Raw genomic sequence first — 59,048 nt, 5'->3', positions numbered from 1 at the left:
TTTGTACATTTTCTTTTGGACAGTCCCTGTATGTTTTTGGGCCCCTAAGGAACATACATTGCAGATTTGAGAGCTAATATTTGGCAAAAAGCATCCATTTATAGTTTACCACCAACTGTATCTTGTTTCTTTCCTTTTGAATAGCAAATCCTGGACACATGTTCACATTTTTTTTTTAATTAAATTTTTATCCAAACTCAAGTGGAACTTTTGTCCCCATTTCTCTAGGATTTACTGTTATATATATATATATATATATATATATATATATATATATATATATAATGTAATAATATAATATTCACGTTTCAATAAAGTGTGTATAAAATAATCAGATTTATTCATTTACGATATCAACGTTTTGTTTCTGCAATTACAAATCCAGCCGCTAGATGGCAGCGGTCATTGCCTCCTCTGCCAGGATCTCGCAGGATTTAATTGTTCCTATAGCTGCTAAGACTGAGGACAATAGGATACAGTCGACTGCAGCGATGTTTGGACAAATTTTGGTTTAAAGCAGTTTCTGACCGAGTCAAGTACTCTGAAAATACTACGACCTTAAGTTGCGTGCATGTATATAGATACACAGACTGACATAACATTACTATAGTCCTTTTCCATCCAGAAAAAACAGCAACAACAATTATTTTAACAACACATTTAATTCAAAATTTAACACAATCAATATTTTCTTTAAACAATAAACACTTCAGTGCAAGGAAAACGTGACTTTACGTAGCTCAACTTTGTGCTTTTGAACTGTGACCTTAAGACGTATTGCAGTGTTGTGCAGTTTTGGTAAAAACTGCAATACACACCAGAAAACAACCATTTAAATAACACACACCTTCAAAAACATATCGCTTCAGTAACTTTTTGAGCAGCAATTAAACACAAATTTCATAATTTGGACACGGCCGTCAACAGAGACCCACACAGAACCACACATGAAGCCACAGAGAAGATAATGCAGTTGACCAAACCCTGAGGATGAGAACAAAACTTATATTAAAAAACTGACCGCTAAATTTAGCCCCTGCGTCTTGAGTTTGAAACTTTTCCTTAAGCTTCCGTCTTGTTAAAAAGATACATTACCTTAATTTCTCGGAACACCAGGGACCCCCACAGAGCAGCCACCAGACCATAGCCCTGAAGGGAATCCTTCATTACTTAAATAGTTGTAATGTAATGAGTAATAGTCGATTACTTAAAGATTTGAAACATGTCACATGTTTTTGGCGTCACTAGAGTACTCACGGCAGTGATGATGGGGAAGGTGACGACAGGACTCAGGTAGGTGTTGGCCAGGAACCAGCAGTAAGTTGCTAAAGCCCACATAAGTCCGGACAACATTCCTAGGAAGCGACAAAGTACATTTTATATTCAAGTAGGAAGTAGTTGTGTAAGAAAATATTCCAATTTAATTTTTCACAATACTATACAGATAATGAACTGTACCAATTAAATTATTTTTTTTAATCTTAGTTTAAGGTTTACATTTTAATACAGTGTGTATAAAATAATTCGATTTGTTTATTTATTCATGCGTTTTTTTAGTTTTAGGTTTTTCTCTGCAATTAAACATCCGTCCGCTAGATGGCAGCAGTCTTCGCCTCCTGTGCAGCTACAGTAAATAAGTAAGTAATTAGTATTTATAGAGCGCTTTACAAGATCGGGGTCACAAAGCGCTTAAACAATCAAAAAATACCCAATAAAATAAATACTTAAAAGGTCAAGAGTCTTAGAAAATCAAGGAAAAGGAACAATGAAATCCCGCAAGATCAAGGCAATGACTGAGGACAAGAGGATACAGTCGACTCCAGCGACTTTTAAAGCTGATGTTTGGACAATTTGTGTCAAGCAGTTACGACTTTCCCAAGAGTCATGCAAGAGTCTGTAAATTCAACAGGGTCAAGTACTCGGAAAAACACTACAAATATATCCTTGTTCCTACAGTATCGCAATACATCTTATTGTTGCCACTGTATCGCGATACGTTCATCACCAGATTCTTGCCAATAACCAACCCCTAGTAATAAGGGTTTAAATTGACAGCCGATAATAGAAAGATACTTTTTAAATATATAAAGATCGGCTCTCACCAGGCAGGACGGCTCTGGAGTAAACTCTTGGCCGGTTGTTCATGGCAGCGCAGTAGATGGCAAAGTAAACGGTGCTGGCCAGGAAGATACCGGAACACTGCGCATACACGTAGTCCAGGTCTGAGAGGAGAGCGAGCACGGAGGGCATTAGAGGAACCGGTCGCGGCGGCAGCGGCATCACAACGAACCGTAGATGCTGGCGCCGTGGTACATGCTGTCGTGGCACGAGGAGTGGCTCTTGATGTAGAGGACGGGCGCGAAGGCCGAGCCGTACAGCAGACCCGACAGCACGGCGAGGAAGCAGCCCCTGAAGTCACAAGACTTGGGAGCTAGTTAACGAAATGACACCCGTCGACACAAAATGTTATGACCCCCAGATCAGGTCAGGATAGCTGATCAAGTAGTTTACTTTACAAAAGATGAATAAAATAACTAAAATTTAAGATAAAAGGAATTACATTGATATGCTAGACATACCAAACATTAACCGTTAACTACCCTTTTTGTCAATGTGAAATTTTCATGGATGATCAAGTTCATCAAAATCAAGTCAATGTAAGAAATAAATAAAATAGGTAAAACCTGGCCTTAAAGGAAAGTCGCATTTTTCCAAAGTATAAGTGAAAAGTAAGTAGGAGCAATAGAGACTTCTTTATTTGTTACCGATACTACTGAACATTTTGCATTTGATTCCATTTTTGGTTTTGGCAAAGTATGTACACACCCCGCATTGAAGCATGCTAAACAACTTGCCCGCCTTTGTTTACTCTATATTGTTTATGATTCTCTCTTAATTAACACCAACTGTATTTACGCCCTCAATGAAGCATGCTAAGCTAGCCAACTGTGATTTTTACCACCATTTATTATTGTTTTATAATTCCGTTTTTATTGACATATCACAACTGTACATTTCCTCAATGTAGCATGCTAAGCTTAGTTAGCCAACTGTGATGTTACCGCTATAAACTATTGTTTTATAATTCTCTTTTAATTGAAATATCAAAACTGTAAATTTTCTCAATGTAGCATGCTATGCTAGGTTAGCCAACTTCTATTTAATTTCTTACAAATGTTGCTTTTATCATTCTCTTAAATTGAAACATCAAAATTTGATAAACTTCCTCATTGTAGCACGCAATGTTAAGCTAGCCAACTGTCAATGTGCTAACAGCGGCACTTTAGACCGATTTTAGTCAAATATACTTTTAAAAATAGTCACCAATCTCATTGTTAGTATAAGTTATGTGAGGGTTTTCAAGATTTAATTTATAAGTTAATGTGAAATAATGAAGTAAAATGGCGGCTGCTCTTTTCTGGCTAGCCAAGCTAGGCTGCTAATGGACTAGGATACAACACTCACAGGAAGCGCCTGGTCTTGGATCCGATGACGTCGATCCAGAACTCGGATGAACTGGGCACGTAGTTGCTGGAGTTGGCCCTCTAAAGACACAAACACAAGGTAGCGTTTCAAAAATGGCTGCCAAGACTGAAGATCTCACCCGGTCAATGAGCAGCGGGATGGTTTCTTGCTCCGGATGAGGCTCCACATCAGTCTTGACGAAGACAAAGATCAAACCGCTGAAACGAACACGAGGTTATAGTCCACAAACGGAACCGTTCAATCACGATGGACCGGCTCACCTGAGGAGACAGAGTCCGGCTCCACAGTAGTTCAGGACGGGCTTGGAAACGTCCTGAGCCGGGATTCCGAACCAGCCGAACCTGAGCAGTGAGAAGGTTACCAGACCGGAAGTCTGGACCAGATGGGTCCACCTTCTCACCTGGAGCTGGCCCAGCCGGTCAGGAGGCTGGAGGACCCCCACAGTAAAGTACCAAGTCCAAGACCGATGGCCTTGATGATTGGAACGGCTGCGGCATTTCCTGAAAATAAGTTTGTGTCATGAACAATTTTGAGAATATTTACGTTACTATGATATATTTAAAATACATAAATATTGAATATTGTACTGATGTAGCCGTTTGCATTGGGCTGTGTGACCAGTGACGGCCAACAAATACTAGTTAATATAAAAGTACAGAATTTCTAGAATTTCTGATTTTCTATATGGAAGTATATCAGTGGTCTTTTTTTAACACATACAAAATATTCTTACTCTAATAATTTGAAAAATAAATAAACCTATGTTTCTATTTGTAGACTTTTATTCAATAGAAAATGTTGGTATAATAGTACAAGTGGCACTGATATTCCTCTATATATTCCCTTCATTAATCCATTTTTTTTAGTGTATGGTGTCATCACCTGTAGCCCAGATCACGCCGCCCAACATCGCAAATGGATGGAACTTCGGCGACTGAAGCATCAAGTCTCCGATCATGGCCACGAGCCAGATGGCCGTACAGGTCACCCACTGGAAGAACATTCCTGAGGCAGAAGATTTGTTTGTGAATGTCAAATTAAAACTGAAAGACTACATGAAAAACCCTTAAATTAACTTAATTTACATTACATTTTGAGTGAAATGGATGCGATATTAATTAAATGATGTCAATTTAATACTTAAAAAAAAAACAAAAGGATGCTTCAGTAAGAAATACCCTTATTTTCAGCTCCCAATAGATGGCGCACTCTGCATCAAAATCTTTGGCTTATGAAAACTATTGCAATGCAAACTCACGTCAATTTTAAGATACCATCTGGCCTTCCATTATAAAGGGTTATTTAACGCCCCCCCCCAATAAGTATTTAGAAAAAAAGTATATATTTCTATGAAAATAATGGTAATTAATTCATCCTTATCCCATTTTTTAATTTTAAAATAAATTAATAAAATGTCAAAGTTTAGTATTTCACAATCCCTTTTATGATCATTTGTGTATTTCAGATAAACAGAAAACATGCATTCAATAAATGTCATGTTGGAGAACAATATTCCAATTCAGAGAAATTTTCATTTTAAACAAATTTGGTTGAAGTCTAACATTACTTTCTGATATTATGTGTTAAAAGGAAGGAAAGAGTCCCTAGGAAGAACACAACCCAGCAGGGGAAGTTAATAGAAATCAAAGTGAAGGAAAAATGTATTAAATCTCCGTTTTATAAATAGGAATACAAGATGTCTTTGGCAAAATCCAAGTTACAAAAGATACGATTGGAAGATGATTTTAAGGGAACATTTGCTGACTCACCATCTCCTGTCTCGATTTTCTTCACGGGTACAAAGTTGCTCCCGTACAGCAGCACGGCCACAACATTAGCTGTGATCCCATAAGTGAAGTGGGTCATGTTGGTGGAGCTGAAGTCAAACTCCACGGCGTCCCGCTGGTCTGTGGAGTTCGCATCGCCAACACCTGAAAAGGTGAGAGTGAGTGAAAAGTCGTCTCCGGCGGGAGTTTCAGTACCTCGTGTTATTTCGGTGCTGCAGCTGCTCACCCACCACCGGGTTGTTAGAAATAAAACCAGATATTTAAGATGTGCCATGATAAAACCGACTGACTGAGTTGGTTGTTGGACTCCACTGTGTTGCAGCACAGCAGGATGGCAAGGACCAGCAGGTGCTGCCAATTATCTGATTGGAAACACCCCAAAAACAACCCAGATTTGAATGTGTTAAAAAAAAAAAAAGGTCAATGGAATGTAAATTTGTCAGTGTCAGATCTCATGTTGAATCCGCAACAATGAGTCTATTTTTGTTGCTCATGTGCTGCTGCCCTCTTTCTTTCTTCCTTCCTTCCGTTGTTCCTCCGTCGTTTAAAATATCCCGCTTTTTCCTGTTGATAAAGGCAGTTGCCAGCTCTGACCAGCAGAGTGCGCTGTAAACCTGAACACTTAAAAATAGACAAAATAATAAATGAATGTATTTTTTTTAGATTGCTTTTACGATTTTATTTTTGCATTATGGTTTCACACACAGTCACAGTCAGAACAGTGTCAAAGGTCCTTGACATAAAATGAATCATCAAGCATTTAAAAATGAAACAGTCTAACTATTGATACTGACTCATGTTTGTAGTTTTACCTTTGGATTAAAATAAATGTATATTTAATCAATCCTTCAAAAATATATAATTGTCAAATACATCACGAACTAAGTTTAAATAATATAAAATGTACTCTGAAAGACTCCAAAACCCGTATTTTTCACTCACTTACACCACCATGAAATAAACTATTTTCTCTTATAATAGTATTTTTGATGGGAAAAAGCCCAATAATTCCTTATAATGATAATTCTTTCCCAATTCCAAAAAGTTGTTAATCATTTCTGAAAAATATAAACATTTGCTTCATGTTAAAATCCATACAATTTTTTTACTCACTTAAATATTAACTATATTCTCTCATAACAGTATTTTTGGAATGAAAACGATTTTGAAAAAGTCAAATAATTAATAATTATTATAATTATTCTCCAACTTAAAAAAAACTTTACATATTTGCTCAACAATTTTACAACAATTTCCCAAAGGAGACCTCCTGAGGGATCAACAAAGTTCTACCTTACCTTACCTTACCTTATAATTTCTGAAAAAGATAAACATTTGTTGAATCCAAACCTAAACTATAAAAAATGTCATAACTTTTTACTCACTTCAATATTTTTGGGTCAATATATATAGTGTATAGTGCATTATTTTTCTCTTATAATGGCATTTTTAATGTAAAAACTTTTGTTGACTTCTCGTCAATATCATTTTTTTTCTGTAGTTTTTATGAGTGTGACTTTATAAGGGGGAGGGAGGGCAGAGGCTGAGTGGTTGTCCAGCCTCATCCTTCCACATGCGCACTTCCCTCTCTATATAGAAGCCAATTCCCATTTTTCCAAAATGACTCATGGAAGTTCTCTCTGCGGGTCGCCTGCATCGACCATGACGACCCAACTTTAGAGTCTAATGGGGAAACTTCGCTGGGCCTGCTTCCCGCTGTCCAGACTGATCGGTGGGTTCCGGAGACGTCCTCTGTTCGGACGGAGTCTCATCGTCGCGTCCGTCTGCGTCGTGTACCTCTTCTTCGTGGTGTCCCAAGTGGACTTCTCTCAGAACCGACGCGCCTACAAGGAGAAGTTCCGACGCTTGCGCGGTCTGGATCATGCGGAGTCGAACCCGCGGGGGTTGTCGGACTCTCCGGCTCCGATTCCGACCCGATCCAACGTGGTGTACATCACCCTGAGATCCAAGCGGCTCAAGCCTGCGAATATTCGGGCGTCGGTCAGACCCAAACTCCGACGCAAGGCCAGAAGAAACGCACCCGGAGACGCGCCTTTTACGCGCGGGGTTGAGAATATCACGCGGACGTTTCCCTCCTGGAGGATTGTGGATTATGGGTCGGCGTTGGTCAATGGTTCCGGGTCACACCGAGACTCCTCTGTGATCCGGATTTACAGCCGCAAACCACCACCTTGGTTGAGCCCGCAGGACGTCCGGGCTTTGCGCTTCTTGGCGGAGTCCAAAGTGGTGCGCGTCAAGGAGGTTTCTGAAGGGGAGTCGCGGTCGTTTCTGGTCTTCGAAGGCGAGACCAGGGATGGGAGTCCCGCAACGGACCGGACCGGGATCTGCGGTGGACAGTGCGGACTCGTCAGGAGTCCAGTGGACGCGAGTGAAGTGTTCGCTTTCCATCTGGACCGAGTACTCGGGATAAACCGGACTTTACCCGCCGTGAGTCGCAAGTTCAACTTTTTATACGGTGAGTAGATGTGAGCAAATAAAACACGCTTTCATTTCCTATAATAAAAAAGATACGATTGTAATAAAACTCACTGAACTTTGCAATGAATGGTACATAGGCGGAGCTGAAGATTCCACGGTGCGTGGGGCCCATCTGCCCCTCATACCCACCACCAAGAAACCTACATGAAAAAATATAAAAAATATATATATTTCATTCGAAAAACAAATAATTACTATGAATTCATTTAATAACAAAAATAATTCACGTTTTTAGGTTTTCAATGTTTTTGCTAATAACCACATATCCGACGAAAACTATTCACCTCACATGAATATTTATTGAATAAAAAAGCTCTAAAACCACAATCTTGAAAAATATAACTAAGTGATAGATAAATAGATGTGGATGTATATCTTAAAAAATACTAAAAATAGAACAATAAACAATATATACGCTGTAAAAATAATAAGAATAAATCAAGTTTATTTTCGTAAAGACGAGGGGTCCCCAAACCTTTTTTTTTCTGTGAGGGCCACGTAACTTTTATTTAATAGAGAGCCATGATCAGTTGGTAACAGTAAATAGTTTTACGGAAATCCACACAAAACCAAATAAGCCTTTATAAGAAATAAAAAAAATCATGAATTAACAAATAATACATTAACATCAGACCTTATTAAAGAGCAAATGCAAGTAGGCGTAAAATCTAAGAACAAAAAACATACAGTCATGATTTTCAACTCCTAAAATTGGGTGGTCCTATATTTTTGTCACACACTGTCTATAAACAGACATTCGAATGCGCCTCTGGTATTGCTCAGGGGGCGATATTAAATATGGCATCATTTTCACTGAGAGTGCCATCTAGTGGCCAGTCAAACCGTATTGATATACAGCATCAGCTGGTTCATGAGGTGTTATCAACCCATCACTACTAACATACATATTGGATTCTGCAGTTTAATAATATATAAAGCAATAAAACAAATGAAAAATAAAATAAAAGTGGTGATCAATAGATGTATTATTCATCGTGTGCTTTTCCAAAGTCAGACTTAATATATTTTCCACTTTAAATATTTCAACCTCTTGGAAGTTCCAGTTCAACCCTTGGCCCTCTAGCCATATATTATAGTACACGCTTCAAGCATACTCCCCTTTTATTATTAACATCTATCCTCCGAGCTTGAGAACAACTGCTAAACCAACCAATTCTCTCTCTCTCTCTAGATGGCCGTCCCTGTCCGGTGGTGGCGTGGGAAGAGTCTCTCCACTCCAATGACCCTGCAGCAGGCAGGTCCACTGTCGGGGTCACATGGGGGGAGTACCAGAGGTCCCTAAAGCAGAGGTGTTGGCTTAAAAACACTGTTCCGAGGGAAGAATCCGGATGTTCCACCGTCCACCACCACGAGTGGAGCAAGATGGCGCTGTTTGATTTCATGCTGCAGGTGAGAAGCAACTCAAGAAGTGAGTCAAAGTCAGAGGAATCACGATGGACGTTCAATGAAAGTGCAACTCGTGTGTGGCTGAATCCTCCGCAAAAAATTCCGGACATACTTCCGAGATAAGTTTTTACAAAAGGTCTTTCATCTGAGATCAGCAAAACAAGCCGTCATCTGGAGTTACTTTAAAAGAGCCTAAATATCCTCCGAGAGTTTTTTCTTTTTTTTTTGTTTGACTCTGACTGGAAAGATGTTTGATTTCCTGGACGGGATCACAGGATCATTGTTGTGCGCAAGACGACGCATTTCCGGAGAATCCAATCAACTCCTGATCGGCAGAAGTGCAGAGGAGAATGTGAATCGTAGCTCAGGTCAGAGAGCTTTAGTAGCCAGTGCTTTATTTTATAATTCTGAACTTTATATTTAAGTTGACAAATCATATTTTACTGTGACATACACGTAACAAGAAATTCCTCAACAAGAAGAACCAACCTTGACAACCTGATAATTCCTCTAAAAAGACGTCCAAATCTTTTTTTTCCAATACCTCCACATAATATATAATATAATACATTTAATCGATGACCCACCATTTAAACTAACCTCTTTCTTGAGACCCACTACATATAGACCTACTTTCCTTCACTGCTGTATCTTTGGGTGATATTTCAGCACTAGTGAACAAGATGAAACCCTCCTCTTGCTCAGATGACGTCCTTCCTTGTAGGCTTTTTATCAAAGTATTTGATGTAATTGGCCCCTGGGTTACCAATATGGTAAACCTCTCCCTTTCCACAGGGTTTTTTCCCAATGCATTTAAACATGCCATTGTGGAGCCTCTGCTCAAAAAACCAGGCTTAGACCCAACTGACCTCAGTAATTTCAGGCCTATTTCTAAGCTCCCTTTCTTGTCCAAGATCTTGGAGAAGGTGGTGTCCGAGCAGCTGTCTTTGTTCCTGGATCAGAGCGACATCCATGAGAAGTTTCAGTCTGGCTTCCGTAAACATCACTCTACGGAGACAGCTTTATTGAAAGTGTCCAGTGACATCATGATGTCGGCTGACTCTGGTAAATTCACTGTTCTGGTTCTCTTGGATCTGTCGTCAGCCTTTGACACAGTTGATCACCAGATCCTGCTTAGAAGACTAAGGGATGAATTGGGACTGTCTGGGTCTGTGTTAGAATGGTTCTCATCTTACCTTTCTGGGCGCAGTTTTAGTGTATCTGCCAATCAAATGAGGTCTGAATCGGCAGATCTGTTGTGTGGAGTCCCTCAAGGTTCTGTTCTGGGTCCTTTATTGTTTTTGCTGTACTTGATTCCCCTTGGTAAAATCATTCAGAGATTTCCAGATGTTTCTTATCACATTTTTGCTGATGACATCCAGCTCTACTGCTCTTTTGACCCAACTGAGCCCCAAAGGCTGAACAGTCAATTGTTTGCTAGAAATCAAACAATGGCTGAGTGAAAACACTTTACAGCTTAATGTGGACAAAACTGAAACTCTGGTGATTGCTCCTGATGATAAGATTCCAGGGTTGAGTCAGTACTTGGGTGACTTAGGTCAGTCCATCAAACTGAGCCTGAGAAACCTGGGTGTTGTATTTGATAAAGACATGTCTCTTGTTCAACACTGCAGAAAACTGACCAGAAACTGTTTCCTTCAACTGAGAAAAATCTCTAAACTTAGGAAAATGTTGTCACAACATGATCTGGAGCTTGTAATCCATGCGTTTGTTTCTTCTCGTCTGGACTATTGTAACAGTTTGTTTTCATGTCTTAACAAGAAGGAGCTGTCTCACCTGCAGTTGATTCAGAACTCTGCAGCGAGAATTCTGACCCGCTCAAGTAGAAGAACTCACATTTCTCCGATCCTTAAAACTCTTCACTGGCTTCCAGTTTCTTTCAGGATCAACTTTAAAATTCTGGTTCTTACTTTCAGAGCTATTCATGGTCAGGCTCCTCCTTACATCACTGATCTGATCCAGCCTTACACCCCAGCTCGGGCTCTGAGGTCTGTGGATCAGAATCTACTTATGGTTCCACGCACACGGCTCAGGACCAGAGGAGAGAAATCTTTTCAGGCTGTTGCTCCTAAGCTTTCGAACAATCTTCCTCTCTCTTTGCGCTTGATGGAGTCTACTGACTCCTTTAAGAAACATCTTAAGACGTTTCTATTTGTTCAGGCTTTTCCTTGAATTTCTCGAAACTCCTGTGTTGTTCTCGGTGTTGACTTGATCTTTGAAGTATGTACTGTTTTGAGTGTTGTTTTGATTGTTAAAGCGCTTTGTGACCCTGGTCTCGAAAAGCGCTATATAAATAAATATTACTTACTTACTTACTTACTTACTTACTAAATGTGACTTAAAAATATGGTAACAAGTGGTTTTGTCCTTCATAGAACATAAGCATTGGCTTCACATGTGAATTCGTTGGTTTAGGTGCAGCCAACAAAAGTGATGTCCAATTTTTATTGAGGTGTTTTATAGAATTGAAGTCATTGCAATTAGGTCACCAAGATAAAGAAAATGTGAACTTCAAGAACATGCAAAAAATAAGAGCCAAGTGTAAAGAAAGTTCGAGGGGGGTCGGCTTAAAACAGCTGGATTGGCTGAAGGCGGGCTGGGTATTCCCCACGGTAGGGAAGTATGTGAAGCCTCAGAAGAATTTAAGGGAGGGTGGCGCCGTCTCAACCTGGCATCTGCACATGATGCACTTTTTCTTTCCAGATCCATAACCGACTGGATCGGGGCTGCTGTGGGTTCAGGCCCCGACGAGAGGACTCCTGTGTGGACCTTGAGGTCGGATGTAAGAACCAGGACCAGATACCACTGGGAAACATCATCCACAAGCGTGACGACCCTAGACGCCTGGTCTTCACCCAAAGCTTGGGCTACTTTGACCGCAACGAAGACAACCTGGACTTCCGGCTCCTGGAGGGGATTAAGGAGTGAGTTTGGATCATGGTGTCCTCGTATAGATTTGGGTCCAGGATTTTATCTTCTTTGTCTTTTACATGTTGTTTTCTTTGCGTTAGAATTCAGGTCAATAACAAAATTATTTTCCCACTGTGATCTGGTAATTTTAAGCAGGGATGTTATGATCCGATTTATTTTGAGTGATCAGTCCCAATGATACCGATCCAGCACCTTTTTTCTTTTTTTTTTTACATATGCTTTAATTAAAGATGTGAATCAATGCAACATGGCCGTACAACTTTAAAGATTTAAAAAAGTATTACTTACATTTTTTATGATGCTTCTAACACATGAAAAAAACAACTGTATCGATGTGATCATGTGACTAAATCCAAATCTCATCAGTTCTTCCAAAAATATCAGTATCTGCAGCTGATACAGATTACAGACAGAGTATCGGATCTTCTTCTTCTCCTTCTTTTCCTTTCGGCTGCTCCCTTCAGGGGTCACCACAATCAACCTCCATCGAAGCCTGTTCTCTGTATCCCCCTCTTTCACACCAACCAACTTCATGTCGTCTTTCACTAGGTCCAAAAACCTTCTCATTGGTCTTCCTCTAGACCTCCTGCCTGGCAGTTCCAACCCCAGCATCCTTCTATCAGTAGACTCACTATCCCTCCTCTATACATGACCAAACCATCTCATTCTCTCTGACCTTATCTTCAAAACATCTAACATGTGCTATTCATCTGATTGACTCATTCCTGATCCATCTTCGTCACTCCCAAAGAGAACCTCAACATCTTCATCTCTGCTACCTCCAGCTCTGCTTCCTGCATTTTCCTCAGTGCCACTGTCTAGACCATAGGTCATGGCTGGTCTCACCACTGTCTTGTATATCTTTCCTTTCTTTCTGGCGGATACTTTATCACACATTACTCCTGACACTTTTCTCCACCCATTCCACCCAGCTTGAACACGTTTCTTCACCTCTTTTCCACACTCTCCACTGCTCTAGACTGTTGACCCGAAATATTGAAAATCCTGTACCTTCTTCATCTCTACTCCCTGTAGCCTCATGGTTCCACTTGGGTTCCTCTCATTCAAACACATCTGTTTGCTTCGTCTAACCTCTCCACCTCCTCCAGCTTTTCCTCCACCTGGTTCTGCTCTCACCACAGATTACAATGTCATCTGCAAACATCATAGTCCATGGAGATTCCTGTCTAACCTCATCTGTCAGTCCGTCAATCACCACCAACAAGAAGGGACTCAGAGCCGAGCCCTGATGTGGTCCCACCTCCACATACTTATCTGCTACTCCAGACTTCCTCATACAGTACCATAGTTTCTCTCTCGGCAACCCTGTCATAAGCTTTTTCCAGATCTACAAAGGCACAATGCAGCTCCCTCTGACCTTCTCTGAAATTCTCTACCAACATTCTTAAAGCAAATTTTCTTCCTCACTTCACCTTTACTAATCTCTGCTACTTCACGGTTCACAGTAGTCACCTCATTCATTAGCTCTTCAAAGTACTCTTTCCATCTTCCTATTACTTCCGTGTCACCTGTCAACACACGTCCCTCTCCATCCTTAATCACCCGAACCTGCTGCACATCCTTCGCATCTCTATCTCTCTGTTTTGCATTTGTTTTGCCTTTGCCACCTCTAACTTTACACTGTGTTGCATCTCCCTGTACCCCTGTCTGCTCTCTTCAGTCTTCTCAGTGTCCCACTTTTTCTTAGCTAACCTCTTTCTCTTTATTAATCCTTCCCCATTCCACCACCAAGTCTTCTTATCTACTTTCCTTCCAGACGACACACCAAGTACTCTCCTACCTGTCTCCCTAATCATATTAGCTGTTGCTGTCCAGTCATTTGGGAGCTCTCCCTGACCACCCAGATTCTTTCTCAACTCCTCTCTGAAAACCACAGAACAGTCCTCTCTTTTCAGCTTCCACCACTATGTCCTTTGTTCTGCCTTTGTCCTCTTCGTCTTCCTTGTGGCCAGATTCATCCTGCAGAGCACCATCCTATGCATCTTCTTGAAAATAGACATTTCCATCCTTTTTGCAAAGTCTACCACCTCTGTGTCCCTGTCCTGGATACCAAACCTGCCCATCACTTCTTCATCACCTCTATTTCCTGCACCAACATGTCCATTGAATTGTGCACCCATTACCACTCTCTCACCTCTGGGGATATTCTGCAACACTTCACCTTCCTCACTCCCCTCTCCTCTAATTCACATCCCACCTGTGGGGCATAGCCACTAATAACATTTTACATCACACCTTCGACTTCGACCCACATTAGCCCAATTTCCATTGTTGCCGTGTGGATTGTCGGCACCAATGGCGGTCGTTGTTAACCCGGGACTCGACAGATCCGTATGGAAGTCATGGTAGTGATTCGCATATGTGGTTTTGGCACAGATTTTACGTCGAATGCCCTTCCTGACACTACCCGCTGCATTATCGGATCTGGACATCCATAATTATGAGTACACAGAGAACTCAGATAGATTTGTGGTCTCTCTGTTTGTTTGTTTTTTATTCTGTCCGAAACACACTTTCAATTGTGTTCTTTTCGTCCCTTTGTGGGATAAAAGGTAGTAGTCAACATAGGGGCTTCCTCTGGTGGAGAGTAGCATTACAACATCTATAAAACTATACAACAAACATAAGGTTTGATTTTTCCTGGTGACCTACAACCTTCTCAACTCTTACCTTCTTCTGCTCAGAGTCCCGGAGGAGGCGGTGTCGGTGCTGAGGAGCAGGAAGCTGAGAGAGAAGCTGCTTCAGTCTCTCTTCCTGGACCAGACCTACTGGGAGAGTCAAGGTGGCCGGAAAGGAATCGAGAAGCTGATCGACGTGATCGAGAGGCGAGCCCAGGTCCTGCTCACTTACATCAACGCTCATGGAATCAGAGCGGTGTCAATGAGCAACTGAGCGTTGTGTTTACGCCGAACACTGAACTTAACACTTTTAAAATGAAGGAATACAACTCTAAGATTATTTTCTTAAATTTATCAACGGCCTCTCTTTGACTGAGGGATTTTTTGAATGGCAAAACTCTAATAACTGAAGTTATTTTTGGAAGTAATCTAGTTTTTTTAGCACTTTAAATAAGTAATATCGTGGGTCCCATAAAAGGCCGGCCATATTTGGCCCAAGAGTATTAAGTCTGATACCTTTATTCTCTTCAACAATAAATCAACCGTAGAGTCAGTCAGAGAATATCTGTGACAATCCATCGTAAAATAGAGCGGACAACACAGCCGCACAGAAATAGTCTCTGAAACCGGAGCCAGAATGAGGTGGTCCCTCTCGTAAACATGATGCCAGCGCATCGTTCCGGGGGGCTTAGCCAGACATTTCCATGTGGGGGCTTGTGTTGTTTTAACCCCTCGTCACCCGCGCTCGAGCGTCATGAGGGTCCTGGTCCTGCTGTGTTTGTGTAGCAAAGACCCTCGGGCAGGACTCTCCTGTGAGCAGATGGGAGTTGACTTTGACCAGTTTTACATCCATGACACGAAAGCGACCGGGACCCCCCCGGCTCTGAACCATCGCTCAGTGAAATTAGAACGCAGTCGACAGTTTCCCACGGGTCAAAGTTCGCGGTCCAAGCCGTCAAAAGAGCTCTGGCAGCTATTTGACACAGACAATTTTTAGTTTCCACTCATGCAGGCGACTCTGATTGTAGTGACACTATGTTGTGTGAAGTAGCAGAAAGACAAGAAGAGAAAAAAATAACCTCAATGAAAAAGCGTTTATGAATAATTGGATTAATACATTATAGATAAACTTTTATAAACTTTTGGCCAGAGTGGAAAGGGGTTTTGTTTTGTAGCATTGTTTCACCAGATAATGTGATTTCCAACCGTAAAGAGGATCAGCTCCTCTGATTCTGAGACCTTGAAAATGTTGTGGACAGAGCTGAGCCAAAAGACAAGGCCTTGTTATGATTTCTTACCATCTTTTTTAGCGTCCGAACGATGAAGATTGTCTAACAAAGGGCTTTCTGCGATGGTGGTTTGACCCTCAGAAGCTCAGTCATCCAGCAGAGACTCAGAGTAGAACCTCTCCTCCTCCACGAGCATCTCGTTACGATATCTCCCGGCCGTCCAGGGGCAGACCAAAGACTGGAGAGTGAGATGACCATCGACCTGGGAACACCTTCATATTCCAGAAGATCATATTTATGTATGACAACGTTTCAATATTTTGAGGCGGCAAAATCATTTTTCACTGAATAAATAAAATCAAAATATACATAAAAGTTAATAATGATAACTTTGCTTGAATGTACTTGCAAAACAATGTGGAATTATGAATAAGTCATCAGTTTCATTACAAATTTTTGACTTGAAATGTTTTTGTTTAAAAAATAAATACAATAATTGTTCAACCTTGAACCCTTAATCTGAAAATATTTAAAAATACATTTCACTTTACTGCTCTGATACAATGCGTGTTTGTCTACGTTGCAATAAAGATCAGTTTCCTACTTTTCCTTGTCTCAGAGAGTTGAATTTAAAACTAGGTCACTTGAAAACCTGAACTGACTTATTTTTAAAGCATGTTAAATTAGATTTCCATGACTGATTCTGAACGAAGAGGACGATGAAGAGAGTCTTTGAGTCGATAGAGGAGTTGATGTGAATTTGCACCGTCGGCTGTTTGGACTCCACACAGAGAAGTTCTTTATTCTCGTCACATCGGATCACATTCCTTCCTGCTGTGACATCACTGCCTCTAACATTTATTTCCTACTTAAGTAGTGACTTCATCCCAGTTTCATGTAATAAGTGATTTAAAAAAAAAATAAAAATTGTCATGCAAATTTGTGACTTTGAAGTTGGTAGAACTGTTTGAATATTGTTTTTACAGAATGAAGTCTGTCTATTGATAATAATCTGTCAACCCTGACAGTCGTTTTTTAAGGTTTTAAAATAAGTTCTGAGGGTTATGTTACCCAAAGATTAGTGTTGCTCTGAATATTGAGGCAGTTAAACCTGGTAAATAGTCTGAGTGATTCACACCCGTTTTGTGGTGAAGATGTTGCACTCTGCGTTTCTGTTGCAGGGACTTTCCCCGGGACCTGGTTCTGGTCCTCAATCCATTTAATACAGGGTCCAACAAAAAGACAAATAATCATTTTACATAATTTCCGTTGTATTAATTATTATTAACTGAAAAGCGTTTTATTTGGAAAGAACACAACATTTCTCTGAGTTAGTGTTTAGTCAAGACACTTCTTTTTCAGTCAATTTTAGTGAAAAAAAAACAAAACCCTGTCAACAAAAATGAGTAAAACAAAATCTGTATGGGACCAAAAATCGTATTGCTGAAGACTGCTCCATGAAAAAATGCTGTAGTTTGATTCTACCGAGAATAGATTCCTTTACTATCTTCTAGTTTATTTAGCTGTTAAACCCGGGCATCAGTCCGAGCGATTCACTCTGTAATTAAGTCTCACAGACTTACTTTGTTTTCTTTAATCAATCAGAATCACAGTCGCCCTTTGACCAAAGAGGAATGGCAGACAAATTGTTCCCGGGGAACTGGGACACAAGAGGAGAGAATGAAAACAAGCTTCCTTCTTTTTTTTTCTCAGCGAGGACATTTTCTGCAATCACACGCCTCGTTTGAACCATAATTAAACCTCTGTAATTGAACATCTCTGAGGAAACATCCTCGCCGGCAGAACTTTGTTTAAACAAAAACATCGTTTATCGAAAACGACGGTTACGGATTGTTTCCTCCTGCGGCTGTGTAGACACAACAGAGCCTCCGTCTCCGTCGCAAGATAAGTCTGAGGATCTGAAAGAATGTCAACACGGTTCTGATAGAATCAAGTCAAATCTTGCTGCTTTCATTCGGGTTTATTTGTTCTCAGGTTTCACTGACAACAGATGTGTTGACAGGGAGGACATGTCGGGACAGATATTGCAGATGTGATGAGAACATAGAGTTGAGTTCTCAGAGAGGAAAAAGGTTATGGTTTCATGTGTTATCCTCTCAAAAATGAATTACAAGCATAAAGAAATCTGAAAATATAATATCAAAATAATAAAATCATCACCGACCCTGGAAAAAGAAAAAAGTTTTTTTTCTCACGATGAGCAATAAAAGGAATTTTCTCCGTATGATTCTTGGTCTGACTTTACGACTCCTCAGATCCCATTCGTCCTCCACGGGGTTCCCAGCCTTGGAAGTCTCATGATGATTTGCAACCAGGGCAGCAAATGCTTCTGATGTTAAATCATCCCACACGTCTCCGGCGCTGCTTCAAAGTCCTGCACCAGGAACAGTTGTGACCCCAGAAAGATGAGTCGAAGAGATGAAGAGAAGGTGAGGAATGTTGGAATTTTCAGCCTGTTTGTCTCAGCCTTACATCTTGGCTGAAATGGAATGAAATCTGCATTTGGAGTTTTGGTCCACAATTGAGCTTGTGCACGACATATGTCTCTCTATATTTAGAATCTGACTTGTTCGCTACACAACTGTTGCAAGGGTGACACATGGAGACACTTGTAAAAATTGACACCTGGTAATTATGTTGGCTCTCTGTTGTATTATGTTAGCATGTAGCCGCTAACTGCTATGCTTACAATGTGTAATTAAAGCAGCTCTGGGTAGTTTGGGTACATAAATATATTTTTACTAGAATATTTTCAGAAAACTTGTTGAAAACATGTACCATGACTTGAGGTGTTTTGTGTGATTTTTATTTTCTCTGTAAAAGTTCTTGGGGATGGTGTGAACATGCTACATATCGCACTGTGGGGGCGGAGGATTACAGTACAAAAACAAAGTTAAAGTTATTTTATTAAGAAAGCCGTCATAACGCATATCATATTTCATTATCCACAATCTGATTCATTACCTCATCCGTATCCATCCTTCATTCTTCAACGGAAGTCTGGCAACACGACGTTTAGCGAGTGCTCATGGGAAATGTGATAATACCACGTTATCTCGTAAAACAAAGTTATATTGTGGTAATAACTTGTTGTCTTGTAAAATATTAAATTATAATGTGATAATAGCACGTTATCTCGTAAAACAAAGTAATAACATGATAATACCACCTTATCTCGTAAAACATGAAGTAATAACGTGATAATACCACGTTATCTTGTAAAACATGAAGTAAATACATGACAATACCACATTATCTCGTATAACATAAAGTAAAAATGTGATAATACCACATTATCTCGTAAAACAAAATAATATCGGGACAATACCTTGTTATCTCGTATAACATGAAGTAATAACGTGATAATACCACATAATCTTTTAAAACATGAAGTAATAACATGATAATACCACATTATCTCGTATAACATGAAGTAAAAATGTGATAATACCACATTATCTCTTAAAACAAAGTAATATCGTGACAATACCTTGTTATCTCGTATAACATGAAGTAATAACGTGATAATACCACATTATCTCGTAAAACATGAAGTGATAATGAGAAAATACCACATTATATCGTAAAACATGATTAATAATGTAATAATACCACATTATCTCCTAAAACATGAGGCTATAAATTGATAACAGCACATTATCTTATAAAACATGAAGTACAAATGTGACAGTCCCCGATTATCTCTTAAAAAAGGTGGTTATAATTTGATAATAATACCACATCTTGTAAAACATGAGGTAATAACATGATAATACCATATTATCTTATAAAAGAAATAATGTGATAGTAACATATTATCTTAAATCATAAAAGTAAAAACATGATAATATACTGTAATTTCTTAAAACATGAATGAATAACTTGATAATATCACATCATCCTGTTAAAAAAGTAATAACATGGTTGTTATTACCATCATATTAAGTTTTCTAGGGAAACGGAAAAATTATCGCGTGACAATATCATGTGATCTTGTGAAACAAAAGTAATAACTTGATAATATAAGGTTATCTTGTGAAAACATGAAAGTTATAACATGATTATATAACCTTTTTTTTTTTTTAAATGTAACAAGTTAAAATATATTATGTTGAGTGCAGCATAAATGTTGTTTGTTTGTTGTTTTCTTGTTTCCAAGGCAACTGATTCTGCTGCCAATATGCAGAAGTTATGGAAACCTTGGATGTTTTTAGAACCCTCATCATAAAAAACTTGCTGTGTCACATGAGGAGCAGATGACTCAGCTTTTTCTGGATAAATGTTGTGAGGCAGAGGAAATTACTACACAGTGGAAAAAAATGGTTTTGAAGTAAATTACTAACTACAACAAAAAATAAATGCAAGTTTCCTTTTAACAATATTGACAGTTTGTGTTTGCAACAATTGGCTTTTTTCCGTTAAGGTTTTTTTTTTATGTTTTTGCAAATATTGGCTAAAGATTTATTGAATTAAAATATCATCAATATTAAACTAATATGTCAAAACGCTGGTTAGCATGTAGCAGCTAACAGCTATGATAGCAAACGAAAGCAAACAAAGGATAAGAAGTGAACTAATTCAAACTTAAAAACAATCATTGATGTAATGTCACCTGTAAATTATATAAGCTCTTGATTCAACTTTATTTAATTAAAATGACAAAAGTTATAGCAGGGCAAATGAAGCATAATTGTGATGGAAAAAATATATATGGATAAGAAATACTGTTTGACTACTAATGCTAAACAATTTTTTTTCATACGTTGTATTTTCAAAAAGAGATTAATGGTTGAATATCAATATGTTATTGTTTTTTGTTTGTGTCTGTGTTAAATCTAGTTTAATTAACGGACAAGCTAACATTATTCATCTTATCTTCCATCCAAGTTTTCCAAGCTTGTATTTTTCCTTCCTAAGAATTCTCATAAACGAACCCAGATTATAGTTCTTTGCAAGATAATCGCTCACAATTGCTTTCTGAGTGAAACTACATGAGTCATAAAGTGAAGGTCTGCTTCTGGACGGAGGACGAGGAAAGAATGTGGCACCAGCGTGGCGACACCAACCCTCCGAACTAAAAACGCCCTTTTTCTTTTGGCAGAATTCTGGGGGAATCCAAACAGGAACTGGCCGGCCCGAGTACCGCCGGAGAGTGAGTGGGTCGGAGAGGAAATGACCGGCCTCGGGGTGTGGCGGCTTCAATCTCAGAGTCTCTGACCAGGGATGGGATTTTGAGAGTCGCTTAGAGCCACGTTTTTTTGGTGTATTTCATAGAAATTTAATAAAGTCAATTTTATCTGAGCTAAAACCTTCAAATGCTTATGTTTTCTTTTTTTTTTGGTTTGAATTTGATAACCTACAGATAGGTTTAAGGATGGTTTATTAACTACTATGTGCAGAAAACGTACCAAGATTATGGGAAACCGTGTGTAAATGTTCCATGCTTTTTATTAGTTTTTTGTAGGGAAATCATATACAGTATGTAATACAATCTTAACAAATATTTTTTCATCAACTTTTGTACAAAAAGTAAATAAACTCACCAAGCCTTTAACTTCAATAAACTTTATACACGTTAGCATGTTAGCACGTTTTGCTAGTTGCTACCACAATTGTGTGTAAAAGAATTCTTTTATAAAAAATTTTCACTTTTAAAAACAATTGACAGTTAGTTGAAGTTTAAAAATCTTTATTTGACACAAGTCATACCTTAGAACTTTCTTTTCTACCTTTATTTTGAAATGCAAGCATTGTATACGTTTTATGTAACCTAAATACATATATTTCAGGGTATATTGACTTAGGCCTTGGATATACTGTAGGTAAAAAATAAATTAACTACGATAGAAAAAACAGTCTTTAAATTAAATTCTTAGACGTTTGTGGAACTCTGGCTCTATCTAGTGGTCAAAAGGGTGAACAGTCATCGCGAGAGTCTCACTGAAGTTGCAAGTAAGTACAACTACTAGCTTGTACTTCCATCTATTGACAAAATATAGAACAACCACTTTACTACAGTAATCCAAGCGTCGGTTTTTGACCAATCACAGCAGAGTGTGTGTGGTGATGGTAAATTTCTCCAGAAAAAAACAAATGTTTTCATGTCTTTATTTTAAAAAATAGTTAAAAAAATAAAGCTTATCTACGATAAGTACAGTAGAGGTGCAAGATATATTTAAGACACACTTAAATCTACACATTAGCTTAACGTTAATGCATTTATATAAAACACATTTCTACTAACACCATTTGAAAACAGTGGTGCACTAAAAGAAACACCAAACAAACCAAACACAAGACCACAATTCTTTGAGTGAATATTTTTCAACAAGATCTATATGGATTAACATAATGAATAATAATAATAATCGTAAAGATAATGCAATGGCTCATTGTAAATCATTTTCATAACAAACCAAAAATAACCATCCGGTTACAATCCTCCCCCCCCCCTCGTTTCATCGGTGCCCCACCGATGAGCTAAGTACTATGACCAGGATCTAAAAATTGGCTGCAGCAATACTACTTGAGCCCAACACCTGAGGAGTAGTCTCTACCCTGATGGTCCTTGGGAGGTGATGGATGTTAGAGTGCTGCCCTGCATGGACCCGTGAAGACTTCCTGAGAGGGGCTGGACTCCTGCTGGCAGGTTGGTTTTCTAGCCTGGGAAGAAGGCAAGGAGGAACTCTTTCCCTGGGGGATGTCATGGATTGTCTTCTGGGCATGGAACGAAACCTCAAAGAATTGGAGGGACCTTGATCAGGCCCACTTACAAACACCCATGGACCTTCATCATCCTCTGACAGGTTCTCCTCGGATGGTGACTGATTATCCCCGGGAAACTGGGATGGCAGATTCAATGCATGTTTTAATGATGTTCGGTGAACAGCTCTGGTCTGGGTGATATCCTGCACTGGAGCTATGGAGTATACCACTCCACCCTGCTCTGGAGCTTTAACAACTTTATAATTAGTAGATTTCCACATATCCTGGATCTTACGACGTCCAGGGCCTCCATGGTCCCTTAGATAAACCCGCTGACCGACTTCCAAGGATCTGCACAACTTCCTCTGGTCATGTCTTTCCTTCCTCCTCTTTGTTGACCTTTCCTGCCATTCCCTGGCAGATTCATGGGCTACACCAAGGCGACGTCGGTGCTCTGCTACCCATTCATCCACACGGCCTGCCGTTGGTGTCGGGAGATGACCAAGGAGAGAATCTACAGGCAAATGGGGTTCTTGTCCAAACATGAGCAGGTGTGGCGATTCACCCGTCGACTGGTGTGGGGTTGTATTGTAGCTGAAAGTCAACTGGGGAAGGTGGCTAGGCCAAGACCACTTCTGGTCAGGGGGAAGCGTGCGCAGCAGGTTGTGCATTGTTCGATTGAACCTCTCACATTGTCCATTGCCCTGAGGATGGGGTGGTGCAGGTCTTCTGTACACCATACAAGTTGCACAGCTGCCTAACCAGGGTACTTTCAAAGTTCCACCCCTGGTCTGAATGGATACGTGCCGGAACACCATAGCGGAAAAACCATTCCTTAACAAGCACTTCTGCTACTGTGGAGGCCTTCTGGTCCCGGGTGGGTATAGCCTGGGTGAACTTTGAAAACACATCAGTCATTACCATCACCAGCTCTCTACCATCCTCTGCGCGCTCTAAAAGAGTGAAGTCAATGGCAAGAATCTGATTTGGCCGATCCGCTAAGAGGTGACCCATGGGGGCTCGGATCCTGGGCTGGGTAGACTTGGCTAAAGAACAACGCTCACACTGTTGGCACCAATCTCGGATTTCTTTGCCCATACGGGGCCAGTAGCAACACTGCCTCACCAGCTCTGATGTTCGCTCGATACCCTGATGTCCATGATTTTGGTGTAGCTGCTGGAGAACCTCTTCTTTAAGACACTCAGGCAGAAGGAGCTGGAGAATATTTTCCCCACCATCTGGACGCTTAAGTTGGTGATACAGCAGGTCATCTTTCATCACTATACAGTCCCACTGCTGTAACAGCCCACGTACCTGGGGGCTCAGTTGCTCCTTTTCTGCTCGGCTGGGCAACCTTCGATCCAGCCAGAAGTGGCGGAAGGCTCCAATTATTGGATCGGCTGCCTGAAGTGCCTGGATGTCGTCCGGTGACCGGGACGGAAGGGCTGCTTGCAACCCCACATGGAGATATTCTCTAGCCGCCCCATGGACAATGGTGGGTACTTTGATTCCTGGCATCATCTTCCCTAGGTTCTGGACGCCTTATCTAGGAAGCCCTCATACCTGAGGGCTTCCTAGATAAGGCGTCTGCATTCGTGTTGGTGCGCCCTGGCCGATAGCGTACCCTGGAGGCAGTAAACGTAGAGACAGTATTGGGAAGGACACGCTCATTTTCACAGTGGCTAGCATAGTGACCAGGCCGTTGACACCGTCTACAAATCACACGAGAGTGCCTAGAATGAGGGACTGGAGGCCTTTCCATCGCAGCCAATGTCTGGGTAATCTGGTCAAGCTGTTTCTGTTGCTTTTTACAAGCTGTTCAGAAGCAGAGTCAACAATTACAGGGTTAACATCAGTATGTCTAGTCACAGTTTGAGGGGCACAAAAAGCATACATTGTGGGCCAACTACCCTCTGATCCTCCCTCGCGTTCCCATCGTATAGCCTCAGCTCTGATGTCCAGCAGAGTCAGTTCAGGGTGGTTACGAACAAGTCTCTTCAATTCTCTGCACAAATCAGAACTGGTTACAAGCTCTACAAAATGATCGCGAAGTAAGAGTGCAGCATTAGGGACGCTCATTGGAGAGCAGGCAACTATCTTTTTCATCAGGCAGTTCCATGAATGGGAAAACTCTAGCAGAGATTCACCCTCCAGCTGTTTCCTGTTGAAAAATTCCTGCTGTTGCACAATATAGGACTTTGCACACCCATACAAGTCTTTCAGGATCTCAAGACCCGTTCCGGATTCTCCCCTTCAGCACGTGGTCTGTACTTGATCTCGTCCCGAGCCTCGCCCTCCAAATGATCATAAATAAACCAAGCCTGGTCACTTGGTCCCAAGTGTCTGGTCTTCATTCTGAGTTCCACTTCCTCAATCCACTCTTCAATCCCGATGCCATGACTGCCCCTGAAAACAGGGCATCGTCGCTCTCGTGGGAGGTACACCACTCTCTCCGAAACAGCAGCGCTCTCGGTGCGTCCTCTGAAACTTGGGCCCGCTTCTCTGGCATCACGCTCTCGACGGAACCGATTGTTCTCAGCTTGCAGGTGCTCCACCTGCTCCCGCAAGTCCTGGAGCTCTTCCGCCATAGTTACCAAGGGCAGCCAGAAGGGGCTGTCAGCTACCGGACCTGCCTCAAAAAAAAACAACCTTATTCACCATAAGCCAACACAGAAACAACCAAGCTGACTTGTAAACAACACAACCAACTATTCCTGTGGTTCTGACACACAACAGATACTTAATGAAACTATAAAAGGTACATTTGCCCGATTGCCAGATCCTGCCAACAACGCCAGAAAGTACAATCATTTTAATTGTGTTGAAATTACTCCATTTAGTTATTCTAACTTAATTAATTTTGATTCTACTCAGAACTGTCCATGCAAATTGTTACCTTAATTTTATTAGTACAAGAACTTATTTATCCATCTTCCAGTTTTATGATGTATATTCAAACACAGCATGTATATTGAAATTTAAATACCAAACAAAAAGGTCCTGAAACCGCTAAAAGTACAGAACTTTGATGAAATCTCAACAGTACACTTATACAGTATGTAAACAACAATATAAATAACAGGTAACTTATTAAATTAAGTTGTGAACTCACTATAATGTATTCACATTAAAAACTTTATAGGGTTAGTTCACCCAAAATGCAGATTTTCTACTCATGTTGACAAAAGGTTGGGATTATTTTCAGAGTCATCCGTTTCTTTTTCCAGTTATAGGTAAAAATATAAATCCATTTGAATGAATCAACTGAGTGACCAGGGAAGAACTTCCTCCAAAAATACGCTAAAAACATCTATGTTTCTGTAAAAATCGCTTCCAGGGCGCACAGTCTATTGTCTACACTGAATCACTGGCTATATTGCATGCAGTACCTTTGCAGTAGTTTATAGTTTTATAGTTAATAGTATAGACTTGTTTAATCTTCATCAAGGCTTTTATACATGCAAGTAAAGTAAAGATGTGTAAAGACTGTCAAAAAGCCTGAGCAGATAAATATGTCTTGAGATGATTCTTGAAGGAGTCAGTAAACTCCATCAAACACAGAGATGGACATTACACACGAGCAGTATGGAGGTATTTGACATGTTTGACTATAACTCTAAAAAGGAATGGATTACTCTGAAAATGGTCCAAACCCATAGTCGAAATGAGTGAAGTTTGAATTTTTGGTGATTTACTTAGTTACTGAACTTTATGCCTCCTGGCATGTAGGTAAGTAGTGCTGGGTTGTCTACCCCGACCTGGAGAACAATGTACTGTCTTTCGTCTGACCCCTCACCTGTGACCTGTGCCTGGTATGGTTGAACCTTCAGGGGCTTAACAGAACCCCCGCCAGTATAAACCACAGGATCTTCGAGGCACTCAAGCTTCTCCACCACGACAAGGTAGAGAAGACATTTTGGGTTAACTAGGCCTTTAATGGTTGAATTTATCAAATCAAATGTCAAAAATTTAAATGCAGTAAAGACATTCAAATTTACAATATTTGATTTGATAAATTCAACAATTCAATATTCTGATGGCATCAGATTTTTCTTCTGACTCTGCATTTTCTGAAAAGATATATTAAGACACAGATGAAGATGATGATGATGCTGATGCTGATGATGATGATGGTGGTGGGTTCAGAGCCAGTCGTCTCTGGGATGAAGGGATGAGAAAAACACAACATCAGAACCACAGTAAGAACAGCTCAGTGAAGCTTCATCAGTTGAGTTTCAATAAAAACAAAATGCAAAAAATAAAAGTTTTCATAAAAGTTAAAATGAACAGGTTCTAATACTGTAGTCACATAATTTGTAGTGTCAGCATTATTTTGAGGGTCATTTGTGTGCATGACAGTGGGAGAGTGTTTGACTTTGAGTTCAATAATGAAATCAGCAAACACATCGACCAACTGAACATAATGAATAAACATAAAAATCAAGACACTCACACCATAAAAACGTTGTTTCTTTGCATTTTTATAATTTTTTTAAATATTGAAACGTGTGAAAAACCTCCTGATGAAAGTGTGTTGAACTTTTTGTAATCATAATTTAAGTTTAATTTGATCAATTCCGAGTGTAATGGAAGCAGAATTAGTGTCCAGACACACACCAACACCTTCTAGAATCACAATGAAAGACTCGTCATCTTTGTTTCTGATTTCACCTCCATCTGTTACTTTTCTATCAAGAGTGTTAAATGTCGTCTCAACTTCAGAATCTGGAGGAGTTCATGACAACAGAGACCTCAGACTCGTCTCTTCTGGGGGAACGTGGATCTGGACACTCATGGAAAGAAGGAAAGAAGTGAAGAAGAAGAAGAAAAAAAGACTCACGGTTTTTGTCGAGTCCTTCATCCAGTCTGCGGATCACTTCATCCTGACCGTAGTTCTTGAACACACACTCGTACCTGCTCCAGTCTTCAGACTGACCAGGTGGACGCAGAAGTTCAGCCTTTTTCTGCAAAGTCCCGTCATGGTTTGGGAGAGTTTTTTTTATCCACATGTCATCATCACCAGTGATTATCTTTCCATCTTTCCTCCAAAACAAGTCAGTTTGTTTAGGAAAGAACTCTGTGGCGAGGCAGACGATGGGAGAGGACGAGTTCCTCTGGAGGAGAAACATTTGTGGAGGATCTGGAGAAGACAAAGATCAGTGTTTAGATCAGCTGATGGAGTTCATGACTGTCAGTGACACCACAGTCCTCTGAGAGCTTCTACACACACACACACACACACACACACACACACACACACACACACACACACACACACACCCCGACACACACACACACACACACACACACACACACACACACACACACACACACACACACACACACACACACACACACACACACACTCTGTCACTCACACACACCAACACGTCCTCTACCTTTTCTCAGCAGACGCTTCTCCCCGTAGTCCAAATACATCTTCAGCCGCTCTGGACATTCCTGAGTAAAATAGTCGTGGATTTGTTGGTTAAGATCATCTCTTGAGTTCAGATAACGTTTGATGTCTTCATCTTCTGAATGTCGAGTAAACCACTGTTTCCCCTCAATGTAGAACTTAATGAAGTCTTCTCCATTGTAGGCAAACAAATGATAACCTCTGACCTCTTCAGTCTCATCATCCCACAGACATCTAGATATCCTCTGGATCAAGTGAACACCTGAGAGACACAAGCTGAAATTAACTTTCACCTCCTTGTGTGTGTGTGCAGGTGTGTGTGTGTGCGTGTGCGTGCATGCGTGTGTGTGTGTGTACCTACCTTGACTTATGTTTAATCCTCGTGTTTTCTTCTCTAAGATCAGATTCTGGACCAGCAGATCATCAGCACATGTGTTCAATGTTTTCTCTGGATGTTCTTCTAAGACTCGTTTCATCCAGTCTTCTCTGGGTTCTGGTCCACTACTGTTATAGTGGACAAAGTGAACATGGTGCACATATCCATCCACGAACCTTTGGTCAGCTGACATGACTTCATGATAGGAGAGAGAGTGAAATTCTGCAGGAACAACAAGACTAAGTTAATATTTCCATCTAAACATCTTCACTGACAAGAAGGTTCTTTAAATTGTTACAGAGATGTTGAAAATATTAAATGATTTTCCGGATACTCACTGTGGAGTCTTGATACTGTATCAGTTAATGTCTTTACCTTGATTTCACTTCCATGAGTGTGTGAGTATGTTTGTGTGTAAAACTCTTAAGTTGGAGTCACTCTGGCACATGAGGTGAGAAGTAACTCTGGCTGTGTTCTCTACCTCCTTGTTTCCTGATTAATTAGTATTTTTAACTTTAAAATAAAAAACGATACTCAAAGTAGGAGATCAACCACCACCAGGGGGCATCCATTGGTGTGTTCACAAGCCACTTTGACCAGCACTAATCTTCCTTCTTCATCATTTAGTTGTTTTTATCATTCAAACTTTACCGAGTAAAGATTGCCATCTCTTCTTCGAGCAGCTTTGAATGAGCTGAAGTATGCATTAGAGTAGCCAATTTCAAAGTTTATTATGTTTGGTCTTGGTTAAGTGTGTTTCTTGGAGGTATATGATTTCTTGGCCATTAGGTTTTATCTCTTCACTTGATTATTTAGACCCTTTAAAGTCAACAAAATTATTTTAATACTGTGTGACATTTTCAAAAAACTCAAAACTCAATCCAAAGCCGTCTCCCCTCAAAACAACATTCTGAAGTAGAAGAATTGCATATCCAGAAGAATCTGTCGACTGAAATGCTAGAAAGTATTTGACGTTGAAGTTTTCAAATCAATATATAAAAATAGTAGAAATGATGGCATGAAGGAGAAAGACTGATGTGAAAAAGTTGAATTAAACTTAAAAATGTTACAAAGAACAAAAAAAAGAAGAAAATAAAGAAGAAGACAAATAAGAAAAAAAAAGAAAGAGAAGAAGAAAAAAAGTAGTAGGATTTGTATTAGAACTTATTGGTTTTTGACCATCAACATTTTTTTCTAGCTATTTAATTTTATTTTCAGTACCACACTGTCACACTAACACCCCCAGAGAAGACAAAATTCCACAGAAAAGTAATTTTCCTGACATGGCAGGGAAAATAATCCGCTGACATATTGTACTTCCTCATGAAGGTTATTCAAATGTGGTCTGTTGACGTGAGCATCGACTTTTCAAGCAGAGAGGAGGAGGAGTTCAGTCAAGTCAGTCATGAAGGATCAAATTACCAAACGAATTCAAGATCCATTTCCTATTAATGATGTGACTTCTTTGTTGTGTAACCTCTTCATTGTCATTGTTTATGAAATCAGGATTTCTGGTTGATGTAAGGACTCAAGTGAAGTGTGAGTTTTAAATAAATAGTAGTTACCACACCCGTCCACCATTTGTAATTTGGATTTGTAATTCAAAACCTTAGTGTTCCCGAGTTATTAACGCGCAAAGATCCAATCTGCCAACATCGACATTTTCAGTAAAATGCTTGATTAGTGAAATATATAAAATCTGAGTCCCTCTTCATGATACAAGATTTCTATTAAAAATAAAATCATGAGAATAAAAGTCAGTGGTTTACCTGCTGCAACACGAGCACCCGCAGAGAAGAAAACTATATATAACAGAAAAATAATTTTCCTGTATTGGTAGGGAAAATAATTAATTGAAGAATTACTATAAAGTTTATCCATTTTTTATTTTTTTATTTTATTTTTATTTTATTTTATTTTCACTTTAAGTTGTTGTTTCCAGCTATCATTAGGTGTATTTATTTGATGGACCGTGGAGAGCTCTTGACTCGTCATGTCGTGGCACAGGAAGTCAAAAACAACTCAGTATTTCTGATAAAAAGTTTTCTAGTTACTCAATTGCATTTTCAGTACCACACTGTCACACGAGCACCCCCAGAGAAGACAACAATCAACAGAAAAGTCATTTTCTTGCCATAGCAGGGAAAATGATCCGCTGAAATATTGTACTTCCTTGTGAAGGTTATTCAAATGTGGTCTGTTGTGAGCATCGACTCTTTCAAGCACAGATGAGGAGTTCAGTCAAGTCAGCCATGGAGGATCAAATTACCAAACAAATTCAAGATAAAGTTTCCTATGAATATGAATTTCTTTGTTGTGTAAAGTGAAAGTCATTTAATGTATTAATGTTTTTTATCTGCCATTTTCATAAAGACATGATCACAGCTCATCCTACTGAATCTGATCTATTTTCAGTTGACTGACAGTTTTAGGAAAGAAAACAAGGCTTTGAAAACAGAAGAAGAAAATGCAAAACAGACAATTTAATGCTAAACAAAATTTGAGTATATTTTCTTCTTTGCTAAGTTATACTTGTACTCCTTGATTGTCTTGACTTTGAAATTTCAACGAAAGTTAAATTAAGAATTATTTAGAAAATGAAACAAACAAAACAAAGCTGAAATCATAAGAGGGATTAAAGACAAAACATTTAGTCTTTATTTTAAAGCTAAAGTTGCTAGTCTGACTCTTGGTGGTTCTTACAAGAGTTTCCAGGGTCACTAATGGCAAATTCCACGACGACCATGTGCGCCATCGGCCATCTTAGAATCAAGTGTTTAGAGTTACTGACCAATCCTACATGTACAATTGACTAGAGCCGTTAACCTGCATATTCTACTATAAAAGATCCACCATTTTGTGAGAACTTCGCGTTCTGGTATTGGAAGACGTCTGCGATAGATCTCTCTGCTTGCTAGCGCCCGTGTTCACATAAGTTTGTCTCTGACTTCTGCATAATTCACTAAACGAGCATTTTTACTCATCCATGTGTCTGTCCTTCATTTTCCACCACCACGTACGAGACTGGGGAGGGGTCGGTTCACCGGAACACAAAATCCCCTCATCAGTAAAATACTTGATTAGTGAAATATTTGGAAGCCGAGTCCCTCTTCATGATGCAAGATTTTATTAAGAGTAAGATCATGAGAATGAAAGTTAGTTGTTTACCTGCTGCCACACGAGCACCTGCAGAGAAGTAAACTATCAACAGAAAAATAATCTTCCTTCCATGGCACGGAAAATGATCCGCTGAAGACATACTGTACTTCCTCATGAAGGTTATTGAAAAGGGGTCTGATGAGTTCAGCACCGACTTTTAAAGCACAGAGGAGGAGGAGTCCAGTCAAGTCAGTCATGGAGGATCAAATTACCAAATGAATTCAAGATCCATTTCCTATAAATCATTTCATCAATCTGCCATTTTCATAAAGACATGATCACAGCTCACACAGAATTATTTAGAAAATGAAACAAACAAAACAAAGCTGAAATCATAAGAGGGATTAAAGGCGAAACATTTATTCTTCATTTTAGAGCTAAAGTTGCGAGTCTGACTGTCAGTGGTTCTTACAAGAGTTTCCAGGGTCACTAATGGTTCCAATTGACTCCCTGAGTCCTGAAATCTGTGACACAACTTAAAAGGGATTTAACACAGGCTGGGTAGATACCACACACGTCCATCACAGAGCAGTGACAAAATGGTAATGCTCAAGCAAAAGGGACTCAAAACAAACCAAACCTGTTTTGCCATCAGAGGGCTTGGCACCGTGGTCAAGCCAGCACCCAGTCGGGATAGAAGAAATCTGTAGTGCACAAATCGATGCTTATTACGGTATTGGCGTCCAGCAGTCTTTTCGAACGAATGCGAATTATTATTAATGTTTCATAAAGAAACTCAGACTTTTCAATGAATGAAACCCTCATTTAAAATCTATTTATTAATATAATAAAAATATTTTTTAATGAAGCACTTTGAAAATGGTCTTTCCAACCCTCCTATTGTGATTTTATCTTATAGGCTTACATTTAAAATATCCCTAGTTTGGCATGGCTGAAATTTTTATAGAGTGAAGCAGACCACCTGAAGAATGGACTCATTGGAGATTTCATGAGATTATATCGTGTACTTTCAAGATAAAGGCCCTTTGAAAAATATCATGGTAATATCCATGTGTGCTATTTTTAAATGTTTGTATAGAAAATATCCCTAATGTGGCATGGCTGGAATGTATCTAGACTGAAGTAGACTACCTGAAGAATAGACTTAAGAGATGTTATGAGATTCTATTGTGTACTTTTAATGGCGTGTTTACTACAATTGATAATGAACTATGAATTAAAATTAGAACGCAATTAAATTAGTTCTGGTGATTTTTAAAATCCTCTACTATTGTTCAATATCCGCCCCAACTAAAAAAATGTTTTTGAAAGTACACAATAGACATACATACATAGGAGCATTTTCTATACAAACATTTAAAAATAGCTGACATGGAGATTCATATGAACAATTTCAAAGGGCCTTTATTTTGAAAGTACACTATAGAATTTAATGAAACTTCCTGAGTCTATTCTTCAGGTAGTCTACTTCAGACTAGATACATTTCAGCCATGTCAAACTAGGGGTATTTATCTACACACATTTGAAAACAGCATACATTCATATGAATATGGGTATATGTAAAGGGACTTTATTTTGAAAGTACCAAATACAATTTTATGAAACTTCCTGAGTCGTTGCCCTTAGAGTTAAATTAAAATTAAAATATAAACAAATAAACAAACAAACTTAAAAGTTATAAGAAGCCTTTTTCTAAGTTTCAAACTTAGAAAAAGCAGAGAAGTGAACCTACGACTTTAAACAGACAAAATACGACTAAGAATACTGTGTGTGTGAGGAGAGCAAAAACAATTAATAACTGTGTGTGTGTATCAAGCGAAGAGAGAAGAAAAATCTAACTTTGTATGTTTACATATTGGTGTTTGATTTTGTGTGGTTTGGCAAGAAACCAGTGGAGGTCTGAAGTTGTTTCTTTGTTATTTCTTTAACAATAAGTTTGGTTTGAGTAGGTTTAACATTTCTTTATGTGCATATTGTGTTAAGTTAGTGTATTAATGTTGTGTGTTTGTCAAGTTAATAATTAGGAGGAGTTAGGAACAAAAGGAAGGCTGTTAAAATAGTTGAAAACTTAAGACTTTGTTTAAAGCGTGTCATTGGAAAGTAAGAAAAGTGAAGAAAGTAGGTGTAGAGAGAAGAGCTGTTAAAACAGAGGTAAACTAAGTGCTTTGTTTGAAGGCTGTGATCTTATGGGAGATAAGAAAATGGGAGATTGTGAGCAGAAAAATACAAGGTGAGTTGTGACGCTGTTGAAATTGTGAAGGATACGGGTGTGGTCCTCATAGAGAGACTTGAGGACCAGAGCTTGTGCTGTGAGGATGGAATCGAGCCTCCACCTTTGGCAATTCAGAGGTTCTACTTGGTGAGAAAGAAATGAAATGATTTCACTAATTACTACCAAGCAATGTGTGAGAAGAGAAGTGGTGCCATGAGATCGAGTGAACATAAAGCACCACATGTGAATTGGAGAACTCTGACAGTGCCTCAACCAAAAATGTTGATGATGAGTCGATAATTCTGAACAGTGAAACAACACTTTTATCATTTTGTTGAATGGGAATTTTTGAAGTCTACTTAACATTTATGCCAAAGGAGCCAGGTCAGGCTGAGCTGGAATAAGGAAATAGGTGGTAGAAGTCTGACAAGTCCTCTGTGATGGAATTGTGCTTTAGAGTTAGAAGTACATCGCACTTAAATACGTGGTTGTTCTTTAAAACCTCCTCTGCTATTTGATGAAACATTTAGATGTTAATCTTAAACATTGCCATCATGAGAAAATAACTGACCAATTCAGTCCAACTTGTTTGTAAATTACTTTCTCTAATCTGTTACAAAACAATATCATGTAAACAAAATAAACTCAGATGCTCTTGATTCTCTTTTTTATATACATATAAAAATAGAAATGAGCCAAAGTTGCTCAACCATCTACTAAATTGCTGACAACTGCAAACATGCAGTGTTTTTGACTTCATCCTCTTTGCCATCTTTTTATTTTGGTTGTGTTGGAGCTTGAATTGGAATCAAAAGTGACTCTGCAGGTCCATCAAATATGAGTCTTTTGTTCAGCCTTCTCATGAGTATTGAGAGGAATTATTTCCTCAGGATGTCAAAATCTTCTTCTTTTGAGAACAGCTCCATCCCAGATTTCCGAGAGACAAACTTTTAATCTGCTGACATGTTGACGGTCAATCTGGAGAGTCAGGTTTTCAATAACTTCTGAAAGAGATGCAGTTCAACCCTGAAAACAGGGAAAAGGTATTGTTAAATGAAAACATATACATTTAACAACAATAAAACCCAGTGTGGTTGTGTGGAAGTTTTCTTCCTTGGCTTTCTTTGAAATGTCAGTGTTATAATCGCAAATGTCTTAATAAATATTAAGTAAATGTTTCTTCTTCATCCTCAATCATAGCAGAATACAACCCTGTGTATTTTGAAGAGAAGCTAACATAATAATAACATATGAAACAATTCACCGTAAATATTGATGATTTATGACACTCGGAGTGTGACATTAGATGAAGTTTACTTGCTTTTCATTCTCTTTCGTTCTAAATATTCCGCTACTTGTCGCTTCAGTCTCTCGTTATTTCAACAATAATGTCCCAGACCTGACTTGAAGGTTTCTTCCATTGTAGAATAATGCCGCACATTTCCGTTTGGGGTAAATGTCTAAATGTTTTCGATTAATTTTGTGATGTCATTTCGGTGTTTTCATGTGTTGTGTAGTAGGAGGCTGGAACGGAATTGTAAAAAAAAAACTTTTAAAGTTTAAAGTTGCTGAAAAATAGATGGATTTTCGTTAAACAAAATGACAGAAGACAACGGATTTTTTATCTTTATAAAACACAGATAACTTAAACAATGAAAATCTTGCTTTTGAATCAGAATCATTTTATTGTCCCGCGAGGGGAAATTCGGTTTAACAACAGCAATATGCCAAAAAAAAAACCAGAAATAAAATATTAAAAAGAAATGAAAAAATCTAAATCTAATAGAAAATAAATCTGCACTATATTATATACATAATCATATTTACAAAAATAACAAGAAAGGTGCAGTTAAATAACTATCTTGGTGTGTTCTTGTTTTGGAGTCTGATGGCAGCAGGGAGGAAGGACCTGCGGTACCTCTCCCTCACACACCGGGGATGAAGCATCCTATCACTGATGGAGCTCCTCAATGCCCTCAGTGTGTGCTGGAGAGGGTGAGATAAGTTCTTCCTCATGGAGGCCAGCTTGCTCTGTATCCTCCTCCCAGACACTTCCTCCACAGGATCCAGGGGGCGCCCTAGGACGTAACCGGCCTTCTTAATAAGGCTGTCCAGTTTAGCCCTAACCTTTTGCTGTCATGCTGCTCCCCCAGCAGACCACACCGTTGAAGATGGCAGAGGCCACTACTGAGTCATAGAATGACTTCAGGAGTGGCCCCCGGACACCAAAGGACCTCAACCTCCGGAGCAGGTAGAGTCTACTCCGCCCTTTTTTATAAAGAGCAGCAGTGTTATCCACCCAGTCCAGGCGGTTGTTGAGGTGAACACCCAGGAACCTGTAAGACGTGACAATCTCAATGTCCTGTCCCTGGATGTTCAGTGGTGAGGGGGAGCTGGAGGGACACTGCCGGAAATCCACAATCAACTCCTTAGTTTTGCTGGAGTTGATCTGGAGGTGGTTTTCCAGGCACCAGTCAACAAAGTCCTGGACAAGTCCGCGGTACGACCCGTCATCCCCGTCCTTAATGAGGCCGACGATGGCGGAGTCGTCCGAGAACTTTTGCAGGTGACTGGTGGGAGACAGGTTTTGGAAGTCTGCAGTGTACAGTGAAAAGAGGAACAGTGCCAACACTGTTCCCTGGGGGACCCCTACACTGCACAGTACAGTCTTCCCTCAGGATGTCTGACCTGATGGTATTGAAAGCACTTGGGTGTTTTTCCCTCACACTTCAACTTGTATATTATCTTTATTTGCTTATTTAATTCCGCCCGCATTATGGCATTTCTTATTTAACATATTTCAGATTACGCTTTTAGTTCAAGTTTTAGTTGGTCATAGTTTTTGTCATTTATTTGACACACGTCAAACTTTACAAAGTTCCTGTCTACCTTTATTTTGAAATGCAAGCATTATATCATTTTTTTTATGTAACCTTAATACATATATTTCAAGTTATATTGATTTAGACCTTAGATCTTGCTTAAAAAAAAAGAAAAACGATAAATAACAGTCCCATGATTTGGTGGCGTCAGTCAATTAATAGACACTTTTGTGAAACTCTGGCCCTCTCTAGTGGTCAAAAGGGTGAACAGTCATCGCGAGAGCTTGTATAGCTTAAATACAGTAAATCAAGCGTTTGTAAAAAAAATATTTTTGAGGGAAAATTTTGTGAAAACCCTAATCTACCGATTTACTCAAATGTTAAAAGCTCCTCTTCCAAGATGCAGTAAGTCTCTCATGATGACCATGTTTTGAAGTTATTACTTTATAAAGTTCTCCTTCTTCTGAAATCTCCCAGAACAAGAGGTTAAGAGAATAAATTACGACATAATAATGGGCTTTGCTTCTCCCTTGGAGGTGGGGATGTTTGACAAATCACAGCAGAGTGGGTTTGATTATCTTCAATGAGATTTAATATCTATACAAAAAAAAAAGTTTCATATCTTTATTTAGATATATATATAAAACAAATATCAAAATTTCAAAATACGATTTGATAAATTCATCCATTTAATATTCTGGTGGCATCAGATCTACATATAATGTTTTTTCATTAAGAACTTTGAAATTTTTCTCAGCATTCTGGCTCTTTGTGCGTTTTCTGAAAAGATATATTGAGACACAGATGATGATGATGATGCTGATGATGATGATGATGAGGATGATGATGATGATGGGTTCAGAGCCGGTCGTCTCTAGGATGAAGGGATGAGAAAAACACAACATCAGAACCACAGTAAGAACAGCTCAGTGAAGCTTCATCAGTTGAGTTTCAATAAAAACAAAATGCAAGAAATATTTCCAAGTTTTCATAAAAGTTAAAATGAACAGGTTCTAATACTATATTCATTTGCGTGCATGACAGTGAGAGTGTTTCACCTTGAGTTCAATAATGAAATCAGCAAACACATCGACCAACTGAACATAATGACAACATCAAGACACTCACATCATGAAACTTTTTTTAATCATAATTTAAGTTTAATTTGATCAATTCCGAGTGTAATGGAAGCAGAATTAGTGTCCAGACACACACCAACACCTTCTAGAATCACAATGAAAGACTCGTCATCTTTGTTTCTGATTTCACCTCCATCTGTTACTTTTCTATCAAGAGTGTTAAATGTCGTCTCAACTTCAGAAGATTTCAGAATCTGGAGGAGTTCATGACAACAGAGACCTGAGACTCGTCTCTTCTGGAGGAACGTGGATCTGGACACTCATGGAAAGAGGGAAAGAAGTGAAGAAGAAGAAGAAAAAAAGACTCACGTTTGTTGTAGAGTCCTTCATCCAGTCTGCGGATCACTTCATCCTGACCGTAGTTCTTGAAAACACACTCGTACCTGCTCCAGTCTTCAGACTGACCAGGTGGACGCAGAAGTTCAGCCCTTTTCTGGAAAGTCCCGTCATGGTTTGGGAGAGTTTTTTTTATCCACACGTCATCATCACCAGTGATTTTCTTTCCATCTTTCCTCCAAAACAAGTAAGTTTGTTTAGGAAAGAACCCTGTGGCGAGGCAGACGATGGGAGAGGACGAGTTCCTCTGGAGGAGAAACATTTGTGGAGGATCTGGAGAAGACAAAGATCAGTGTTTAGATCAGCTGATGGAGTTCATGACTGTCAGTGACACCACAGTCCTCTGAGAGCTTCTACACACACACCCACACACACACACACACACACATGTTCTGTCACTCACACACACAACACTCTACCTTTTCTCAGCAGACGCTTCTCCCCGTAGTCCAAATACATCTTCAGCCGCTCTGGACATTCCTGAGTAAAATAGTCGTGGATTTGTTGGTTCAGATCAACTCTTGAGTTGAGATCACGTGCGATGTCTTCATCTTCTGAATGTCGAGTAAACCACTGTTTCCCCTCAATGTAGAACTTAATGACGTCTCCTCCATTTTAGCAAACAAATGATAACCTCTGACCTCTTCAGTTTCATCATTCCACAGACATTTAGATCTCCTCTGGAACAAGTGAACACCTGAGAGACACAAACTACAATTAACTTTCACCTCCGTGTGTGTGTGTGTGTGTGTGTGTGTGTGTGCGAGCGTGCGTGCGTGTGTGTGTACCTACCTTGACTTATGTTTAATCCTCGTGTTTTCTTCCTTAAGATCAGATTCTGGACCAGCAGATCATCAGTCCATGTGTTCAAATGTTTCTCTGGATGTTCTTCTAAGACTCGTGTCATCCAGTCTTCTCTGGGTTCTGGTCCCTTGTTGTTATAGTGGACAGAGTGAACATGGTCCACATATCCATCTACGACCCTTTGGTCAGCTGACATGACTTCATGATAGGAGAGATTGTGAAAATCTGCAGAAACAACAAGACTAAGTTAATATTTCCATCTAAACATCTTCACTGACAAGAAGGTTCTTTAAATTGTTACAGAGATGTTGAAAATATTCATTGATTTTCCAGACCATCACTTTGAAGTGTTGATACTGTATCAGTTAATGTCGTTACCTTGATTTCACTTCCATGAGTGTGTGTATGTTTGTGTGTAAAACTCTTAAGTTGGAGCCACTTGACTTTCTGATCTCACTGCCATCACATGAGTTATAAACAGTGGCGGGTCGTGCATTTCACACATAGGCCTTCAGTGGCGCACGTTTGAATGAATCCACCTCTCAAAAACTACTTTAAGGTTATTTATACACCACAGGGAGCGTGAACTTTTATAGGTCAATAAGACGTTTAGATCATCATCAAATGAACACAACATCAGTACATTATATCAAAATATCACTCCTACTACAGTTGCTGTCATTTCCATGGCCACGACACACGCTCTGCATCGAAACTTAGTAACACAACAACAACAACAACACGGAGGAACAACAACAGCTAGAATTTAATCAGCAGCTACGTCACGTTGAGAGTCGCGAATATATCAAAGATCGACACACAACAGGCCAGACAAAAGGGTCCCCGCAACCAACATCCACACACACACACACTGTGCGCTTCAGCGACAAAAATAAACAATAAACAATAAAAAGTAAAAAAATTGAAATCATTTACAATTACATTTATTTTCTGATTATGTTTAGGCCAGCAGAGAAGGCCTTGCTGGCCGTGACGGCCCGCCACTGGTTATACAACCATTAAACCATCTCAACTGGCTCTCTTTCTACTCACCACCTTGATGGTTGACTTATTTGCTTTCATGTGTTCATGATTCTCGTTGCAGTCTTTACTCAAACAACATATATTTATTTATTTGAGAGAAATGTTCACAAAATACAACCTTTTAAATTCGATTGAACTATTTCTGTTGCGGCCCTGTTGTTTTCTTACGAATGTATTCTGTTGTGTGGCACTAAACGGATGATATTCAGCGTGTTTAGTTAATGATCGTATTAGAGGTTGTTTGTAAGCATACTTTTCTTTTTGTTCAATTTTCAATTAGTTTTATTGCTGGCGAGTGTAGGGAAATGACAATTATACTGTCATCAATCATCTATAATTAAGAATACATTTTAAATAGTCACTTGCTAAACAGATAATAACAAAATATAAACAGAACACACTGAGAGAAACACAACAAATCTTTAAATGGTGCTAGCAAGTCTCTGAGATCTACATAAGTAAAGTGAAGAGATGAGTTGTACAAAGAATCTCTGAGAGAGATAGTTTCTGGAACTTTCCACAACGGCCATGTGGCCGACGCCATTTTGTTAGAATTCAAGGCCCGTCAGCGCTCGATCTCTGTTTTGCCAAGTGCCCATGATTCTGTAAGTTTGTTTCTCTGACTTTGTGTATTTCACAAATTGAGCATTTTCTCTTAAAGTCATTCCTACTACTGTTTCCTTCTTTTGTTTGTACTATCCTGTTCAGCATTCATCACAATGTTTATGTCCCCTCCACAAATTAGTATTTCCTCCATTTCAGAGGTCAATGTAAAAACGATCTTTCTCTCGCTCTCTCTTTATATATATATATATATATATATACATCACATATATTCACCAGTGTAACCTTCTCATCTTCCACCCTTTGACCAGCACTTATCTTCCTTCTTTGTCACGTCGCTGTTTTTCCCATTCAACCTTTACCAAGTAAAGATTATAGTATGCATTAGAGTGGCCAATTTTCAAAGTTTATTATGTTTGGTCTTGGTTAAGTGTGTTTCTTGGAGGTATAGCAGGTGAGCAGCGTGTCGTCTTTCATTGCAGATGCTTCGTTGTCCGTGTTTCGGTATCTTTGTCTAGAAATGTTTCCATCTTTTAACCTCATCTCTGGTTTCTAGTTAATCTACCTGCTTTCATATTCAAACTATTTCACTTTAAGTTGTTGTTTCCAGCTATCAGGAGGTGTGTTTATTTGATTGACCGTGGAGAGCTCTTGACTCGTCATGTCGTGGAACAGGAAGTCAAAAACAACTCAGTATTTCTGTTAAAAGTTTTTTAGTCTCAATTACATTTTCAGTAAAATACTTGATTAGTGAAATATTTGAAAGCTGAGTCCCTCTTGATGATGCAGGATTTTGGGAAAAGTAAGATCATCAGAATAAAAGTCAGTTGTTTACCTGCTGCCACACAAGCACCTGCAGAGAAGAAAACTATCAACAGAAAAATAATCTTCCTTCCATAGCAGGGAAAATGATCCGCTGAAGACATACTGTACTTCCTCATGAAGGTTATTTAAATGTGGTCTAATGATGGGAGCACCGACTTTTAAAGCACAGAGGAGGAGTTCAGTCAAGTTAGTCATGGAGGATCAAATTAACAAATTAATTCAAGACCCATTTCCTATAAATCATTTCGTCAATCTTCCATTTTTATAAAGACATGATCACAGCTCATCCTACTGAATCTGATCAATTTTCAGTTGACTGACAGTTTTAGTTAAAGTTAAATTAAGAATTATTGTAGACATAGAAAAGTTCTCCCCAACACTCTCAGAATTGTAAGACAATTAGAGTCTTCATTGTGATAATTGAACAAAGTACTCAGACCTGTTTTACCATCAGAGGTGTGGCGAGGTGAAAATATGTCAGACCAAAATAGAATTCCTGTAACTTATCTTGGGAGATAAAAATAATAACTTAGAGGTAAAGCTCATGATGGAACCAATGATGTTCATGGATAAATAAAGTACAGGTGATTAAAAAAGGACATCCTGACGATTAAGTCCTACAGCAAGAACAAGAGGAGGAAGAAAATATGAAGTAACATATTAATAATTGAATGATCTCACGTATTTTTCATATACCACAATAAATAATTATTTATAATTACAATTGTTGAATTAATGCAAACACTTTTAAGTCTTAAATATAACCGTAATCGGGAGAATTTTTTTTTTTCCACTACTTGATTCTGTGAGTAAAATTTAGACAAACTTGATATATATTTATTTATTATTTATATTTCAGACATTACAATTACAGTGGCTTGCAACAGTATTCATACCCCTTAAACTTCTCCACATTTTGTCACAGTATACGCCACAAAAATAAATATATCTTTTTAGAATTGAATGTGAAAGACCAACACAAAGTGTCACACAATCGTGAAGTACAAAGAAAATTATACATGATTTTAAAAGAAATTCACGAATAAAAAACTGAAAAGTTAGTCAATACTTTGTGGAACCGTCTTTTGCTGGAAATACAGCTAGTTTTTCGGGGGAAGGCCTCTACCAGCTTACACATATATATTGTAGTAGTTTTATATTCCTTATAAAAAGGTTTATATTCAGAACATCTAGGTTCTGGTAGATTTAACTTTAAAATTGCCTCTATGTGAAATTTACTTGAAGTTGGAGGACCACCACTTTGATTTTGTAATACAAGAGAAACTATTCAATTTACGTGGATAATAATGAATTTGTTGGCCTTATTAATAAACTATGAAAAGCTTGTTTTAATAAATCTCATTTAACTGAAGTTACTACTGTTGTCGTGATTATCTGTTCTTTACTGAGTAAGAGGCTCTTAAATTGAACGTTAATTAGACCAAAATAGAGACGCGAACAACGACCTGACGTTTTATAAATGTATTTAAAAAGGAATGAATGATGAATGACAAAAATGAGTATGTTATGGTAAGTTTCGTAACCCACAATAAAACGAAAAAGGGAAAAGAATCGTGTACGAAATCTTAATGGACTATCCGCATATTAAACAACCCAGACACAAATCGATTTGTTAAAGATGAAGTGATCTGATTCTTACTTGACGGTAGATGGTGAATGGAGGTTTAGGCAGCAGCTGGAGACCAGATGAAGGTGGCAAGTGAGTTGATGCCAATGGAGTTGGAGGTGAGGATGGGGATGAAGGACATGACGATGAGGATGAAACAGTCAGGAACGAGGGAATCAAAGTTCTTTCGATGAGGGGGCCAAGCGATTGCGTTCGGTCCACCGAACGTTCCGATGAATCACAGTGTCGGCTTCCTGGTTGTAGACACCTCGAGTGAACAGCGCTGAAAGCCTGGAATGCTCACTTTGCTGAGGGAAAGTCTTTTAGGTCAGGAACGGTCAGCATCTAATGATCTTGAAAAAGGTTGTTGATGTAAAAATAAGTTTATGATTGTGCTTGTCCAGGGTTAATAACCTAATTGTTGCACGGATCAAACTTAGTTAGCCAGATTCCCTGTCTTTTTAATAATCCGGAAGGGATTATTGGTTGATAATTAATCCACGAGTCTGGTTGAATAACCACACAAACTGTCAAGACCAGACAGTGACCTCTTGGGGTGTGTTCTTGAACTGTGACCGTCTAGAGGACACTAGCGGTACTACAGGTGTCATGGTGTCGCTGCTGTTTTCCAAAGCTGCCGCTTGGTGGTGTTTTATGATTTGTGATCTGTGCGATCTTGTGTGTATTACAGCTCGATAGTTGAGACATAATAACAAACTATTATATTAGCTATTAGCATAGCCAACTTGCAAGCTAAATCTGTCTCCCCATATTAAAAGTTTCCTGCTTAGATCTTGAATTTATATAACTATAACTTCTAGTATTGAATATTGGTTCATCATAAACAAGGTTAAAATAAGATAAAGACATTTCAACTGAAATAAACAATTGAATAATAAAACTTAAAGTAAGTTAAACATTCTTAAAATCCATTGATGATAGTTGGGTTTGATAGAGAAATTGAACCACATATAGTTTAAAGTTAATTAATTAATTTACCTTAAGGGCATTTTTTTTTAAAACTATAAAGCTTTAATGAAAGTAGATTGGTTGAGGCTGTTTAGTTAAATTTAATAAATCGTAAAAGGATAAAAAAGAGTAAAATTGATTTGATGGAATTAATTTTGATTTGTCTTTGATAGATTAGAGTCTACTTTGTTGAAGCAACAAAAAGTATCATTGAAGAAAAGTTAATTTGGTAAGGCTACACAACTAAACTTGAATGTACTAAAACCCATAGTGCATTAACTAGTATAACGGAATATCATAAGGTAAAAATAAATCTAACTTGGTTGTACTAAAACTAAGCACACCAAACTTAGTTTATCAAAATAAATAAATAACAGTTTGTTTACTTAAAATAGATCAGCTTTAAACAAGTTTAGGAAAATTAATTTAATTATTCTAAATTAAAAGAAGTTCATAACTAAATTAAACTTAATCCAATTAAGTTTAACTTTATTGAAGTGAATTTACATTGAATAAAAGTGGTTTGGTCAAAGTAAACTTAATCCAATTTAAATTGTTTAAAAATAAACATAGTCAAATTGAAAGTGATTCAATTAAATAAAACTTCAAATCAAATCAAAGTATTCAAAATCCTTTTCTTGATTTACTTAGTTATTGTCATTTTTTGTTAACTTAGTTAAGGCCATTCGATTTAATAATCTTAAAAGTGGTATTAGTTTAATCAATATTATCTATTTTATTTTATTTGTTTCCTTTTTTTTATCTATCCTCATAGTGTAATAAACTAATTCAAATAAAAGTAACCTCAAACACATCTGAACTGAAACCAGGAGATGGCAGCGAGGTCAGATCCTATCTCAGGGACATAGAATATTACCTGCAAAGGTACCCTACAGCAAATACCCAAGACAGAGTCTACATATTCAAACTTACCTCAACAAGAGAGGTAAGCAACTTTATTAAAAGACAACCTCTGTCTGTGCGAAGTGATTTAGTCACCTGTCAAAGGTACTGTTATTGGAGTATGCAAACCCAGGAGCTTCACTGGGGTTACTATCTGCCATTTCAGTAAAGCAGGGTAGGAACGAACACCCATCACAATATTATCACCGACTGCGGCAGGCTTTCTTTGGAGACAAGAATGAATTAAAAATGGAGGAAGATCCCAACTTCAAAGCCATGTTTCTGCACAAACCTTCATCCTGGTACCAGTCACCACTTAGGCATGATGGCATGACTTCGTACCATGAATAGCTTCCAGCTACGAGACTTAGCAGCCAAGGGATATGCTAAACATATGCCAGAAACATGCCAACGTCCCAGAAGTTGTCTCCCTGCTACCCCATGATGCTCAACTCACCCATGGAGTTGGAAGGGGAACCGCCTAAGTCTCCTCTGTTAGATTGGAAATTATTCTACACTATACGTATACGCCATAAGTTAAATTAATGCTAAAAAGATGATCAAAATATAGAGTATAAAATACTAGCCTCATCTAAGAGCTTAAACGTTTAAATACACATTCACAACCAACATTTCACTTGCATACTGATATACACTGTGTCAAGGGTAGCTTGAAACAGACTAGAGATTATTCAGCGATTTAATGAAGGACTGTCTGTCTGCTCTGTTCACACCTGTGGACGTGAAACAAAAGGGCAACACGGAACACACCCAAAAGAGGGGGGCTGGAAGACAAAGGAACTTGCCCACACAACAGGCAAGGAAGGAAGTTACTCTCCAGGTGACTCGAAACAGGAGTTAACATAAAAGAACCACTGCCCCGGAATAGGCGACCCCCTGGACAGGAAACTTTCCCTTAAATGTAGAGACAACCCATAACCCAAGACCGTCTTTCCCGGAGCTATTGACCTGTACAGCTGCCGGCAAAGAGCGAGTCCGATCGATCGTAAAAGTTTCTATGTTTGTTTGTTTTGAAGCGGTGAATAAACGACCGTACACTCTGAATTGATCCTTTTTTCTCCATAAAGCAAAGTATTAAGACCCGGAGGTGACGTCGTGTTGGAGCGACGGAAACGGACTCCGGTTTTATCCGTTTTACCTCCCTCAACCAGAGCAGTTTTTAAAGGGCACCAGAACAACCACGACTATGATTCCCACAGAGCAGACAAAGCGTTCTTAACCAAGAACATACGGCCACAAGGAAACTCATATCCTCGGCACTCATATCCTCGGCACGGAAGGAACCGGGAAGAACTTCCCCTCAAGGAAGAAATTGGAGAAGGCCTGATAACTCGAGAGAGTTCAAGAAAGAAACTGGCCATTCAAAACGCTCTGAGTCTCCTCCCAGTGATGGCAAAAACAAAAAGAAGTCCGAAGGCAAGGGCCAAAGGAGGATCCTGAGGAGACGGTTAAACAATTTTAAGCCTGGCAGAGAATGCAGAAATTTGATAAACCCTCCTCCTGACTAGGCCGAGTTAAAGCTAAAGACAAGCTACGAACTCCAGCTATAACTGCTCCAGACCCTGCCATTGTCCCAGATACTGCGATCCTGATGGTAAACTTTGAGCCCCGCCAAGCACAACCCCATGGCTCGAACACGATCCCCAGCCTATCCAACAACTGCTGGGTGAACTAACTGAAAAGGGAATTGCTCGGGAGTTCTACCTAGCCATGAAGCTTGAAGACACCATCGAATACGAAGCTCTTGTTGATACAGCTGCTGATATTACCACTATATCAGCAAAAACATTAGATTAGAAGTTAAAACAAGCCACCCAGTCTCAAGGCAAGACCATTCGGCTACAGAAATGTGACTTAGATGTGTGGGCATTCTCCAGTGTGGGCACCCAGTTGAAATCCATCGCTCTGCTACACTTGACCATCTGACCAATGACATTGATCCATCAAGTCTATGTGTCACTGCACGACAACATGCCCTACTCATTGGGAAAGACTTGCTCAATCGTTTTGAACCATTGATTGACTCAAAATTTGGGCTCAAGTGAGCCACCCGTTGCTAGTTTTAATCTAAATGAGTTAATTATTTGTGTTAGTGTAGTTTACGTTTTAGGTTCATTCTTAGTTTTTGTTTGCTTCTCTTTTCATTTTTCTTTTCTTTTTCGCTTTGATTTACCCGGGCCATTAGGACATAATAACAAGAATCCCCAAATTAGGAACATCACTTTCATCAATACTGTTCACTGTTCATTAATTTCGCATTCCATTCATACATCAACCTCCCTTAGAGGACACATAACATCTTTTTATGCTACCTGTCCTTTGGGCTACTGTTGTCTAATCATAGATCACCTTGATCCAACTCCCCCTGTTTGACTACGCCGTCTCTGCTATAGTCCTTCTTGTGGAACCCTGTGAGAGTCCTAAGATGTTATTTTACAAGGTTTTCTTTTTATGGTGGTGGAACTATTCTGCACTGGTGTTGGTGCCACCACCTGCTGTGTCCCATTCCAGGTATCTCCACCTGATTGCAAATTTAAACCTGGATCCTTCATGACCTTTGTTAGGCCATTCTTTAGGCTTCCTTTGTCTCCTTCAACTATATCCTGCAAAGGTGAACTAGACATATTCATTAAATACAAGAAAAACATACAACTTTTATTTTTGCAGAAAGAACATGCTTGTTTTTCTCCTTCTAATGACTTCAAGTTCTAGATTAATATTTTTCACAGTTTCACCAAGAATATCTTCTTCAGTTATAGGCATGCCACAATCAGGCAGATTTCCAACTTTTCTCTGCTTTTTAGCCCATTGATACCAGTTTTTTTTACAACATTTTTCCGATCCCACTAGACTGCCATTTCACCCGCAGTTCAGATAAATACATTTATTTTTTCCTTATTTATTTCTACACAAACTGTTCGTCTCCCTCTCTATAAGAGAACTGTCATGATTGAATACCTTTATTTTAATCCCAAACTTTAGTAAAAAACTTATGATATGAAAATCAAAAGCAAAAATGCCTCTTAACCCAATAGAAGTTTCTAAGACAATTGAGCAGAAAACTACGTTTAGCTATAGAAAGCTGTTTTTTACCCTTTTAACAAAAACTCGTAGGATTTAAAAGAAAAAACAAATTTTTAACCCAAAAGAAACTGAAGAATTTCTTTACACAAAACTTGAAAAATAGGTACTCACTATGCAACCAACGTAAACATAAGAAACAATAAGAGTATTTCAACCTGTTAAAAAACTTGCTGCATCAATCCTCGCAAGAAATGCTTTTTTCACAAAACACGCTTGAATTCTTATATTATAATGACCAAAAATCTTTATAAAAAACTTGTAATATGAAATTCACAAGCAAAAAACGCCCTTTTCAACCAATAGAAGTTCTCGGTAGTTGACCGTAAAAAACACTTTTACATATAATTTGAGACCAAGTAAGCCGTTTTTACCTTTTTTAAAATAAACTTGCAGCATAAATCTTACAAGAAAAAAACTCTATTTTTTAGCCAATAGAAATTCAAGAAAGCTTATTTATAAATTTCTTCCCACAAAACTTGAAAAACAAACATTAGCGTTAACGTTGCATTAATCAAGAAAGTTTGTTTTTATTTTTTATCATAATATAAGTACTCACTAGGCAGCGTAACCATACCAGGAAACTTGATTATTTAACCAAGAAAAGCATTTTTTTTTAAAGAAAACATTCCATTCGTACTCTCGGTGGTTAAGCGTCTCTAAAGAGGTGAAGATAGATGCCTCTACAACGTGCCAATAGAGATAAGTTTGCCACTCGAAAGAATGCCCAAGCCAATTTTATTCAATCTATGGTTTCTATATGTCCCGAGAGTCGTAACGGAAAACCACACCACAACAACAAGCTACCTTTTTGTTTGCCTTACAAGCGGAACCAATCTACAACTCATTCAACTCATACGGCTTCAGACATCGTTGAACTCGACGAAAGGATAAAGGTGGGTGCCTTTGTCTACAACTCCCCCCCTCCTGGGTGTGTCCCTCTTCGCTCTTTGTTTCACGACCCCAGGTTTAAAAAGGCAGACGGACAGATGTTTAGATAATCCGGTGTCATTTCTCTAATTCTGTTTCAAGCTTGCCTTGAAAAGAGTGTAAATCAGTCTAAATGAAATGTTGATTGTGAATTTGTATTCAAACGTTTAAGCTTTTAGATGAAGCTAGTAATTTATACTTTATATTTTGATTATCTTTTAGCATTCATTTAAGTATGGCGTATATCTATAGTGTATAATAATTTTAAATTAATTAAAACTAGTGTTTCATAGTTAATTAATAAGGCCAATTAATTAATTATTGTCCACGTAAATTGAATAGTTTCCCTTGTAATATAAAATAAAAGTGGTGGTGCTCCAACTTCAGGTAAATTTTACCTAGATGCAATTTTAAAGTTTAATCTACCAGAACTTTTTCCAGATGTTCTGAATACAAACCTTTTTATAAGAAATATAAAACTACTACAATATACTGAGATTTTTGCCCATTCTTCTTTGAAAAACTGCCAAAACTCAGTCAGATTAGCATCAGAGCATTTGTGAACGGCGCTTTTCAGATCTTGCCACAGATTCTTGATGTGATTTAGGTCTGGACTTTGAGCTCTGAGCCATTCTAACACATGAATGTTTTGTTTTAAACCATTCCATTGTAGCCCTGGCTTTATGTTTAGGTGTGTGAGGGAGAGGTACTGCAGGTCCTTCCTCCCTGCTGCCATCAAACTCCACAACAAGAACACAGCCAGATAAATATTTAACAGCACCTTTCTTCTTGTTATTTTTGTAAATATGTTGTGTATATATAATATGGTGCAGATTTCTATTATATTCTATTTAAATTTTTTCATTTTATTATTTTATTTCTGGGTGTTTTATTTGTGGTATATTGCTCCTGCTGTTGTTTAAACCGAATTTCCCCTCGCGGGACAAATAAAGGATTTCTGATTCTGATTCTGATTTAGGGTCTTTTTACTGCTGGAAGGTCCGCCCCAGTCTCTAGTCTTTTGCAGACTCCAACAGGTTTTCTTTCAAGATTGCCCTGTACAGCACCATCCATCTTCCCATCAACTCTGACCAACTTCCCTGCCCCCTGATGAAGAGAAGGGCTCTCCTTGTTCGGCCTGTAAGTTTAGGTGGACGTGTCTTGGTAGGTTTGCAGTCGTGCCATACTCTTTCCATTTCCGGATAAATCATGTATAATTTTCTTTGTACTTCACAATTGTGTGACATTTTGTTGATCTTTCACATTAAATTCTAATAAGATATATTTATGTTTTTGGCGTCCAGTGTGGAAAAAATCAAGGTGTATGAATACATTTGTAAGCCACTGTATGTTGAAATCTATTTATATAAAGACAAACTTCTAGGTTAGAATTAATCTTGGTTAGGATTAATCTTGTAAAGGAAAGTCTTCCACAGTACAAAGATACACAGTAATCCGTTGATACGCCCCCCACTGCTTCCTTACAATAAAGAGAATGGAAAGTTTTTGTAATATTTACAATATTTGTAACATCAGAAGAGGGGGGGGGGTATTTTTGATAAAGGCATTTAATTCTAGCAGCTCTGCACTGCACACAAATGTATAATCCAGCCCTGGTTTAAAAGAAAGATGAAGTAGTTTCCTCTCACAGGTGTCAGGACATTATCTTTCAGCTGCACTTAAGTGTGTAGCTCCGAACCACAACCCCTAACCTGTAAAGTGATACCAGTTTTAATGTCTAACGTCACATTTGCGTCGTTTCTTCTTAGCACTAGCTTAAGAATAGCCACATCAAGTACATATAAGCGGTATAAGTTAAACATGACGTGAACACGGAGAAGCTAACAGAATAATAAAATATGAAAACAATATACCGTAAATATTTATGATTTATGACACTTGGAGCGTGAAGTTCACTTGCTTTTCATTCTCTTTCGACGTGACTATTTCACTGTAGGAGTGAGTGGCACTGTACCAAGATGGCCGCCCTGTATACACACCGCTCTAGTGGGCAGCAGCAGTCGATGCGGCGTCCATGTATGTCAAGTTCTGCGTTTTTTCGGACCACAACTCAGCCCATACTTGAAAAACAGCTTGACAACTTGTTGAAGGATGCAAAGGACAACTCGACTCTCGTTCTTTGGTTTTTATTTTCTTGATGATTTATGTTGAGGACTCCAGTTCAGAATATAATAGTCAGTATAGAACAGGTTGATAACCTTTAAAACAAAAACATGCATTAGTCAAAAGTTTACTTTAATAAAATGTTAATTTAATTTGCTTTTCAAACAAAGCTTTCAGAACTATTAAAGTAAGTGTTAAAACAAGTGTAAACTATATACTTTGTGACCCTGGTCTGGAAAAGCGCTATATAAATAAAAAAAATACTTACTTACTACAAGCTTAAATTAGGTTAAACCAAAGTATCTAGATCAACTATTAACACTCAGGAGCAAACATAATTCTCATTAAAAGTAGTTTTTTCTACCAGTTGCATCTTCGTGGTGATCAGGAGATGAGGTCACGTCCTGTTGTCAGGAGCAGGTGAGAGAGACTGACATCTATACCATGCCTTTCTAGTGGGTGTTCAGGTGAATTATGTCCCACCGGCAACACAAGCCAGAATGTTGGTTCCAACAGAGACTTTTGCACATGTTCGCCCTCTGCAGGTTTTGTTTTCCCCTCACACTTCAACTTGTATTGTATCTTTATTTGCTTATTCAATTCCACCTTCATTATGGCATTTCTTATTCAACATATTTCAGATCACGCTTTTAGTTCAAGTTATTTAAAGTATAGTTAGTCATAGCTTTTGTCATTTATTTGACACAAGTCATACCTTACAAAGTTCCTGTCTACCTTTATTTTGAAATGCAAGCATTATATCCGTTTTTTTAAGTAACCTAAATACATACAGTATATGTCAAGGTAAGTTGACTTATACCTTGGATATTGGTTAAAAAAAATTATAATAAAAAGGCGATAAATAACAGTCCCATGATTTGATGCCGTCAGTGAATTCTTAGATATGTTTGTGGAACTCTGGCTCTACCTAGTGGTCAAAATGGTGAACAGTCATTGCGAGAGTCTCACGCTGATGTTGCAAGAAAGTAAAACTACTAGCTTGTACTGCCATCTATTGACAAAACGTAGCACAACCACTTTACTACAGTAATCCAAGCGTTTTTCAACAATGTTTTTAAGGGTAAATTGAGCGAAAACCCAAATCTACTGACTTACATGTTACAAATGTTTAAAGCTTCTCTTCCAAGTCTCTCATCATGACCACGTTTTGAAGTTATTACTTTATAAAGTTCTCCTTCTTCTGAAATCTCCCAGAACAAGAGGTTAAGAGAATAAATTATAATAATTGGCTTTGCTTCTCCCTTGGAGATGAAGACTTCCTGGATTGATGACGCTGCATGACAAGCCTCAGTGTTTGACCAATCACTGCAGAGCGGGTTTGGTTATTGTCAATGAGATTTAATTTCCAGAAAAAGCAAATGTTTTAATATCTTCATTAAAAATAGTTTTGTGCAAACGTACACATACTCCAGAGGGATCAATAAAGTACAGTAGAGGTGCAAGATCTATTTAAGTCACACTTCAATCAACACATTAATTTAACTTTAATGTATGAAAATTCAATAGTACACAAAAAGGTGGCCATAACATAACTTAATAAACTAAGAACGTAAAAAAAACAACAGAAAACTGTTTAAAAGTACAGTACTTTGATGAAATCTCAACAGTACACTTATACAGTATGTAAACAATAAAACAAATAACAGGTAACTTATTAAATTAAGTTATGAACTCACTATAATGTATACACATTAAAACTCATGTTGTTGTCTTATGAAGAAAAATATTTTGAGCTATACTTATAACTCTATGGATCAGTGCCATCAGAATATTTAAAGGGTTAGTTCAACCAAAATTCATATTTTCTACTCACCCTCATGTTGACTGAGGTTGGGAGGTTGAAACGTAAAAATATAAATCCATTTGAATGAAATGCAACTGAGTGACCAGGGATGAACTTCCTCCAAAAAGAAGCTAAAAACATCTACATGCTTTCATAATGCTTGGTGAATTATTTTCTGGAACAATACTTCTCATCAAGTCTTCAATACAGGCAAGTAAAGGAGAAGAAATTTTGGGTGAACTAGACCTTTAATGGTTGAATTTAACAATTCAAATGTCAAAAACTTTAAATGCAGTGAAGACATTCAAATTTTCAACATTAATTTGATATATTCAACCATTTCATATTCTGGTGGCATCAGATCTACTGTTAATGTTTTTTCATTAAGAACTTTTGAATTTTTCTCAGCATTCTGGCTCTTTGTGCGTTTTCTGAAACGATATATTGAGACACAGATGATGATGATGATGATGATGATGATGATGATGATGATGATGATGACTATAATGATGATGGTGGTGGGTTCAGAGCCAGTCGTCTCTGGGATAAAGGGATGAGAAAAACACAACATCAGAACCACAGTAAGAACAGCTCAGTGAAGCTTCATCAGTTGAGTGTCAATTAAAACAAAATGCAAGAAATATTTCCAAGTTTTCATAAAAGGTTCTAATACTGTAGTCAGATCATTTGTAGTGTCAGCATTATTTTGAGGGTCATTTGTGTGCATGACAGTGAGAGAGTGTTTGACTTTGAGTTCAATAATGAAATCAGCAAACACATCAACCAACTGAACATAATGATAACATCAAGACACTCACACCATGAAACATTGTTTCTTTGAACTTTTACAATTGATTTCAATATTGAAACATGTGAAAAACCTCCCGATGAAAGTGTGTTGAACTTTCTCTAATCATGATTACAATTTAATTTTGATCAATTCAGAATGTAATGGAAGCAGAATTAGTGTCCAGACACACACCAACACCTTCTAGGATCACAATGAAAGACTCGTCATCTTTGTTTCTGATTTCACCTCCATCTGTTACTTTTCTATCAAGAGTGTTAAATGTCGTCTCAACTTCAGAATCTGTTCATGAAGAAGAGATGAGTCTGAGTTCATGACAGAGACCTCAGACTCATCTCTTCTGGGGGAACATGGATCTGGACACTCATGGAAAGAGGGAAAGAAGTGAAGAAGAAGAAAAAAAGACTCACGGTTGTTGTCGAGTCCTTCATCCAGTCTGCGGATCACTTCATCCTGACTGTAGCCTCTGAACACACACTCGTACCTGCTCCAGTCTTCAGACTGACCAGGTGGACGCAGAAGTTCAGCCTTTTTCTGGAAAGTCCCGTCATGGTTTAGGAGAGTTTTTTTTATCCACATGTCATCATCACCAGTGATTTTCTTTCCATCTTTCCTCCAAAACAAGTAAGTTTGTTTAGTAAAGAACCCTGTGGCGAGGCAGACGATGGGAGAGAACGAGTTCTTCTGGAGGAGAAACATTTGTGGAGGATCTGGAGAAGACAAAGATCAGTGTTTAGATCAGCTGATGGAGTTCATGACTGTCAGTGACACCACAGTCCTCTGAGAGCTTCTACACACACACACATGTTCTGTCACTCACACACACCAACACGTCCTCTACCTTTTCTCAGCAGACGCTTCTCCCCGTAGTCCAAATACATCTTCAGCCGCTCTGGACATTCCTGAGTCAAATAGTCGTGGATTTGTTGGTTCAGATCATCTCTTGAGTTCAGATCACGTGCGATGTCTTCATCTTCTGAATGTCGAGTAAACCACTGTTTGTCCTCAATGTAGAACTTAATGAAGTCTTTTCCATTGTAGGCAAACAAATGATAACCTCTGACCTCTCCAGTCTTATTATTCCACTCACATCTAGATATCCTCTGGATCAAGTGAAAACCTGAGAGAAACAAGCTGAAATTAACTTTCACCTCCTTGTGTGTGTGTGTGTGCGTGTGTGTGTGTGTGTGTACCTACCTTGACTTATGTTTAATCCTTGTGTTTTCTTCTCTAAGATCATCTTCTGGACCAGCAGATCATCAGCCCATGTGTTCAAATGTTTCTCTCGATGTTCCTCTAAGACTGGTCTCATCCAGTCTTCTCTGGGTTCTGGTCCATTGTCGTTATAGTGGACAAAGTGAACATCGTCCACATATCCATCCACGAACCTTTGGTCAGCTGACATGACTTCATGATAGGAGAGATTGTGAAATTCTGCAGAAACAACAAGAATAAGTTAATATTTCCATCTAAACACAAACGATCTCCCCTTCCTTGATAGTCAAAGTAGGTCAACTACCACCATGGGGCATCCATTGGTGTGTTCAGAAGCCACATGGCATCCACAATTTTGTTAGAATTGAAGGCGATAGATCTCTGCTTTGCCAAGTGCCCATGATCCTGTAAGTTTGTTTCTCTGACTTTGTGTAATTCATAAATCAAGCATTTTCTCTTAAAGTCATTCCTACTACCGTTTCCTTATTTTCTTCGTTCTATCCAGTGCAGCATTCATCACAATGTTTATGTTCCCTCCACAAATTAGTATTTCCTCCATTTCAGAGGTCAACGTATGGAAAAAACTCTCTTTCTCTCGATCTCTCTCTATATATATATATCATATATATTCACCAGTGTAACCTTCTCATCTTCCACCCTTTGACCAGCACTTATCTTCCTTCTTTGTCACGTCGTTGTTTTTCCCATTCAAACTTTACCGAGTAAAGATTATAGTACGCATTAGAGTAGCCCATTTTCAAAGTTTATTATGTTTGGTCTTGGTTACGTGTGTTTCTTGGAGGTATAGCAGGTGAGCAGCGTGTCGTCTTTAGTTGCAGATTGTTTGTGTGTCGGTATCTTTATCTAGAAATGTTTCCATCTTTTAACCTTGTCTCTGATTTCTAGTTAATCTACCTGCTTTCATATTCAAACTATTTCACTTTAAGTGGTCGTTTCCAGCTATCAGGAGGTGTATTTATTTGATTGACCGTGGCGAGCTCTTGACTCGTCATGTCGTGGAACAGGAAGTCAAAAACAACTCAGTATTTCTGTTAAAAGTTTTCTAGTCTCAATTACATTTTCAGTAAAATACTTGATGAGTGAAATATTTGAAAGCTGAGTCCCTCTTGATGATGCAGGATTTTAGTAAAAGTAAGATCATGAGAATGAAAGTCAGTTGTTTACCTGCTGTCACACGAGCACCCGCAGAGAAGAAAACTATCAACAGAAAAATAATCTTCCTTCCATAGCAGGGAAAATTATCCGCTGAAGACATATTGTACTTCCTCATGAAGGTTATTCAAATGTGGTCTAATGATGGTAGCACCGACTTTTAAAGCACAGAGGAGGAGGAGGAGGAAGAGTTCAGTCAAAAAAATCATGGAGGATCAAGAGCAGAAAATAAATACAGAAGGATATCAACCAACCAAACCTGTTTTACCATCGAGGCAAGGTGAAAATATGACAAAAATAGACTAGACTAATGTCTAACGTCACATTTGCGACGTTTCTTCGTAGCACTAGCTTAAGAATAGCCACATCAAGTACATATAAGCCGTACAAGTTAAACAATACATACAATAAATAAAATATGTACTGTAAATATTGATGATTTATGACACATTTGATGAAGTTCACTTGCTTTTCATTCTCTTTCGACGTAACTATTTCACTGTAGGAGCGAGTGGCACTGTACAACTCAGGGGTTTCTCAGTCTCTTTGGTGGAACACAAGTACAAACAGTGGTCGTCCTAAAGCGACAGTGTCATATTATGGTATGACAATTAAAAACGAATGAAACATAAAATACAAAAATAACTGGGTTAAACTTTTCCAGTGAAAATAATCACAACATGAAACATAAAATAAACAGCTGGGTTACAAAGACATAATGTACTTACTCATGAAGATTATTGTATTATTCTTCATTGGGTATGTTGACGTGAGAACCGACTTTTTAGGTTAGGTTAGGTAGAACGTTATTGAATTGTTTTTCTAATTAGACACAGCAATACAGACGATTATTCAAAAAAAACATAAGAACAAGAACAAAGAGAAATAAAACAGAATACAAACAATAAATGTTCTGCTGAAACAGAAGGAACTCAACTAACAAACCAAACCTGTTTTACCATCAGAAGTGTGGCAAGGTGAACTAGAATTCCTCTCTTTGCAAATAATGACAATAAATAAGAGGTAGAGCTAATGATGGAACCAATGATGTTCATGGATAAATAAAGTACAGGTGATTAAAGAAGGACATCCTGACGATAAAGTCCCACAGCAAGAACAAGAGGAAGAAAATATTCATATATATATTAATAATTGAATGATCTCACATATTTTTCATATACCACAATAAATAATTATTTATAATTACAATTGTTGAACTAATGCAAACACTTTTCAGTCTTAAATGTCACCGTAATCGGGAGAAAAGCTTCACCTTAAAATGCTTTTTTCCACTTCATGGTTCTGTGAGTAAAATGTAGACAAACTTGATATATATTTAACTTTTTTTTTTTAAATGCAAACAATGTATAGCATAGAATTATCTTGTACTTCCCACTGTTGTATAGAATTCTGCAACACTTCACACTGCACACATTTCAATCCTGACGAAGTCTCAAAAATCAGACATTACAATTACAGTGGCTTGCAACAGTATTCATGCCCCTTGAACTTTTCAACATTACACGCCACAAACATATATATCTTATTGGAGTTTAATGTGAAAGACCAACACAAAGTGTCACACAATTGTGAAGTACAAAGAAAATTATACATGACTTAAAAAAAAATTAAAAGTTTTTAAAAAAAAGTGAAAAGTGAGTCAATACTTTGTGGAACTGTCTTTTGCTACAAATACAGCTGCAAGTCATTCAGGGTATGTCTCTACCAGCTGTGCACATCTATAGACTGAGATTATTGGCCATTCTTCTTTAAAAATCAGCTCAAAATCAGTCAGATTAGCATCAGAACACTTGTGAACGGCGCTTTTCAGATCTTGCCACAGATTCTCGATGTGATATAGGTCTGGACTTTGACTGAGCCATTCTAACACATGAATATGTTTTAAACCATTTTATTGTAGCCCTGGCTTTATGTTTAGGGTCGTTGTCCTGCTGGAAGGTGAACCTCCGCCCAGTCTCTAGTCTTTTGCAGACTCCAACAGGTTTTCTTTCAAGATTGCCCTGTACGGCACCATCCATCTCCTATCAACTCTGACCAACTTCCCTGCCCCCTACTGAAGAGAAGTGCTCTCCTTGTTCGGCCTGTAAGTTTAGGTGGACGTGTCTTGGTAGGTTTGCAGTCGTGCCATACTCTTTCCATTTCCGGATAAATCATGTATAATTTTCTTTGTACTTCACAATTGTGTGACACTTTCACATTAAATTCTAATAAGATATATTTATGTTTGTGGCGTCCAATGTGGAAAAAATCAAGGTGTATGAATACATTTGTAAGCCACTGTATGTTGAAATCTATTTATATCAAGACAAACTTCTAGGTTAGAAATTAATCTTGTAAAGGAAAGTCTTCCACAGTACAAAGATACACAGTATTCCGTTGATACGCCCCCCCACTGCTTCCTTACAATAAAGAGAATGGAAAGTTTTTGTAATATTTACAATATTTGTAACATCAGAAGAGGGGGGGGGGGGTATTTTTGATAAAGGCCTTTAATTCTAGCAGCTCTGCACTGCACAAAAATGTATAATCCAGCCCTGGTTTAAAAGAAAGATGAAGTAGTTTCCCCTCACAGGTGTCAGGACATTATCTTTCAGCTGCACTTTTTTTTTTAGAGTGTAGCTCCGAACCACAACACTAAAACCTGTAAAGTGATACCAGTTTTAATGTCACATTTGCGTTGTTTCTTCGTAGCACTAGCTTAAGAATAGCCACATCAAGTAGATATAAGCGGTACAAGTTAAACATGATGTGAACACGGAGAAGCTAACAGAATAATAAAATATGAAAACAATATACCGTAAATATTGATGATTTATGACACTTGGAGCGTGAAGTTCACTTGCTTTTCATTCTCTTTAGACGTGACTATTTCACTGTAGGAGTGAGTGGCACTGTACCAAGATGGCCGCCCTGTATACGCACCGCTCTAGTGGGCGGCAGCAGTCGATGCGGCGTCCATGCATGTCAAGTTCTGCGTTTGTTCGGACC

General features: G+C 38.5%; 3 protein-coding genes and 1 pseudogene across 5 annotated transcripts; 1 reads left to right on the top strand and 3 right to left on the bottom strand.

Annotated features, from left to right (window-relative positions):
- Nucleotides 1-863: 863 nt before the first annotated feature.
- On the bottom strand, nucleotides 864-6,937 carry LOC148071973 (transmembrane protein 144-like). Its single transcript, XM_087798633.1, has 13 exons — nucleotides 6,925-6,937; nucleotides 5,564-5,635; nucleotides 5,256-5,417; nucleotides 4,369-4,491; nucleotides 3,887-3,986; nucleotides 3,747-3,827; nucleotides 3,605-3,683; nucleotides 3,466-3,545; nucleotides 2,291-2,409; nucleotides 2,103-2,222; nucleotides 1,258-1,355; nucleotides 1,096-1,149; nucleotides 864-984 (listed from the first exon to the last, which is right to left on the bottom strand). The coding sequence occupies exons 1-13, from the start codon at nucleotides 6,935-6,937 to the stop codon at nucleotides 901-903; spliced, it is 1,185 nt and encodes a 394-aa protein (XP_087654759.1). The 3' UTR covers nucleotides 864-900.
- Nucleotides 6,645-16,624, top strand: gask1b (golgi associated kinase 1B). Its single transcript, XM_087799275.1, has 4 exons — nucleotides 6,645-7,749; nucleotides 8,965-9,182; nucleotides 11,904-12,124; nucleotides 14,837-16,624. Exons 1-4 carry the CDS (start codon nucleotides 6,960-6,962, stop codon nucleotides 15,042-15,044), a joined length of 1,437 nt encoding a protein of 478 aa, XP_087655401.1. The 5' UTR covers nucleotides 6,645-6,959; the 3' UTR covers nucleotides 15,045-16,624.
- LOC148071972 (uncharacterized) lies at nucleotides 12,131-14,824 on the bottom strand (annotated as a pseudogene).
- Nucleotides 16,625-25,610: 8,986 nt separating the features above from the next.
- LOC148071970 (class I histocompatibility antigen, Non-RT1.A alpha-1 chain-like) lies at nucleotides 25,611-56,191 on the bottom strand. 3 transcript variants are annotated; one of them, XM_087798769.1, is made up of 6 exons: nucleotides 56,052-56,191; nucleotides 54,849-55,085; nucleotides 54,493-54,771; nucleotides 54,062-54,361; nucleotides 53,235-53,383; nucleotides 25,611-26,777 (listed from the first exon to the last, which is right to left on the bottom strand). In XM_087798769.1, the coding sequence occupies exons 1-6, from the start codon at nucleotides 56,155-56,157 to the stop codon at nucleotides 26,751-26,753; spliced, it is 1,098 nt and encodes a 365-aa protein (XP_087654895.1). In that variant the 5' UTR covers nucleotides 56,158-56,191; the 3' UTR covers nucleotides 25,611-26,750. The 3 variants fall into 3 exon arrangements, with proteins under 3 accessions (XP_087654895.1, XP_087654896.1, XP_087654897.1); XM_087798770.1 differs by lacking the exons at nucleotides 53,235-53,383; nucleotides 54,062-54,361; nucleotides 54,493-54,771 and adding exons at nucleotides 27,566-27,865; nucleotides 28,125-28,403 and having other exon boundaries at nucleotides 25,611-26,883; XM_087798771.1 differs by lacking the exons at nucleotides 53,235-53,383; nucleotides 54,062-54,361; nucleotides 54,493-54,771; nucleotides 54,849-55,085; nucleotides 56,052-56,191 and adding exons at nucleotides 27,566-27,865; nucleotides 28,125-28,403; nucleotides 28,503-28,739; nucleotides 31,686-31,783 and having other exon boundaries at nucleotides 25,611-26,883.
- Nucleotides 56,192-59,048: the final 2,857 nt, after the last annotated feature.

This window comes from Callionymus lyra, chromosome 9 (assembly GCF_982586985.1).
Source record: "Callionymus lyra chromosome 9, fCalLyr1.hap1.1, whole genome shotgun sequence".
NCBI lineage: Eukaryota > Metazoa > Chordata > Actinopteri > Syngnathiformes > Callionymidae > Callionymus > Callionymus lyra.
This window is presented reverse-complemented; position numbering and strand designations above follow the sequence as displayed.

Coding starts and splice junctions, on each gene's coding strand:
- LOC148071973 (XM_087798633.1), bottom strand. Junction 4,492..5,255: donor GAAAATCGAGACAGGAGATG/GTGAGTCAGCAA, acceptor CTTCTGCCTCAG/GAATGTTCTTCCAGTGGGTG. Junction 1,150..1,257: donor CCTTCCCCATCATCACTGCC/GTGAGTACTCTA, acceptor GATTCCCTTCAG/GGCTATGGTCTGGTGGCTGC.
- gask1b (XM_087799275.1), top strand. CDS start 6,960: ATGGGGAAACTTCGCTGGGCCTGCTTCCCGCTGTCCAGACTGATCGGT. Junction 7,750..8,964: donor CAAGTTCAACTTTTTATACG/GTGAGTAGATGT, acceptor CTCTCTCTCTAG/ATGGCCGTCCCTGTCCGGTG. Junction 12,125..14,836: donor CTCCTGGAGGGGATTAAGGA/GTGAGTTTGGAT, acceptor TCTTCTGCTCAG/AGTCCCGGAGGAGGCGGTGT.
- LOC148071970 (XM_087798769.1), bottom strand. CDS start 56,157: ATGAGGAAGTACAATATGTCTTCAGCGGATAATTTTCCCTGCTATGGA. Junction 53,384..54,061: donor TGAAGGACTCGACAACAACC/GTGAGTCTTTTT, acceptor CCTTTATCCCAG/AGACGACTGGCTCTGAACCC. Junction 26,778..53,234: donor ATGCTGAGAAAAATTCAAAA/GTTCTTAATGAA, acceptor CAGAGTCAGAAG/AAAAATCTGATGCCATCAGA.